The sequence below is a fragment of the Bactrocera neohumeralis genome, chromosome 5, assembly GCF_024586455.1.
Source record: "Bactrocera neohumeralis isolate Rockhampton chromosome 5, APGP_CSIRO_Bneo_wtdbg2-racon-allhic-juicebox.fasta_v2, whole genome shotgun sequence".
Lineage (NCBI taxonomy): Eukaryota > Metazoa > Arthropoda > Insecta > Diptera > Tephritidae > Bactrocera > Bactrocera neohumeralis.
Window position 1 is genome coordinate 9628779 of NC_065922.1, and position 72089 is coordinate 9700867.

Below are 72089 nucleotides of genomic sequence, written 5' to 3' on the forward strand. Positions count from 1 at the left end.
CTGGGATGGGTGCCAGGCCATAGGGGAATCGCAGGGAATTATAAAGCTGATGAGCTCACAAGGAAAGTAACCTAGAACCGCTATCAGTTGAATGAGAGCGGGTCGGTGCTACTGTAGGCTTAAACACTTGGAAGCGTACATTTTCAGACATCCCACCGAACTGGCGGGAATGAAAATTAAACGCCTGAGCAAATTTATATTGGCCGCTAAGCGTTTTGCTAATTTATAAGTTCGACGTGGGTCCAAGTGCGATCTCTCTATATCAACAACCAAACCTAACCTATCAGTTCCAAAACAGACCAGGCGGATAACCATTAAGAGATCATTTGGTGGATGGTCTTTGGGCTTGGATATCACTTGACTTGATTCTTAGAAATTAAACTAATCGGTTTTCGACCGCAAAACTCTTCCAAATAACCATAAAAGAGTTCGAATAACATAACCACAAATTATATACAATCGTTCCTTCTCTTAAAACGTTGTATCCACTTGCAAGTGTGAAAAACGCACTTTTCTGTTGATCGTTTTGAGGAGCATTTTCATTGAATGAATAAAATGTGAATTTACAGAATTAAATGAGAAATAATCATCGTAGATTCATTTTTATACTCTCGCAACAAAGTTGCTAAGGAGAGTATTATAGTTTTGTTCACATAACGGTTGTTTGTAAGTCCTAAAACTAAAACAGTCAGATATAGGGTTATATATACCAAAGTGATCAGGGTGACGAGTAGAGTTGAAATCCAGATGTCTGTCTGTCTGTCCGTCCGTCCGTCCGTCCGCAAGCTGTAACTTGAGTAAAAATTGAGATATCATGATGAAACTTGGTACACGTATTTCTTGGCTCAATAAGAAGGTTAAGTTCGAAGATGGGCAAAATCGGCCCACTGCCACGCCCACAAAATGGCGGAAACCGAAAACCTATAAAGTGTCATAACTAAGCCATAAATAAAGATATTAAAGTGAAATTTGGCACAAAGGATCGCATTAGGGAGTGGCATATTTGGAAGTAATTTTTTTGGAAAAGTGGGCGTGGCCCCGCCTCCTACTAAGTTTTTTGTACATATCTCGGAAACTACTATAGCTATGTCAACCAAACTCAACAGAGTCTTTTCCTTCAGGCATTTCCATATACAGTTCAAAAATGGAAGAAATCGGATAATAACCACGCCCACCTCCCATACAAAGGTTACATATGTTGAAAATCACTAAAATTGCGTTAACCGACTAACAAAAAATGTCAGAAACACTAAATTTTACGTCGCCCACTTATGGACCAAAAACCATATCTCAGGAACTACTCCACCGATTTCAATGAAATTCGGTATATAATATTTTCTTAACACCCTGATGACATGTACGAAATATGGGTGAAATCGGTTCACAACCACGCCTTCTTACAATATAAAGCTATTTTGAATTCCATCTGATGCCTTCTCTGTATAATATATACATTAGGAAGCAATGATGATAGCGGAATAAAATTTTTCACAAATACGGTATTTGAAAAATATGTAAATGACAGATAATGAAATCTCGATTATCACTTTATCATGCGAGAGTATAAAATGTTCGGTGACACCCGAACTTAGCCCTTCCTTACTTGTTTTAAATACTTTTGATCCCGTAACCGATTTCCAAGAGGACCTCCGAAATTCCCTCGACAGTCGGTTCTAAGTAACCGGAGCTGACCCGGATTTTTATCCGGTCAAGGACTATAAACTCGGCACCACTCCTTAAAATTACTGCAGAAATGTACAACAACAAGAACCATCGCAAAAAGGCAACTGGTGAAGAATATTTTCTTGCTTAAATATATTGCAGCCGGTCAGTCCAGCCAATTCGGAGATATTTTGTTTTGGATCTCACTTATTCTTCTTTACTGGTGTAGGCACCACACGCGGCATTCGCACGACATGACGTTTACTTGACTTAGCTCATTTTAGAACCTTCATTCATGCACCAAATGATAAAACGAATCATTTTAATACACTTAAGGTTTAAATTTGCTAAACTTTTTTTAAATACCCTTTGCACACCAACACTTCTCGTCATTTGCAATAAAAGCACTTGTCAGAGTTTGAAATAGTACTTTATAAACAAATTTAAAGTATTTATTGATGAAATTCAAAGCACTTTTCTTTTCACGCAGCCTCTCTTCAAGCGGCAAATATGCTACTACAAAAACAAAATAATCCGTGTTTTACTTAAATCAGTAAACAATACTATAAGTGTAACTGTTTTTCTGTGTTAAACCGCCTTTTTGCACGCAGTATAAGGCAAAAAAGGAAGTGAAAAGCCAAGAAATTAAAATCAATAAATATTTAAGTGCTTTTGATTGCAGCCAAAGGTTATGTGTGTGAAGCAAATAAAAAAATTTTAAAGAGTATTTAAAGCATTTTATAATGCAGGTGAAATGTACGAGGGTAATTCCATAAATCAGTGGAAACGGTCTTGACCACATAATAACTTTAGATGTTTTACTGTAATTTTATATCAATCTGCGATAGTTTCAAAACCACGCCGTCGATGTCATTCTCCCCTATAGTGCTCTACAGGAATGTGGAATCGGAATTCGTACGATCAAGAATGTCCAAAGAGACCTGTTCACGGTACGCTTTTAGAAAAATCAGTTTTATCAGTACGAGACGAGCAAGAACGCGTTTCATATACGAAATATCCAGCAAAATTATTCTAACGGTCTCGCGAAAGATTTCGAGCTTTTTTGCCAACTCTTCTTTCATATTCTTCACTTTTTTAATATTTTTGGTCTCTCGACCGTCTTTGAAGGCTTTGTACTACTCGTAAGCTTGTGGTTTTGATAAAACTGAATCATTGTAAGCCTTTTCCAACATTCGCAATGATTCCGCACACGAAATTTGGTTCGAAATACAAAATTTGGGATAAATTCCTTGTTCGACATTTTTATCGTTTGTAAAAATCGCAAAGCCCCAATGAGGTGAACCAACTTGAGCAGCTGCTGTAAACAAGCTGGTTGACAGATCACGCTCATATTTGGCATAGTCATTACGGACAGTCCTATTAACCTAGCAAAATACATTTTTGGAAACACCATTTACCCGGGTTTGTTTTTTGAATTAATCACAGAGCCCTCAGAACTATAATTTTAAAATAAAAGTACATAAATTGGAGTTCAAACCCCATAAAAAGGCAATGCTGACTATTATTTTTTGAAACGTACGTTTAATAAAATGTCACAGACTTATTATAGTGCCCTCGTATGTTTTTCATATGTTGATTATAACGCCTAAAGGTTATACTTGTATGTCAGAAAAGAAAGCCTAAAGACCAAAATGGCAATTAAAATAAAATAAATTCGTAAAAATTTTAGAGGGTATACAAGTAGGCAGTAAAATGAGCGTAAATTTACCTGTGACTCATTTTTATTATTAATAGATATTTATTTTCAGTTATTTTATGAATTTATTAAGAGCTTTTTACCTAAAAAAATTTATAGTATACGAATAGTTAGATTATACCTTGAGATTAAATTTAATCCGGTTGTACTATCGCCTTCTAAGTAGGCTCATTTTGAATCAATATGAGCATACGAATGCTTAATCCAATTTTCCAAACACTTGTTATAAGCGTCGGTTTTGATGCCGCGTTCGTGGAAGTTGATTTTTTAATTTCGAAAACATAGGAAAGTTGCATAAGACCAAATCTGGTTAATACGGTGGCTAAACGATGACTTTCGTTTCGCCTTAACCCTCTTATGCCCGAATTAAAATGGGCGGAACTAAAACATTTTTTAGGAAAAAATACTTTTTAGTAAAAAATATTTTAGTCTTAACTCAAGTATGAAGTGTTCAAAGTCCTCAGTGTCCTGGTTCGTTAACTACAGGATGTTGCCCATAGGCCACAGCACTTTTACAAAATTATTGTAAGCAAACACTTTTCCAATGACTTATTTTTATTTTTAATAACTATCTTACCTTAATTTATTTATGTTGTTCCTTGTTTTTACAATAAAACAGCTTTTTAATCTTTTTAAACACTTTTGCGTAAACGCCTTTTTTCGCGATCTTGACAATTTCACTCTACGAAAAACGCCTACTGAATGAACCCTTGCATAGCTTACAATAGAACAATTCACTGTAAGCTTACACAATACAACAGACTACAAATGCAAAAAAACGTGCGTCAAAAAATTGAAATAACGGGACTTAGAAGCATATATGCCTATAGGCAACATCGGGCATGAAAGGATTAAGTCACAGACTTTTGGTATGAGACCAAGCTTCTTACCAAAAACAGTAATCAGAATATGTTGAATCGATCTATAAGAGATGTTGAGATCCCCTGCTATTTGTCTGCTATCCTAATGATGATTTTCAAGCATTATTTCCTTAACTTGTTCGAAGTTATCGCCTTTAACTGAGGTGTTGGACGACCCCCATGAGCCAAGTTTCCGATGACTTCATGATTTTGACGTAATACTTTCTTCTATTCGTGATAAAGTAAACACCTTAAAATACTTCTGTAACGTTTTCAACCATCTTCCGTAGCCCTGTTTCCACTGGATAAACTTTTCGCAACAAGCAGCTGCCAAAAACACACACTAATTGACATTTGGATTTAAAACTTCACATGATCAAAAAAAATTTTTTTTAGGTTTCGGGCTCTTCGACTAAACAGCTCAACTCTAAATCAAAAGCTAACTAAAAACAAGGAAAACAATTTATCGATTCGGTTTGCGCGCGCAGTTTAAATGTAGTATCCCGAGTTGAATTTGATCAGATGGTACATACATATACAAGGTCTGTCGCAAAAGAAACAGGACTGTTAAAAAAAACAACAAAAAATTAATATTTTTCAAAAGTTATATTTTTTTATTCAAAGTAGTTTCCTTGCGCTTCGATACAGCGTTTAGCCTGGTCAATTAGCATTTCAAATGAGTGTTTAAGGTCATTTTTTGGAATGCTCTTGAGAATATCGGTCGTCGCCTTTTGGATAGCTGAAATGTCCTGAAACCAGTGTCCTTTCACGGGCAAATGAAGTTTTCAAATAGGTAAAAATCACAGGGTGCCAGATCAGGTGGTAGGGTGAGTGATTAATGGTTAATATGGAGTTTTTTTTCAAAAAATCAGTGTCAAGCGTCGACCGATGACACGGCGCATTATCGTGCAACAGGCGCAAGGACCCTGCCTCACGGTATTGTGGTCGAGCACGCCGAATGCGTAACAAAAGACGCTTCATAACACCAAGGTAAAACACAGCATTAATCGTTTGGCCAGGTGGGACGAACACTCGGTGTACAATACCCTCGGAATCGTAAAAACAAATCAGCATTGTCTTTATTTTTGACTTCTGAAGACGACCGACTTCTGAACGTCACAGAGGTCCTCATGAGCTTCTTTGAAATGTTTCAGTAAACGTTTTCCTAAGTTTAAAACAAAATTTAATATTTGCTCTTTGTTCAAAATGCATTTTACGACCGATGACCAAAAGCTGCTGTCACTTTTTGATCGATAACATCGATTGTAGTTGTCCAATTGTTTTAAAATTTTTACGAAATGTCAACAAGAGATCAAACTTTTTATTTCATATACTCACCAATAGGTGGCGCCACCAGAAACAGTTATATTTAAAAAGTTCTGTTTCTTTTGCGACAGACCTTGTATGTATGGTATTTTTATGTCAAAATATTCAAGTAATTCCAAAAAATGGTGAATATTAATTAGCATTAAATTAATAATTCTAGCAATAAAGATAGTCTTTATCATCAATTTTTAAAACTTTCTCTACACAGTTTCTTTATTATAATGGCCATACGCGTATATGTATGCATTTGCAGGCGTATTCACTCGCATTACAAAGAAGTTATGCGCACACAAATAATATTAAAATAGTTGTGGTGGCGGAAACTTATAACCGCAGCCAATAAACAACTACACGCAAATAAGAACGAATTTATATTCACACTCATTGATTTTTAAAACATACATTTAGGGGCATATCATCAATTAACTTTTGTGACATTGGTGAGACAAAGCTAAAACTTAATAGTCATATAACACATAAGCATAGTTCTTTAAAAATACGTAACACAATCAAAGGTGAGGTCTTCTAATGGTTGGCATTAAAGGCACCAACTTAAATATGCTTTTGCGCTTTGCATATTGTAAATATGTATTATTCTTATGGTGGTTTTCTGAAGAAAAGTCTTTATCGTAGTTTTATGATCAACTTTTTCTCAATCATTAAGACAGGAGGGAAACAGAAATGAAACTGAAAGCCTGAAAATGATGTAGATAGTTAATTTCTGAGAATATATTTCACCACCAACTCTCCGTTGAGCTTTGACTTATCCGTAAAGAAACATACTGCCCCTTTTCTCCAGCCGCTTCTACCTATCAGATCTCTTTCTCTCGTATGTGGACAGTTAAAATATGGCCAGAGTTTGGTTTGGCGACTTCATGATCCATAAGATCTGCTATGAAGTCAAAGTATGCGAAGATTCCAGTGTGTTCATTCATACGTATGTTCATTATAATATCACACCGATAGACAAATTTTCTAGCGGGATAGAAGTAAATTCTGAGTCTATGCGTGTAAACGTCGATTAGACGCATTTGGGACGAAGAGAACTGACGCTGAAAAGATTCAAGATTTACCATTTCATTCACAAAATGACAACGATTTGGTGAAAGAACTGATGCAGCACGACGTTTTCAAATGGCATCGTTTCGCTCTATGGGCTCTTTTGTTCAGATATGAGCCCCTCTATTTGATGCCTGAAATTGAAGCTCATGATCTCGGCGACATTTGGACGGTGCCACTGCTCACACATCGCATCAAGTAATGGATTCATTGAGAGAACACTTCGGTGATCAGATAATTTCATGTTTTGGGTCCGTCGATTGGTCATCAAGATCGTGTGATATCATACCGTTAGACTTTTTGCTGTGGGGATATGAAAAGTCTAAAGTCTATGCAATCCTCCTTCGATTCAGGACTTGGAGCATCAGTTGTGTCATTCGCGAGTTATCAGTCGAAATGGTCGAACTAGTCATCGAACATGGGACACAACGGGTGGTTAACCTAAAACGTAGCCGCAACCCCCATTTGAAAGAGATAATCTTCAAAAAATAAATGCCAAAGAATGTTCCTCGAACATTTCCCATTAAATTTGAAGTTTCTGTGTTTTTTTTCTTTAAAAAAGTAGAAACCCTTGAAATGAATCACCCTTTACTACCCTGAACTGCTGACAGTCAAGCCCAATGCAAAGCTACAGTCCGCCAGCTTGTCAACTTTTCAATGCGATAAAATTATAATTTCATTAAAAATACCGCTGATGGAACGGTAATGAAGCACCACAGCGACTCTAGTCAGACTATTCGCAAATTGAAAAGGGGCCAAAAGTAAACCGAAGAAACTACTAGTGTTTGCTAGGAGGAAGGGTAAGCAAAGAAATACAAAATAAAATGATAAAAAAAACTTGTCAAATTTACAAATGAGAAGAAACTTTTATTTCGCCGCAGCAAATGCAAAGATGCGCTCGCCACTTGCGGGGCTTCACTTCAAGACTGCGTGCACTCTTTGCGATGCGTGCACCGGCTTGTGGGCGCCGTTTGTTGTTGCACAATAATTTTTTGGCGGAACTTCCGTCACTCGTAGATACTTAGCGTGCCTCAAGTGGCAAGTGGCGCCGCCAGTTAGTCGTACGAGAAAGCGAAGAAATGCAAAAGTCGCTCACCTGCAGTGTCTTTTTGGCAGCCAGCTGCGAGGCAATGCAGAGGAAAGGCTTGTCAGAGCGCATTTTTGGCAACAAACTTGCGTAGACACACATACAGAGGGACACGATTCAAGTTCCTTTTGCCGCACATAAATATACTTTAATTGTAAGTAATTTAAATTATTGCCAGCACCGCTCATCCCACACACTTCAGCACCCTTTATAATGAATATATGTACATAAATGTCTACTCGGAAAGAGAACGGGAGCCACAGTCGAGTTGGCAACCAACCGCTTTGCTTGCTAAGTACTTGGCAGCGCTGCGTGCCGATGCGTTCTGCGTACCGTGGAGGTATTTAAGTGTGGCTTTAGTGGCAGTACTTGCAGCCGAAATTAAGTGCACAACGAGACGTTCAAGTTAAATAAAACTTTTGACCAAAAGTAAAATGAAATTAATTTAATTTCAATTAGCGATGCTTTTGAAGTGCTCTCAATTCATACAAATTCACATTTACATTTTATTTTCATGGGAAAATAACCAAGTATACTATTATGCCCAAAAAATAAGGTGACATTGTATTTATTTTGAAAATCCTTCATTTATTCTTCCAAATCAATTGCATCCCCTTCAAAGTAATCCCCTCCCGATGCAATGCACTTATGCCAACGGATTTTCCAATCTTCGAAACACTGGTTGTAGTCACTTTCCGGGATGGCCTTCAGTTCCGTCTTCGCTGCGGCTTGAATCTCTTCTATCGTATAAAAACGGTGTCCCCGGAGCGGTCTTTTGAGCTTGGTGAACAGCCAGAAGTCGCCCGGCGCCAGATCAGGTGAACACGGTGGTTGCGGAACGATATGGGTTGAGTTTTTGGCGAAATGATCACGAATTACGAGGGCATATATAAATAAGATCCCATTAGTAAAAGATGGCGTCTAATATTTATAATTCATTTAAACTGGAATCAAAATTGAAATTGAAAAAGTTGTCTCAAAAATTAAATTTTTAAATATTTACAGAATCGGTTCTCCAATCAAAAACTCTTCGGGATGTCCATTAGAGAGTTCGATTATCATAACCACGAAATTTATAATGGGTTGTCAAAAAAGTCTTGCGGTATTTTTATTGAATTTTTTTATTGAAATTGAAATGAATTTTTGATGACTCATGCCCAGCTCTTGACCGATGCTACGGCTGCTACTATGCCGGTCTCTTTCGACCAATTCAGCGATTTTATCGCAATTTTCGACGACAGGCCTTCTGGAGCGTGGCGCATCTTCGACCACCTCTACACCAGAACGAAAACGTTGAAACCATCGTTGTGCGGTGGAAATGGAAACTGTATCGGGTCCATAAACTGCACAAATTTTATTGGCGGCTTGAGATGCGTAGTAGTACTGTAAAATATGCCGTATTTTCTGTTTATTTTGCTCCATGTTTGCGATGCTATAACTCACGAACGACTTAAAAGAAACGACAATCAGTCAAATACGTGTTAGCGCGTGAATAAAACTAGAACTACGCGCTTTCAGCCTCAACTAGCGAACATACCGAAAGACTTTTTGACATCCTAATATAATACAAATCTTGTTCCTTCCCTTAAGTGGCTTTTCACATGTCAGTCTGACAAAACGCGCTTTGTTGTAAATTTTTTTAAGAGGCATTCCATTTAATAAATTTAAAAAACTTGCATTTACGTAATTTAATGTATGAAATCATACGTAATCCAACGGCGGCTCTTGAACTGGTACTAAACTTTCCACCTATAGACCTCTTCGCTGAAAACTGCGCAGCAAAATCGGCAGGACGACTACTGGCTGCAGAAGAATTTACATATAGAACATTCGGGCATAGCTAAACATAGAAAAAGATAACTGGCGTAAAGGTATGTTAGCGCAACACTCTAAACATTTATGCGGATGGCTCGAAAATGGACGATGGAGTTGGTGCAGGAATATACTCTCCAGAGTTAGGCATATTAAATTGGTGGAACACTGCAGTATATTTCAAGCTGAGGTCTTTGCTACTGCGAAAGCTGCGGAGCTGTCCTCGAATGCACCTGCAAGCAATTCCAGAGTCAACATCTAGACAGCCAAGCAGCAGTGAAGCAGCTGAAATCCATCTAGTATTGTCTATACGACTATCTGGACTGAAGCATGGTAAAGAAAATCAAACCCCAATGTAACGAACTACCTGGGTGTCAAACTGCACAAAATTCCTATTGGCAATCGATAGAAGAGACTGTAGAGACATGATCGGAATACTAACTGGTCACTGTCTGGTGGCTACACACGCCCGCAGAATGGGGCTGACAGATCGAGAAGATTGCAGGCTGCAAATGACTAGAGCAAAGTACTAAGGAAATAATGATGCACCTCTTGTGCATTTGTCCCGCACTGGCAAGACTACGCTGTTAGCAACTGGGAGCCCCACGTTATAAAACACTGGAAGAGGTATCGATAGTGACGTCGGAGAGCCTGATAAAATTCGCGTCAAGCGCAGGCATCCCAAAGGACGACTACTCCTCATGGACCTAGCAACTGACCTCCATCTGGTATCGCAAAGGACTAAAACTGGTCTATGCATGACTTATTGGCCTACCAGATTATGCTAACCTTTGAGCCTCCGAAATTTCAACAGCAGTCGGGCCAAAGTAGCAGAATCGGGCCCGGATTTTTATACAAACAAAGACTGTCAACTCGGCACCATTCCTTTTTTGCTGCTACAACAACAACAAAGACCACCGAAAAAAGGCATCTGGCGGTGAGGAAGATTTTTCTGCTTAAAATATCTCAAATCCAAATCCAAAAAAATATTAAGAATATGAATATGGATGAGTACAGTTAAGTGTGCTAGTCAAAATTCTAATCAAAAAAATTTTTTCAAGTATGCATTCCAAATGTCTCATCAAATTAATCAGTAGTCTTTAGCATATGAAACAAATTATTCAACAAAGAGGTACAAATTATTCAAAATGGATCGAAAACACGTTGACGACGAACCACGTCCATGACGGTCATCAACATCAACTGATGATCTATATCTATCTAACTATGGAATATAGGAAGGATCAGTGAAAACCATTTCGAAAGATCTATTGGTCCTAATAAAAGTGGTGAAAGCACGATTGATTCGAAAAAGACTAAATTTTTTCGAAAAACACCGTCACGTTAACGTCTGTGAAACAATGCTTTCCAACTATCAGGATGCCATAAAACGTATTATTACTATCGATAAGTTTTTGAATAGACCACAGAGCCAATTAAATGAAAACATTATGAAGTGGGATGTTTTTCCTGACAAAGAATTGTTCTTTTATTTTCGATAGTAAGATAGATAGATAGATAACGACCGAAACATACATCGAGATTGGTATCGGAGTGGATCAGCGATGCAAATATAACCTTTATGCAAGAGTCTAGCCAAACCCTGGACCTCAATCCGATTGAGAACCTGTGGAGAGACCTTAAGAGAGAGTAATTGTGGCGCACAGAAAGGGATTTCGGGATGATACTCCATTGGAAATCTGTCAAAAATTAATTCAATCCATGCCTAATAGAATTGGAAAACTTATGAAAAACCACGGAGGATATAAAGGTTATGAAAAACCCGTGAACGGAATAAAGTATAACTTGATAAAAAAATCAAAAAATAGATACATGGTATAAAGTATAGATAGTATATTAGGTATATGGGGGTTAGGGAACTCATAGACTTATTTTATTCAATTTTAGCAGCGGCCATATTTTTATCAGGAAAAACGCCCAACTAGTTTCATTAGAATATCTTACAAACTGACCGATATAAAATCAACATAGGCACAGAGGTCTTTATATTCGGTATCTGGTAGCTTGAAAAGTTTTTAAGTAACGATAACACATTTCAGATTCACTTTTTAAGTTTATTGCGATATCTTCATTGGTATTTGAATTATCTATGACAAAGGAAATAATTTGGCGTAGCTTTCAATGGAGTCATATGAAAAGCCTGAGTAGTTGTAGTCCATATACGTTAGATAAAAAAACTCATAAAATGAGATTATCTACGATTCATCGAAGAAGCATCTTAAAATTCTCCACCATGGACATGTACATACAAGTATATACATATATACTATAGGATTCTTAGAAGATGTCTTATAGAATTACCATTTAATAGTTTGACAGTGACAAGTCACTCTCGCCTCAATAGTGTTGCCGTGTTCGTTGAATGACCCAAATCACATGAATTTGAAGTGCATCGAAACTTTGTGCAATAGCAACTTCTATCAAAGCTCTTTCGCTAAGCTTTATTTCTTATTTAACAACAAAACTGCAACGGTTATTATATAAACTAAGTAAATATGTACAAATGTATGTGTATGTGTCTGCAGTCGGCTAAGAAAATGTTCAATGAAACGCGCCATGTCTGAGCTGAACATTGAGAAAGTTTTGCAAAACACAATTTCAAGTTCTCAGCGCACACTAAATGGACGGACTCGGTCGCTATAACGGATTACTGGAATATTTTTGCAATTGAAGAGGCGAATGACTTGGAGGAATTTGAATGCGACCGCTAAAATTGAAACAGGAACGGAGAAAAGCAAAGAAGAAAACTAACTGAAGCCAAGGCAGAGGGGTGCGAGTTGGAAGAGTGAGAGAGGAAGAGAGCAAAAGTTGCTGCTGCAAAATATTTTGTGGTTATTTATTTATTTGTTTGTTTGTACTTTGCTTAGTTTGTTGTCTTTTGTCTTGTTTGCTTTTGTTTTTGTAGTTTTACAGTTATTATTTGATTTGATTGCTGTTTGTTTCTTAATGCAAGTTTGAAGAATTTTGGTTCTTCGTTGCTTTTGAATGTCAAATCGGAAAGCCAATAACATTTTGCGGTGTTGAATTGCTGCGAAAGGAAATTGGGTGAGATAGCGGTAAAATCAGCTGGAACCGAGCATTTATGCTTTCGGAAATAAAAATTCGTTCTTCGGAGAACTAATGAAACAAGCTTTTTGTAACTTTTGCCTTCGTTTCATTAACAGGTCTAACTTACCAGCTTGGATATCCCGATTTAAATCAATCGGAGAGAAGAGAATTATATCATTTTTGAAGTTCTTAAAAAGATGATGGAGGATGAAGTCATGTGCATAAGTTCACACAAGTGAAGAAAGTCCTCTGAGCGCCATTCACTTGGAAGTGACCAGAAATGATTATTTTACATATGGCTCAAGCAACTCACGAGTTTCGGTCTTTGACCAAGTATCCTCTGAGCAGCCTAAGAGCATCCGTTGGAAGGCGAGCTGAAGTGAGAAGGCGAAACATCCCCTCTACAGGCTTGTGCGCTGGGTTTAGGACCCGCCACGTAAAAAACGCCCCCAATGAACAGTCAAAACCAGCCTCGGAGGAGAGACCCCCCCTTTTGATGACGACCATGGCAAACGAAATAAGGACTACGAATTGAGGGCATGCACCTGGAATTTCCGGTCCCTTAATTGGGAAGGTGCCCCTCCCAGGTCCTAACATCGACTCGGACCACTATCTTGTTGCAGCCAAGATACGCACCCGCCTCTGTGCAGCGAAAAACGCACGTCAACAAACACAAGGAAGGTTCGACCTCGAGAAGCTGCAATCAGAACAGACAGCCGAAGGTCTACTCGACCACTCCTGCTCTCTGAGGGCACTCATCAACAACTCGATATAAAGGAACTGTGGGGACGGCATTTCAAGTTCCTTACGTACAGCTACAAATGAAACCATTGGTTTTCGGACAAGACATAAAACTAAGACTGGTACGATAAGGAGTCGCACGGTGAGGGTCGCAGTAGAGAGAAAACAGACTGTCTACCTCGCAACGTTAAAATCGACCACAACACTTGCGAGACGCATTTGCAGACAAAAAAATAGAGAGACCGAAATGCGTGAGTACGAAAAACTTGACAAGCTGACCGACAGAATAACTTTTGCCAACAGGTGCTACTTCGGACTGAGTAGGCAATTGAGAAGTAAAGTCCTCTCTAGCGGAACAAAGACCAAATTCCAAGTCTAGAAGGACCTGACTACACTTCGAATTTCCAATTTTATTGAAAATTTGGTTCGGGATTAGGTATAGCTTCCCATTTCCAATGGAGTATAAGGCATAACCAGAAGGAATCAGAGAAGGTATAATTTTGCAGCAGGGAATTAACCCACATCGAAGCTATCAGACCCAAAAACCTGACCTAACAGTCTTCTCCGCCAAAAATTTCGGTTAAAAACTTGAGTATAACATTCATCCAAATAACGATATTTTCAAAGGGAAATAGGACATTTACTCATAACTTAAATTTAGAGCAGGTTTTTACGTCTTCAGATAAAATTAGAATTTTGAAAAAAAAACACATCTCAGCCGTTATATGTATGTGTGAAGTAAAATGTGTGTGATGTGTCCCAAAGGAGCTGCATAACGGCGCAGTGCACCAGAGCAGCCAATGTCGCCCAAATTGCCATCACCGATGTCGTTGTCTTTTAAAGCCGACACCTGACCTGCCTAGTAATTTAGTTACACATGCTTTTGTGTATATATATGTGTGTGTGTGTCTACGAGTGTACCAAGCGAGGTCTTCCGCACGTTTCGCCATCTAAATATATATCTCACTCATGTCCTAAGTGTGTAGTTTGTATGTAATGGCATTGCCTTTAAGTTTACTCCGCCAAATATCGCATGCGATAAATTAATTCAAATCACTGCAACGACTTTACACACTCACTAAAGCTTCTCTAAACACTTTACAGCCGAGCAATATTCGGTGTGCAGCCTTTCGGCGTCTTCGAGCCATTGAAGTTGGCTCGCCGATTTGGCGTGTTTGGCATTGCGGAGGCGTAGTTTATGCGCTCGTATATTCGTTAAAACTCCGTTACAGTGTTGCCCCAATTTTTATGCACTCATTTATTTTTTTTATGATTATTACACTTTCGAGTGTGAGTGTATGCCGCTTCGTTGTGTTTATTGTACCGTTAGTCTAACGAGTCGCGCATGCTAATGTGGGTTAATTTTCTTCGTCGCCGAGCGCTGCTTTGCTGCCCCTTTCGCGCATGTTGCAACCCTCGATGAGCGCCTAATTTCGCAAAATTTATTTAAGTAGCACCGGGGTGTGCATATGTGGGGCATGTAACGGTATATTGGTGCTTTAAATGATTACACACTTATGTTGAGCGCTCCGTCTGCTTCTAAAGTTACTGGGTCTTCTTAATACCAGGCAATTAGCATAACTTTTATATATGCTTTTGCAATAAATTTAAAAATTAAATTTAACTGCAACGCTTTTACAAGAATTTACGAAATTTGAAAATATTGGGCATTTAGATTTGTTTTTAAAAATAATGATTTTGAAACCAATCGTGCTTTCACATTTCTTGGCCCAAATGTTCTTTCAAAATGGTTTTCACTGATACTTTCGATATTACAATGATGCCAGTAAAATCTCATACTGTTAATCGTCGATTCTCAAGTACCAATTCCGTTATTTTATTGAACTGTTGATCATCAGTTGATGTTGATAACCATCCTCGACGTGGCTCAATGTAAACGCTTTCTCGACTCTCTTTGAATAATTTGTACCAATCAAAAACATTTGTTCGCAATAAACAATTATCACCGAAGGCCTTTCCAAAATTCTGAAGGTTTCGACATATACAATTTATAGGGTCCGGCATAAATTCGGTTTGGAAAATTATTTTTATTTATTTTAAAGTAAAAAATGTGTGAAAATAATCATAAACTCAGGACCAATTCATTTTAGCTCGATATGACCACCTTTTGCTTTAACTATGAGACGGTCAACACACGAATCGCAAGCTGCCCGAATGTGACTTGCCGGTATTTTGGCCCACTCACGGACAATGGCTTTCTTGACCTTGCTCTCCAAAATGGCCCAGAGAGAATAATCCATTGGATTCGCATCTGGTGAATTCGAGAGCCATTGTGTGGTCGTAATGAAGTTCGGAACGTTGTTTTTCAGCATTCTTGGTTCACTCGCGCTTTGTGAGACGGTGCTGAGTCTTGTTGAAACGTCCATGGTTTGCGACCGAAATGTTTGTTTGCCCACGGCTTCAAAGCAGCCTCCAGAATACTTTCCCGATAATATGTCGTATTCACTTTGACGCCAGGCTCGATGAAAACAATTGGAGAGCGCCCATCTGCGGTGACAGCAGCCCAAACCATTATTTGTGGCGGGTGCTGCCTCCTGGTGGCCAACCGATGACTTAGATTCTCGTATGAACGGTCGGTCAAGTAAACCCTATCGTTTTGAGAGTTTACGAATTGCTCAATTGGAAAAATTTTTTCGTCAGAAAACACAATGTTTGGAATTTGACCGCTTTCGGCCAAGCGAAGCAACTGCTTCGCTCTCTCAAGTCTTACTTGTTGCTGCTTCGGTGTGAGATCATAGGCCTTTTGGAACTTGAAAGGCTTGACCTTGAGCTCATTTTTCAATATGCGTCGGATGCTGCGGTCGGATATTTTCAGTTCTTTAGCCATTTGATTGGCACTTCGTCGTGGATTTCGCTCAAGTCGCTTCGCTCACGTGACGTTGCAGTCTTTTGAGTACAGTCTTTTGAGTACTACAAGTATCATTGTAACGAATGATGGTGTGATAAACAAAAACTTTATTCATATTAAGGTGTTTGAGCTCACGAACAATTGCTGGCTGTGATTTTCCAGCTAAATATAAAGCAATCGCACTATCACTTTTTTTTGCGTTCACTTTTAGCAAAACGCTTTTGTACACTTGTGAACAATACTCCGAACTGTCATTCGGCAAATTTATAAACAGCTGATTCCAGTGCGACAGCTACGGGAACGGTTTGAAGTTGATTACACTTCGAGTGCCGGACCCTGTAACAGAACTTCTTTGTTGAATAATTTCACTCATCGTACAAATCACCGAATGCACTTCATGTTCTTCAGAAAAACAATTTTTCAACGAATGGATTTTCGGGCGAAATTTAAATTTAAAAGTCTTACTACTTTTTACTCACATGAAGCAGACAGTTTTTTGAAAATTTGGAAAACCCGGCTTGAATTTTCTACAGATCTTCTTCGATATAACGCGACTACCAATAGGAGTGATGTGATTTCGACCTTTCGATCTGGATTTGTGTAAAAATTTGTCAGTATGTTTTGCAGGGTATGCCCTTTCATACTGTCACGTTTCACTTAGGTTTAGATTAAGTTTCACGTGTGGTCCAGGAAACGCAATTACATTCCAAAAAACTCACCGTATAGTGCAAATTGTGTTGACCAACTTTTTTTTCCCGGAATTTGATGAAATCGACGCGAGCGATATCTATTTCCAACAAGATGGTGTGCCGTTTCATGTTTTACGTCTAAACGTGAAATGTGTTCGTGCAAAGTTCGGCGACTCGTTAATTTTAAGAAATGTGCCCGTCATATGGCCGCCAAGATCATGTGATTTAACGGCTCTAGATTATTTTGCCTGGGGTATATTAAATCAATTCAGAAATTAGAGTATTTCGCAGACTATATGGCACCGTCTTGTTGAAATCTCATATTGGTCACATAAATACTATCCAATTTCGGCTGCTGGACGAACAGTATTTTTGGCTTATGAAATTTTCGAACCGCGGCCGCCAAGCTTTCCCGTTGTTCTATCGTGGAACTCTCCATTTTTAGTAAGCCTACTATAAACCGTTTTTTTTTTTTTAGTAAGGTTGTCCACACTGTACTACATAAATGACAGAAAATGTAAACCTTGACTTTCTCAAGATCGTAAATCTACTGTTATTTACTGGAGTACACACTGCTGACGCGGTTATAGTCGAGTTAACAACTGCGAGGCTGTTTGTTCCTTTTCATTGGGGGCGTTTTTTAATCGGCCGGCCCAATCATAGCGCACAACTCTAAGGAGGGATGGTTTGCCTTCTCACTTTAGCTCGCCTTCAAACGGATGTTCTTTGGTGGTATCCCAGAGCATACCTGCTCTAAGACCGGAAGTCGTGAGCTGCTTGAGCCATATGTAAAAGAATAATTGCTGGCCCCACCCAACTGAATGGCAATTAGAGAACTTTCCTCACTTGCGTGAACTTCTACACATGACTCCATCCATTCTATTGTATATACAGTTAGAAGGCCGAAAAAAACGAATTTTCCAGAGTTTTTTCTGCGAAATTTTTAAGTTATTAAACCAGAAAATATCTGTGGTATCTGTATTTTAAGACTTAGTATTAGTAAAAATAATTATTTTTTTAGCCGTTTTGGAGTAATGTTGCTCACTGACTTTAAAAATCCCTTTTTGAGAAAAGCGCTTTTAAGAGGTATTCTGTTCTAGACGCATGAATTTTAGGCATTTTTTAAACTAGGATAAAAAAAATGAAAAACATTTTTATTATCCATTTTTTTATATGTTTTTTATTGACATTTTAATAATATAAAAAAAAATTGCAAGAAAAAAAAGCCAAAATTCGTCTAGATACGGGCCGGTGGAGTGGGGGCTTCAAAAAAACGGTGCGTGATTTCAATCCTTGTAGAGATCTAAAACATAAAAAACAAGAGGATTCTTCATTAGTAAGGATGTCGTTAACGGGTTGACCATTTTCAAAAAAAAAAAAAAAAATAATAATAACAAAATGGCGTCGACTTGAAAAAAAAAAAATTGTTGACCCGATTTTTTCGACCTTTTCGAATTTTTTAAAAATACTTCAAATCAAAATTTTTGGAATATATGAAAGATATATACCAAATTCCAAAGGAATCGGTTTAGTAGAACTTGAGATATCATGTCAACCACCTCAAAAAAAGTAGTTTCGAGAAAAACGCGTTGAAAGTTTAGGAGACAATTCTAGTGAACACGGACGCCACGTCACAAAATCGGCTGTATCTCCGAAAATAAGTCGAATTTTGAAAAATCCTTCCAAGGTCATAGTCTAAACTTTCAAAATATGCAAAAAAAATCGATTTTTTCAAAATCCTAGACCAGACTACCCCCTCAAAGTTTGGCCTCGTACTGCCAAGCACTCTGAAACGCCTTTTCAAATTTGCGTGTAATTTCAAAAATATTCATAAGAAACAACTCTTAAATAAATGTTATATAAAAAATACATATCGATGCGTGTTCCATAAAAATTGAAAGCCTCAACTGAATACAGTGCTTGAAGTTAAAAAAAAAGTATTCCAACCAAGGCCTTGTGTCAATCACAAAACTTTTCTCTAACGCTTACACATACAGAAATATGAATTTGTAATTTTGCATTATTTACCCTTCAACACGCAACAACAACTTCAGGCTGCAGTCAGTGCCACAAATGCCGAAAAACCGAAACAAACTTGAAAACTCACCTACTTGCAACCGAAAGTTTCCACCAAATGCCGCCTGTGCATACACTAAATTTAATTTAAACTTTTCAAATCCCAGCACAAAAATCTGAACCACATAAAACAACTCAAACAACAATAACAACAACATAAAGCAGATAACAAATTTTTGTTGCCTATGCACTAAGATTCAACCATCCACCTGCTGCTGGTGGCAACACTGACTTTCTCCAACTCTTTTTTTTGGGGCGCACGTTTGCCTACCCTCCCCACCGCCACTCGCCGTGGTCTTGTCATGTGAGTGGAATATTAATTTCCTACGCAAAAAGATATATTACAATTTTTAGTGAAAACATTGCCATTATGCTGTTGACTACAACAACAGTGAGTGGCAATAAAATGGCAACAATTAAAATGAGCAGCAAGTTGAAGGAAGGGAGGGAAGAAGCGCTGAGCATACAGTAGTGGTGAATGGCAAATAGTATTTAGTAAGCAAAAGCTGTGCGCATTTGATGTAATTAGAGATTACGCACACACACACACATACTCCCTAAGTAAACCAAATACTACTCAACTCGACTGCACCGCAACTCATCCAGCACACACACACACAAGCAAATCCACTTCAGTGGCTCACAAGTTGCATTAGCTCCGCGCGCCGACTGGCCGCCTCTCGCAGGCCTCCGCCGTCGCTGTCTGTCGCTGACGATGAGCGTCAGTGTGTTTGAGTTGAAAATACTTCGTGGAACTTCCTTAAGTCTTAGCAGTGGAAGTCAAAGTTGCAACTCCAGTGTGCGCTTGTGTGGGTGCTGTTGCTGGTGTGGTGGAGGATGGTGGAGCATGGCGCACCGCAATGCAACGGCTTCATTTTGTCAAGTGAAACTGTGATGTAATCAAACTTAAGATACATAGGCGCACATACATGCAAGCATTAGTAGACACTCACAAGCATATTAAGGAATATGTGTTCAAAGCGCAGGCGCATGTTCGTGAGATCTTAGTTTAATCTCCCTTCAACAAGTTAGAGCTAAAGCGAATTCTGCTGCAAGAGCGGCAAATAAAAACGTATAAATTGACAACTCGAAATACTTATAAGGAAAAACTTCGCAACGATACTTCAATACGATATTTCAAAGCTCATAGCTGCCATAAAAACGGAACGATCCATTTTCCTTACATAATATTCAAGTGCTAATGAGACAAAGAACCGCTCGAAGGTAAAAATATTGCTGCCGTTTAGGGAAGTGTTGCTGAAGACCGCAATTTGTCGATTCCAAGACGTTTTCAAGAATGCGGACTGTCTCAAACCGCAACTTGGCAGATTTTGAGAAAGTATTTGGCTTTGCATCCGTATAAAATTGTTCTCACTCAAGAACTGAAGCCATTGGACCACCGTAAACGTCGTGATTTTGCTGATTTTGCCTTGGAACAACTTGAAAACGTTAACAAGTTTTTTAAGAAAATCAACTTCTCCATTGAGGCTCACTTTCATCTGAATGTTGCGGTCAATAAACAAAACTGTCAACTCTGGTGCGAAATAAATACAAAAATGATCCATGAACAACCTTTACATACACCTAAATTGACAGTTTGGTGCGGTTTGGTCTGCTAGAATCATCGGTCCGCACTTCTTTCGAAATGAGGCTCGCGACACCTTTATTATTAATGGAGTGTGGTATAGATCGATGATAACCAACCCTTTATGGCCGCAATCGCAGTAAGTTGATCCTGACAACAGGTTTCAACAAAAAGGAGCTATATGCCACACAGCACGTGCAACAAACGAATTATTGCGAGAAAAGTTTGAAGATTCGATTATTTCAAGAAATTGTGACATTGAATGGCCTCCAAGAAGTTGTGATTTAACCCACAAACTATTTCTTGTGGGGTTATTTTAAGTCATTGGTCCTTAGCAATAAACCAGACTCTCTTCAAGCTCAAATTAATATCAAATTCATGACATACGACTTTATTTAGTGCAATGGCATAGCTAGGGGGGGCGAAGGGGAGTGTCGCCCCGGGGGCGGCAAAACGATCTTCGCTGTTTTTTAAAACTCCAATTCGCGCAAAAATTCTTGAAAATTGTGTCAAAAGTGTACAAGATATAGGGCGAAAATGGGTTTTTTTTTATGGCTTTTAATAAGATGTCTTGTAAATTTACTATCAATTTCCTCAAAAACCGTATTGTGAGAATTTTGGAACTTCAGAATTTGTGTGGCCTTCCTAAATTTTATATACTTAATATCGAAGATATTTAGGTAGGTAGATAAAGGGGGTAGGCAGAACATCCTTGACCCCGGGCGCCCGAAGTTGTAGCTACGCCACTGATTTTGTGAAAAAAGTACCCGAACATTGGGTTCATCGATTTCCTTATTGCAAAAGAAGTCGTGGAGGCCATTTGAATGATGTTATATTCAGAACTTAATTGTATCGATTGTACTTCACATTTGAATATTCCCTTAACAATAAGTATGTTTTCTTTTTTTTTTTTTTGTTTTGAAAAGAAATCATAACATTCTTAATCTGTATTTGTGAAAAGTTGTATAGCTTCGGTGCTACTGAAGTTAAAGTTTTTCTTGTGTAATTACAACTAGGCTACCATCTGATCAAATTTGACCCGGACTGGTCTACTGCGTGCAAAAATAACAACAGAGCTGAAGACCCGAAGATTTATCATTACTAACGAGATGGACGAGACGCCGAAGCCAAAACAGAAAAAAAAGAATTCGCTTAAGGCATAGAAGGTCATCCAAGCCGACTGACCAACAATCTAGCGAACGGCGCCAAATGAGCCAAAACAGAAAATATAGACACTCGCTGAGGGCCATACCAGCCGAGGCTTATAATAAGTGAATGGAAAATATAATGAATGCATACTGGTATTGGCTCAGGAGCCTATTTAGAAGGAGACAGTAAAGAGCTGTATTAAGCTTCGAAAAAAATATATTTTTGTTAGTCCGTGCCACATTTGATAAAATGGTCTATATAAAATTTGTTTTGAAACCTCTTTTACTAAAATCTGAGCGAAATTCCCGAAAGTGCATAGACTTTTTAAATAAAGAAAAATAAATAACAACCAATTACTCAAGCGGAGATTTAAATTTAAGCATAATTTAGAATAGGGTTTCCACCCTTGTAAAAAAATGTAATCTAACCAAACATTATCGGCGATAAAAGTAAGAAGTTTTAAGGAGTCATCCATAAAGTAATTCGAGAATATTTCGATTTAGAAAAAAATTAAATAGAGTTGCCACTTAATGAACTGTTAGCGGCTTAAGGGGGTATTCTGGTCTAGCAGCATGAATTTCAAGTAATTTTTAAAGTGTCGTAAAAAAGGCAATTAATATTTTTAGTATCCATTTTTTTATTAGTTATTTGTTAATTTTAGAAGAGTACAGAAAAAAATTAAAAAGTAAAAAACTTCAAACATTATGAGCTGACGAAGTGGGGGGTCTCTAAAAATTTCCACGTGACCATACCCATGATTTCAACCCTCCTAGTTATCTGAAACCAAAAAAAAAGATTATTAATTTAGAATAATGTCGCAATGGCCGGAACTACGGAAAAGTGGGAAAAATTTTTTTCACAAAATGGCGACTGCCTGAAAAAAAAATTTTTTTGGATCACTTTTTCTGACTATTTCGAATTTTTTAAAAATAATAAAAATAAAAATTTGGGCATGGGGCTAGTTCCAACCATAGACAAGCCTATATAGAAGACTCTATAAAAATTCCAAGTAAATCGGTCTAGTAGAACCTGAGAAATCGTGGGTATCGTTCCGAAAAAGTCAGTTTTGAGAAAAACGCGTTTAAAGTTTAGTAGACAATTCTAGTGAACACGGACGCCACGTTACAAAATCGGCTGTATCTCCGAAAATAAGTCGAATTTTGAAAAATCCTTCCAAGGTCATATTTTTGAAAGTCTGAACTTTCAAGATATGCAAAAAAAATTGATTTTTTCAAAATCCTAGACAAGAATACCCCCTTAAAGTTTAACTGGTCAATTAGCAGTACCTTTAACGACGCAAAAGGTTAAGAAATTTTTGCATCCAAAAATGTTCGTTCTTTTATATTTAAAGAGATAAAGAGGGAAGACTAATAAAATAAGGCCCTATCAGGAATTAGTTATAACCCTTAAAGGATTCCTTTTTCTTTTAACTTCAGATGATCGTGTAAGAAGTTCTGCTGTCAACACGTAGACACTTTTTTTCCGAGGGACTGCCGGAAATGTTTTTAATATTTACCTTTGAAAATTTAACAAAATCTTTGTAAAATATGTATATTTTTGGAATAAAGAAAAGTTTGAATAAAATATTAAATTTTTTATATAAATAAAAAGATATATAGGCTCTTAAAATTTTTATGATAAGAAGAAGAAAGCACAATGAAGCCAGTGTACTTCAGATCAACTTCAATGAGCTCTATTCTTACCACCGAAACTGCCTTTCATAAGGGTATAGATGTACTAAGAAATGTGGTGGCATTTCTTGGTATTGGGTAGTCGAAAAAGTCTTTTCGTATTTTGCCAATAGATGTCGTTGCAGTCGTATATCTCCAGTGCTACCAAACACATTGTGTCAGACCATAAAGTGTTGGAAAGGTGAAAACTTAAGCTTCATTTAAGCAAAAAAAAATTAATATGTATTTCGGAGAAGTTGAAAACAAGTTACAGCTGTTCAAAAACGAGTGAAAATAATGAATGATAAATTCTCTACATTTTGAAATTTTTGTATAAAAAGGGAAGAATGCCACGCAAGCCACCAACGAAATTTGTGAAGTTTACGGAGACGATGTTGTATCACTTCCTTTCTGGAAATTTCGATTTACACTTACCGTTCGCAGCAACTCGGACTGACGTATGAGACGATTTCACGCATTTTATGTCGAGATCTTAAATTGAAAGCGTACAATATAAAAATATAGCTTGTACAAGAACTGAAACCGCTTGAGCTACCCAAGCGGCATCGCTTCGTTCTATGCGCTCTTGAAAAGTTCCAAGAACATCCAAAATTTTCGAGCCAAATTTTGTTCAACGATGACGCCCATTTCTGGCTCATTCGGTATATAAACAAGCAAAATTGCCGCATTTGGGACGAAGGGCAAGCTGAAAAGATTCAAGAGCTGCCATTTTATTCAGAAAAAGCAAAGTTTTTGTGTGATTTGTGGGCCGGTGGTGTCATTGTTCTACTTATATTGGCGACCGTTTTCGCAACTTGATAAGCGAGTTCGTGGTCTCGGCGATATTTGGTTTTAATAAGACGGCGCCACTTCCTAAACCTCGCATCAATAAATGAATTTATTGAGAGAATACTTCAATGAGCAGATAATTTGACGTTCAATTGGCCAACATGATCGTGTAATATCACGCCGTTAGACTTTTTCCTTTGGGGTTATGTAAAGTCTAAAGTCTATGAGGACAATTCCGCTTCAGTTCAAACCTTGGAGCAAAACATCGTGCGTGTCATTCGCCAGTTACCAGTCGAAATGCCCGAAGGAGTCATCGAAAATTGGACTCAACGGATAGACCAAATGAGACGTAGCTGCGGCCAGCATTTCAAAGAAATAATTTTCAATAAATAAATGCCAAAAAATGTTCTTTCGAATGATGATAAACATTCCCCATTAAATTTGAAGTTTCTGTGTTTTTTCTTTAAAAAAGTAGGGAGCCTTGAAATGGATCACCCTTCAGAAACTCCTACTAAATTTGACCGCTTAAATATTACGTCATGCATATTGCGACTGCTCCACGGCGTATTATGCATAAATCATCGCCGTTTATTAATATTTCGTTGTCAAAGCTACGAATAACCCACACCACGCCTGAGTCATCGCTGACGTAGAGTTCTGCAGCGTTGAAGACACCTACGATTTGAGGTAAAAGTGCGGAAATGGAGTCCCGCTGTTGATTAAATAACACAAATTACTTGCAACTCACTGTGCACAGCTTTCAATGTTACGTACAGAATTTCCACACGCCTGTCAGGCGCATCAACGCGACGCCACGCGAAGATATCAGTGCGCTGTAATTGAACCTTGCCATTTTAGTCACGTTTAGAGAGCGCATCTACGTATACACATAGCGCGCTGAAGCGCCTTACATCTACAAGCCGCCATATGCTGGCACTAATCCCGTTTAGCCGAGCGCTGCTGCATTCAGCATGCGGCGCGTGTGCCGTGCGCTGTCAATCGCCTGCGCGGCAGAAGCGTCTTGCACAACTTTAGCTCCACCGTAAGCTAGCAGCAGGCGCGTATATGTTGTAAACGCAGCGCCGGGTAGCATAAGATGCGACGCGCATTACTGATTGCTGAAAGTTCGCCTTCATAGCGCAGTGGTAGTGCATGAAGGTAGGCATGTAGCAGCCTTTTAGACGCACAACCAGCCAGTTAAAACACAAACAGCGCGCGGCACACTTAATTACCAGCGCCAAGTGCGCGCTCGAGTCACTCAAGTAGCGCCCCAGTGGCTCACTTCTCGCACTCCCCGCCGTCCCTCACATGTGACATGCAACAACTGCCCCGCTGTGAGTGTGTTTGGCTGTGTGTTTTCTGCTACCTTTTGGCGCGCAAGCTTACTTCTCCTTTGACGTCTCTTATTTGTTTTTCGCTTTTTTCTACTCTTTGTTATTCTTTGCTCACTTTCGCGCCGAGTAACTGCTCGCCACCCACCTCATGCGATTATCTTTTCCATGTTAATCAAGTATAATTAAGAAATTTCATTAAAATGTTAAATGAATACGAACAAACGAGCGCACAAACGAACGTACCACGCAGTGTGCGAGCGAACAAAATTCATTAAAATATGCGCGAAACGTCGTTTGTGAACTTGTACAACTTCGTTTACTTTCACACAGCTTCCGGTGGCAGCGGTGGGCGCCGCGTGCGGTAAGCACTCGTAGATTCGCTTAAGCAAATGCTGGCAATAAACCAACCTACCAGCAACAACCGAAATTATTTCGAGAAAACAGACAAACAAATCGTAAAGCCAGTAGAGAATAGTAGAAATGCACGGCGATGCGGGGAGGAGACAGCGCTTCTGTTTATTATGGTGCGAAATTGACTGACAGCCGCCCTTCAGCTTTGGGCCGTGGCTCCTCATCTCTCCCCCCTGTGCTTTTGCGGTTTTTAAATACGCCCACCGAATTGCGGTAAGTGCCGGTGCAATCGTCTGCGTAATGTTATTTTTATTCCGCCATCATAATCGTAATATTTATTTTGCGTAATGTTTTAATTGCGGTTTTGGTTTATTAGCTAAGAAAACATTTGCACTGAGGGGAGGTGACCTTCGCTTGGTGTTGTAAAAAATTGTATACCCTTTCCGGGCGGTAAGACGTAAGTTAATTGTCATCAAGTTCATCTAGCAGAAGACCTAAGACATGTGATGTTGCGACGGAGTCGGACTAGAAAACCCAAAACATGAGTCTAGCGACTGTGTGGGACCATAGGGAGATTAATATTAGATGAGTTGGTTTCGTAGGAGATGCAAAGAGGCGGTCAGAATCATTTCAGAGGCTCTTTGCATGGACGGAATGTGAGGCCTTTTTTTGGATGAGTAATATTTAAGCTTGCAAGAACTAAGTTGCGCAACGGTCACTCATGTTTCGCGAGGCAGCTCGAGCTCTCTTCTGCAATTTGTGGTGTTTGGACTCCAGGGACGCCATTTACTGGGCGGGAGACAGAGAAAGTGTTAATAGGTCCAATGTGAATGGCGTTCAGTGCAGGTCTGAACTTCGATGCGTCCATAGCAACGTTTTTTTTACCGGAATTGACTCGGATTTTACACAGTAAATGGGTTATTTAAGCCAACGAACCCTGCTTTGGATAGATAAGTGCTAGTAAACTGTATTATTCTTCATTAACAACTATGAAAATATGAGTCTTCTTTAACAGCTATTAAAATATGAGTAAGAAAGAGTCATGTTAACATGAAACATAGAGTTTGTGGGTGCAATCTAAAACCAAAAGTACTATTTTTTCAAAATCAACTGTGACAAATGGTCTAAAATCAAAGTATAAAGGTGCGTACCGATAATCATGCCTTTCCGTTCCCACGACAATCGGATCCTGATTTTTTTCCGGCCATGGACTATCAGCATTCTGCTGCTACAACAACAACATAATCATACCTTGAGCCCCGGAAGCTTACAAAGGTTGACTTGGTTATCTCCATGTATTCCGCACTAGTGAAAGAGAAGTTACAAGAAGTTTACTCACTAATGTAGATAAAATTGCACTTCAAGGACTTATCAAATATATTCTTTGTTTCTTTTTTTTATAATAATACCTAACCAATAAATGACAGTATTTCAAAGTATTATTGCACGATTAAAAATAGCAATAACAAAACCACATTAAATATAATAATAAAGCTATCATAACCTCAAAAAATAATCTCACCCAACATACACGAACGAATTGCGATAATACTAATACCATAATACAAAAGCTTGCAATCTCTATGCCCACATTCGCCGCATTCACCCTATCAACAAAGCGAACAGCTGACTCGTCGTTTGGTGCGAAATGAGAAGCTCTGCCGGCGCAACCTTGGCGCTCCGCTGCTCCACCGTTGGAGTGTTTTCAAGCGATTTTGTGCGTTTGTTTGGTGAACGCCACGGCATAAATACGAGTATGTAGTGCGTCAGTGGAGGTCGTGTGTGTAGTGTGTTTAAGTGCAGAGTGTGCCTCGAATTGTAGAATTTCGCCTTCTACACTTTGTGTTTCAATTTATTTGATTAATTTCTCATTACTTTTTCGGCGGTTGTCAGTTTGGAAATTCCAACTGACGAAATTTCGCAAATGTCACAAAATGAACTGCTGCAATTCGTAAACTGTCGTTTGGTGCGCAACCATCAGCTGGTGCTGGAAGATCTCTGGGTGCGCAATGGCAAAATCATTAACCCGGAGCCAGTGTTCTTCGACGAGAAGCAGCAGGTGGGTCAAATGAAAGGTCAAATTATGAGCTCATCAATTAGTAGTAAATCAAATTAGTTTATAAACTTCACTTTGTTGTTTTGCTTCCACAGGCGCATATGCAGATTGATTGCGGAAACTCTATAATTGCTCCTGGCTACATTGAACTGCAAATCAATGGTAAACAAAGTGATTGTGGGGCAATGGCCTAACTACAACAACAGTAATATTACACAGTGAACACTTCACTTATAAATTTAATGTAATGTGTGTATGTATGTAAAGCGCTATTCGCCACAACTGCCTATAGACTAGTATTAGTATGCAGGCATTGTCGACAAATAAAAGTGGATCAGGGTTTTATCTTATCAGCGTCTGTAAACACACTTACTTGCACATGTGCAGATTTGGCTGACCAGCGAAGAACATGCTTAAGAACACTATTAATTTTCTGATAATGCCGATAGCTTCTTCTGAAGATTTCTTGCTCACATCTATTTCACACAGGTGGATATGGCGTTGATTTTTCACATGATGTGGACACTGTCGCCGAAGGTATTGAGCAGGTCGCCCAAGAACTAATCACAAATGGTGTTACTTCGTTTTGTCCCACAATTGTAACCTCTCCACCGGAAACTTATCGGAAAATCATACCTCAAGTAAATGGCAAGACAAAAGGCGCACAAGTTTTGGGTCTGCATTTGGAGGGACCCTTTATTAGCCCACAAAAGAAGGGTGCGCATCCAGAAAACTGCATAAAAAATATTGATAAAGTAAGAGCACAAATTTTTTATATATTTATAGATATAACTCACCTTTTGATTATTACAGGGCATGGAAACTTTAGTGGACACCTACAGCAACTTGAGTAATGTCAAAATTATTACAATAGCGCCGGAAAAAGATCCTGAGGGTACTGTGACAAAGGCACTAACGCAAATGGGTATAACGGTAGCTCTGGGGCATTCCGTAGCGAATTTGTCACAAGGTGAAGTGGGCGTACAAAGTGGCGCACGCTTGATAACACATCTGTTCAATGCCATGCTTCCAGTAATTGAAAACTTATTGGATTGAAATAAACAATACTCATTAGAAAACTTTATTTATCTTCTACACAGTTTCATCACCGCGACCCGGGACTCGTTGGCTTACTGGCATCTAATAACATACCACAAGGACAGGAGATTTATTTTGGCATTATAGCTGATGGTGTGCACACGCATCCGGCTGCTTTGCGTATAGCACACCGCACGCATCCGAACGGGCTTATATTGGTTACCGATGCCATAGCAGCATTAGGTCTAGATGAAGGCAAACACCACTTAGGCCAACTGGAGCTTGAAGTGCGCGAAGGCAAGGCCTACATTGCTGGCACAAATACATTATGTGGCAGCATAGCTCCGCTGGATACGTGTGTGCGCATCTTCAAAAAGGCTACAAGTAAAACTAACTTTTTAACAATATGTAAAAAGCAAATAACTAATTTCCGTTTATTTTTAGACTGCTCAACAGTATATGCTATAGAATGCGCTACACTACATCCGGCCAGCTGTTTAAAAATTACGGAAACAAAGGGCACTTTAAATTTTGGCGCTGACGCCGATTTCGTTATGTTGACAGATGACTTGTTTGTGAAATCAACCTGGATTAGCGGGAAATGTGTTTACCGTTATCCAGTTGAGGAATTAGCCGCACTTAAAGCCAGACCAATCGAACAATTATGCGAATGCATTTAACCCGACTTTTATAATGTATACTATTCATATGAAACAACGTTTTTATAAAAAACAATAGCAAATATTAAAAAAAAATTGAATAAGCTCCTCAGTTAAAAAATGGGATTTTATATTTATTTAATTTTATAAAAAAAAAAAAACTTATTTTATTAATTTACTAACTTTTCCTTATAAAACATCGAAAACGTATTCATTTGTGTCATGCTGTCCGCCACCTGCATCCAAATGTCAAATATTTCTTTTTGTTTTGCTCACAATTGTTGACGTTGTCATTTCTACTATTCTAGTCTGCTGGTCAAAACCTTGTACCAGTTGTGTTAATAGTTTAATTTATTTGGCTTTTTCCGCTAAAAATACGGAATGAAATTTTACGTCAATTTACTGCTGCTGTGTAGCTGCTGTTGGGGCGCCTTTGCGTGGGATTCCGATGAGCTGGAAATATTTGATTTGGTTGAAGAAATCAATCAGAACTTCTACGAATTTATGAACATATCACAAGAGGCTACAAATAATGAGATTAAACGTGCCTTCCGTTCACTCTCTATTGTCCTGCATCCGGACAAAAATCCATCCGAAGACGCCAACATACAATTTCGTAACTTGGTATCCATTTACGAAGTGTTGAAGGAGGCGTCGAAACGCGAGAAGTATAATAAAGTTTTGCGTGAGGGCCTGCCAAATTGGAAGTCGGCTTTATATTACTATCGGCGTATGCGTAAGATTGGTCTCTACGAAGGAGCGGCAATACTTTTCGTCATTATTACTATTGGTCAGTATTTGTTTGCGTGGGCTGCTTATCTGGAAAAGAAATATACTGCCGTAAGTTGGAATACCAAGTGAATTTAACAAACTGGAAATTATAATCAATTATATTTTCAGGAGCAAGTATTTGGTTCTAAACTGAAGAAGTTACAGAAGAAAAATAAAAGTATTGACATGGACGTTATACTAAAAGAAATTCCTTCACCTTCAGTTTTGGTAATACAAAGGCTCATATAGTTTAACTAGCATATTGCTAAATTGTGTTCGTTCTCTTTTAGAATACTTTACCATTTCAAATACCACTTTTCATTTGGCATTTGCCAAACACAATTAAAGAAGCATTTAGTCGAGCTAATGAGCTTAAGGAGATTGCATTAGAAAAACGGCGACTGTAAGAATTTTTCTTCTCTGTTTTATACGCATAAACTTTAATGGGCTCTATTTACAGTGAACTTGAGGAAGTTAAGCGTCAGGAGGAGCTCGAACGTGAATTGGAAGAACAGGCTCGTTTACGAAAAGAAAAGAAGGAAAATCTTCGCAAACGTCGGCAAAACACCACAGCGCCCGAAAAGACTGACGAGGAATTGCGCGGCTACTCGCAGATACAGGCGCGTGAATTGACCGAAGATGATGCCGTCAAGCCTGTACAACAAAAAGTAAGCAGAACTAGTTTTTCCGTAGGTATATAGTCAATAACAATTAAACTATTTTAGGCCACTCTGAGCGGTGGTTTCTGGACCGATGAGGATCTCACCGAATTGATACGTTTAGTGAAAAAACATCCCGGTGGCTCTAGCGCACGTTGGAATATCATTGCCGAAACAATGAATCGCTCTGTACAAGAAGTCACTTTCATGGCAGCCAAAATGAAAGAAAATGGCTATCGTCTTCCAGGTCAAAGCTCCGAACAAAGCAGCGAGTTCACAACGCAAGTGCAAGAAGTGGCAAAGAAGGAGAAGGTGAAAAAAACTGCCGCAACTGACAATCAAATACTTGTGCCGGAAACAAATTGGTCACAAGAACAGCAACGTGCGCTGGAATCAGCCATTATTAAGTATCGCAAAAATGCAACTGGCGACCGTTGGCAAAAAATCGCCAACTGCGTGCCAGAAAAGACAAAAGAGGAGTGTTTAGTGCGCTATAAATATTTGTGCGAATTGGTCAAATCACAGAAAAAGAGCGAAGAGGAAGCTGCTACAGCCAATGACGAGGCGAGCAATGAGAAAGTGGAGGCTGTAGTGGAAGAAGTGCCACCACCTGCCAAGGATGTAGAGAAGAATGACGGAGATGACAAAACAACAGAGAGGGGTGGTAAAAAGCGTAGTAAACGTGAAGAGCGAAGACGTCGGCGGAACATGTCAAGCAGCGAGGATTCAGATGACGCTTATCAATATGAAATGAATTAATGTGTGAGAGTAAAAGTGAAGCACAATTGGCGTATAGGCTAAATATTTTTTATGCTCATATCATTTTGCTTTTAAGTTTTTCTAAGGTAAATCTACAAAATTGTAGTTATCGTTTTTTTACGTGTAACTTGCTGCATTTTGTTACAAAAAATAATTTGTGTATATTATTTTGCTATTTTTTTTACGTACAAAAAACTACTACAAAATGCCACTCCTATATAAACAAAAAGCAGGAAAAATATAAATAAGTATAAATAAATAGACAATCTCTGTTTTATTTCACTCATTTGAAGAAGTCGCAGATTCTTTACTTATTTCTAACAGCGAATTTTGCGACATTTCTGTGTCGTCCTCATCATCTTCGATTTCCATTTCGAAAATCGTCATTTTTCGGCATTGATCGGACAGCACGGTAACGACCTGCAAAATATTAAAATTAATTTAATTAATATAAAATTAATTTAATTAATATAAATTTTTAAAATTAATTTAATTAATATAAATTTTTTAAATTGAATTTTTTAATTAATATTTTTTCAGCTAAAATATTTTTTTTTAATTCTTATATTTTATTCTAATTTATTTATTTAATTATTTGTTTAGTTAAAATAATTTTTTTAATTACTATTAATTTTTTTTTCATTTAATTTTTTTAATTATTATTATATTACTTTTTTTTCTATTTAATTTTATTTTTATTTTATTTTATTAGCTTTTTATTTTAATTATCATTTAAAAAAATATTGTTTTTTATTTATTTATTAAGTTTTTAATAATATTACCAGTTGAATTCAATTCACTCACCTTCCTACTGCCCGACACAGCCAAATGTGTGCACACGCCCTCAAGCGGTTTCAAGCTGTTACCCTCCAACAGATCTGGCACGTGACATGGCACAGCCACGTCCAACAAATTAATATTATTCGGCATTAAATGTTGGGACTGCTTTCCCTTGGTCGCTTCCAGGGTGAGTTGTAAGAAATAGCTCTGCTTGTCCACATTTTGTGCGCTACTATGTAGCAATATCGAGAGTATGCTCTCATTGTAAAAGTCTAAATCTACAAAACGCAATGTGCTAAAGACATCCTCACGCAGTGCCTCACTGGTAAATGGTCCTGGTTGTAAATTCAAACGTACACATCGAAGCAGCGTAAATTGCTTGTTGAATTCGAGCAAGAGCGTTTCATGAGAGTTGATTGTTGTCACTAACAAATCCGTATTTGCCTCCTCATTCACAAAAAACGAACTGTGCACCAAGGACTGCTCAGCTTCGTCACTTGATGCGGGCAACGTTGCACAAATAATGCTTGCATCAAGCATAAAACTGCCACTAATACTCTCGTTGGGGCGTTTGAAGACAGTGTCCACAGCCGACATTAATTTGTCTCGTTCCTGTATAAGTGAAGTTTCCTTTTGGTGTGGAAATAGCAGGGAACAATTCCGTAAACATTCATTTTCGTCTAGCAAACGATGCCATAGATGATGTGGATCTGATTTGACGATTTGCTGCAAGTTGCGACTCTCCAGATACTGACCCACTTTTTCCAAATTAAATTTACGCTTTGTTACAGTACCATCCTCTGAAAATTCATTGATTAATAAAACAATAACAAAATACATACACACATATATATGTATATAAATAAATATATACCATTCTCCACAACACTATCCTCAAAGCTGTTCAAATATTCTGCCAGATAAATGGTGTCTTCCGGCGTGATTTGCGACATTTCTTCGGGTATGTCTTGTTGATGCAGACGCAGAATTACTATACAGAGCCATGAGAAAAACAATTTCATGTCATTCACGCACTGATCGATTACTTGCTGCACTTCTAATATTTTCATCAGAAACGCGCCGCATGCACGCAGCGCCTCTTGTGTGGCATCGCAAGAGAGTAAAGGCTGCAATTTAGCGAAAACTTTAGATTTTTTCTTTACTATAAAAAGCATAACAATACCTCAAAGAAATGAGTAATACGGCTAAGACCTTTCAATGAGTTGAGAAAGTAGAACATGTTAACACCGCTGCTTTGCAATTGCTTAGTGATGAGACTTTCCACAGTTGAGTAGCTGAGATCAACCGAATTCGCCAACTTCTTGAGTCCCTTCTCGGTTAAATCACTAAATTGCAAACACATAAATATATAAAAATTGGATAAATGTGTTAAAAATATACTTACTCCCTCAGAAAGTCTTCGATTTCATGTGTGGCATAGCCAAACACAAGTAATTCTAAAAAGTCTGCGGACAGCGAACCTTCCGGCTGTTGATTCGCGTATTTAGTGAGCTTATTATCCATTTCTAATAGCACCGTTTCCCATGCTTCCATGATGCACTGTATTGTTTCATTTATATAACTTAAATAGTGAATTATAATTGAGATTTATATAAATAAAATTAAAATTAAATTTAGATTACGATTATACATACTTCTTAGTCTCTAGTACATTGGCGCAGTGTACTGCTAAATGTAGCATGGGCGAAATGTACTTCTGCAGCACAGAGTTGTGAAAATGTAGTACCTTAAGTTCTGAACCGTCGGATATCAAGGCGTACATGGCATTAAAATCGCCACTCAAACGCACGTCGTGTACTGCGAATTCATCCGGATGTAACACATGCTGTCGTAAGTCGATTTGACCTGCGCGTAAAGCGCCGAGCAATAGCAAATGCACCTTTCCGGTAACCGTAATAACAACAAGAAAGCACGGCGAACCTTTAGCAAAGGATCTTTGCTCTTCTGCCATTTTAGTGGAGGAGCCAATGCCACTTAAGGGTGGTAATGGCGGTAGGAAAAAATCAAAAGTGTGCTAATGGTAGATGGTATTAAATAGCAGTTTAAGTTGAGAAAATAACTCAAAAATCAAACCTCTGTGCGATTGCGGTAAGTGCTACGGTAATCAGATGTTTTTATAGATTTGCTAAAATACACACGCTCGATATCCTCCTCAAAATTTAGGACAGATATTTGGTCCTCGCGCTCGGCGTCAAGTAGCGTTACACGTCCATTGCTGTACCCTGACATGAAAGGTGCTGTTATGTTTGGAATTTTACTGATTAGTGCAAAGACTCACCAACAGCTAAAACAGTTTCATCCAATTGCCAGCCGAGGGAACGTACCGCGACGTCTTCTCCTAGCGAGGGAAATGTGACTATCTTTTGCCAGCTCAAGCGCTGTATTATAACTTCACCTGTGAAATGTATGATAATATATATACTTATTACTGTCGTGTTTATTCATAAGCACTTTTTTCGTACCTCTATCAGTGCCATAGGCAATTAAATCCATTTTGTTGCTCCATTCCATACGATTCACCGAACCACCTACGACACGGGAGCCTATTTGCTTCATGGAATTAGCTTGAGACATGTTTATTTGATGTTATTATTTATATCATTTATAACCGATTTGGACTTGTTTACACCGCCAAGCTAATTAACTCTACATTTTATTCTCAAATTGGCAATTTTTCTATTCCTCCAATTTCTGTTTCGCATTAACGCCCCACTCGTTGCCGTATTACCAATTCCTAATTATGCAATGTCTCCACATCACAACGCAAGTAATGGCAACACCCAAGAAAAATTGGTCTATTTATATGATTGAATCCAAAAGAAAATAACTACTGAGTTAAAATTAAAACGAAGTTAAGTTTTTAAAACTCAGTTTATTTGATGATTATAAAATTTGCTACTAGATTAATCCCAGCTTACAATAAAATTGTGTAGTGCATATTTTAATGGCAGCCCCATGTTCTGACAGCTGTCAGTGAATAATGCCCAAGTGCAAATAACAATATCCCCTACTGAACCGGCGCAAAATGCTCGTGAAATTTTTTCACACCGCACACAGTTTTACTTTGCAGCCTGCGCCATTCCATTAATAGTGAAAAAATCTTGTGATGGCAAAGGTGAGTGTTAAAATTTAGTAAATTTTGCATAAATTTGCAGTAAATTATGTGTCCAATCTGCTGAGATTGGATGTTTAACAAAAACTTATAAGATTTGTGCATTTTCAACTTGAAAAAACTTGTGTGAAAAGTCTGTATATGGGTACGAAAAGTTCTTTTTGCGGCTGTGCTGCGAAGGGGGTCGTTGCGAAAAAATCTAGAAATAGCGTGAAAAAAGTGTAAAACATAGAAATATTTGCTTTCCGCTTGGTAAAATATAAGAAAATAGTGTTTAAATTGAATTTTAAAGCTGAAGGACATTTCTGATGGGCATAAAAAGGAGAAATACTTTCAAGGACACATGGGCATTGTCAGAGTATAAATGTTCTGATTGCTGTTTCACAGGGGCACGAGGGTTTTGGTTTTTGTGCATGTATTTGTACGCGTGCCGTAGTAGTACGTGTTGGGTGGTGGTGGGCCTGCTTACTATATGGTAGCAGACCACAGGGCCTTCCGGAACACGAACTGATGTGTAAAACGCTCGTTACGATATTGAGGAGATAGCGACGTGTGTAAGAAAGTTTCATGCACTGATTGTCTACAGAATAATTCGACATTTTGATTTTGTTTTAACAGACAGGAGGTCGTCGGAATCGTTTCAGTTACATGCATGGAAATATTTGAACTGATTTGATTAGAATATGTAAATAAATGCTGATATGTTGACAACAAAAATATTAAGTTAATTACAATAAGACATCAATTTGAAATGATTTAATTTTAAATTAAAAGTAATGTGATGAAAATTTACCACAGAAACAGTGCCTTTAAGAATTGGAAATAATTTGGAGAAACTATTGCAAACGTTTTTTTAATAGCAAATGTAAAAGGCCAGAATGCAGATGTACTATCATATATGCAAATAAACATACATATACATACATATGTACCAAAAAGCAAAAATATCGAGCTGAAAGATTTCAATAGTACAAATGCAAATACCACAATCAAGTTTGCAGTGCCCAGAGTTGCCAGCACCTTGTATACCAAACATTGAAGGTTACAGGACCGACGGTATGTGCTGGGCAACGAGTGAACACGTTTTTCTTTTCCTAATTGTCAATGCTATTTAAACCAATCACCCACATACACATAAATAAAGGAATATACTTATATTTCTTGCAATGTATGTATTAAAATTAATAGATTTTCGTGCCTATAATTGTGTTTTGAGCAGCTGCAAAAGTTACCTAATATGCACGGTTTTCTAGCAAGTAATGTGTATACATATGTATGTGTGGCGCGCGGACAAAATGCTAATAGTGAAAATTCAAATATTGATTGATTAATAAAAAGTAGGATTTGGTGGAATAAGTTAAATGTTTTCGTAGTCTGTCGACAGCAAGTGGGTACAAAGGGTATATTTGATTAGTATAATTGATTTTACAACATTATACATAGTGTAAAACTGCTGTTTAATGATTTGTTTGATAGATGTGCTGTTATAAATGCTCAAAATTTGCATACTTCCTGCAATATTTGTTATGTAACTGCCTAAACTTTAAAAACGCCAGTATTCAAATATACAGAATTTAGCACGTGCAAATTTCTTTATTAAATTCTATCGACAAAGTATGTTTACCTAACGGAACTGAAGAAAGTGACAACTTGTGTTTTCTAGTACTTAAATAAATATTTTTAATTTTTTATATTGAAACTTTGTTAAAACTGATAGTCAATGCGCGAAAGTAATAAATTAAATACACACGAATATGTAAGCAACACATGCGCGCATGTATGTACGGATGTACATATGTATGTATATTGGTCTTAAGGTACATTTTGCCCTTTATAAATATTGGGCCTTGACTCTCACGTATTTATGCATTTGCGTAGAAATGTAAATGTACTTATGTATGTATATTAGTTAGATTTGTTTTTTCACATCACATCCGTTACTAATATCAGTTTTTGCTTTCACGCTTACCTCGAATTTTTTCAATCCAATAACGGAATTAGAACAACTTGAAATTTTTATTTATAAAATATGATGCTTAACTCTTACATTATTTACCAGTGTATGTACGTTCATACAACTAATATTATATAAAGCGTATACAATATATGATGTGTGTAATCCGTTTCAGCTGTCATCTTTGGCTGTGCAGTGAGACTTCGGGGTTACGTTACCTTTGCTGCTCTATATTCTATTGTTATACACATATTCAGCTGTCTTGAATTGTAGACTATGCCGTAAGCATTTGAGCACACACAACCACTTCATTCATATAGGTATAATAGATACCTAACTAGATTTAAACTAAGCGTTGTCCACAATGCTTGGCACACGCTGCGTATACGTATTTTCATTCATTGTTTATTATCTTTTTTTGTGCACATCTCAACCCCGTGTTTGCTTTTATCCATAGTACATGTGTCGCGTACAGATGTACATACATACATATGTATATATTTTTTATGGGCCCGATGCTTTAGCTATTTTTTTGTCATAATTAGTTCCGTAGTTACTTTCTATGAAAAAATGGGGGAACTTCAAAATAATCTGTATTCGCTGATTAGATGCACTTGTTATCTATTATAGTTAGCTATGCTGAGACTCTGTGGGTGAATTGTAAGCTTCCTCAATTTAATATTAACCTGTTCTCTCCCCTATAGTATTATTTATTCACTTCCTTTGTTGTGCATTGATTATTTTAACCTTTGCTCCTAATTTCTACTTTTGTACCTCATCTGTTTTAGTTTAGCTGCTGAATTGTTTTATTGCTATGAATATACCATACATACATACGTACTTTTGTCAACGGATAAATGAGATAATTCAGTTTTTAATAGACTATTTTTAACTACTTGTAGTCATATAGTTTTATGAAATCTATTATAAGTAGATATGTATGAGTGCAAATGTAGGTGCGTTTTTTTATTGTTCTCTCAATTGTAGAATCTTGATGATGATATGAAAAGTTGATGGATTTATTTTAATACAACTTAAATATAACATCAATATCACACCAAATAACTTTTAATTTATGTATAATTAAGGCAGATGAGTGCATTTATTAAGCATAGTTTTTTGTAATAAATTTTTATCATAGACTTCAGTGTAATTTTTCGGCAGAGATATATATGTACATATGTAATTTTAGACATGTAGCCTTAATTATTATTGAATAATGATGAAAAACGGGGAACTCCCGTATTCTGATCTTCTCTTATTTCGCGTCTTTGTAATTTGAATATATGTATGTATGAATATACAAGTATATGTATGTATACATAAAAATTTTTCTTGATCGACCACAAAGTGTTCAGTTTCATATGTACGTATGTATGTATGTTTTGCATATGTATGTATGTATACTTACTTCCAAGCTAAACAAGAATATAATGCTTTCTGGAAAGATTATTTTATATTATTTTCACATATTTCTTCGAATTCGTGCATTCCTTTAGGTTTCAACTCTGTACTTCTGTATTCTTAAGAGCTAATTTATGTGCATACCCAACGTGTAGCGTTTTCAATAAAAGACATAAACAGTCTTCAATTTGAAATTATTATAGTCAGCGATCGCGAGCAAGTGGCGAATTATATGTACATATATTTGTAAAGCAAATAAATATGTACATGCATGTATGTATGAATGTATGCATTCCCCTATACCATGTATAATTTGCGTGTTTTTGGTTGCGTGTAGATTTTTAAATTTACATTAAACATGCTTAAGTTTCATGCGTTTAATATGTACAAATTTTTAATTGAGGTTTCGAGTGCGGGCTAAGCGTTCCATTTCATTTAGACTATTCTGCGCCGTTACACTTGTAAAGATGTTGAAGTTTCTTATTCTGTTTTGAGAAAAATAAGCGCGATCAGTTTTTTGGTTTGTTGTAATTTTAAAATTTGTTTTTAGTTGCTGTAATAATGCTAATTTTATAATTGATAAGCAAATGTCTATGATTTTTAGTAAAATTTAATGGAAATTTTATCAGCCGAGATTTATTATAATGTGAATAAACTATATGAAGTGTGTTAAACTTTTGACTTTATTTAATAAATAACTTGATTTTTTCACTTGTGTTTGAATAACAAATTTTATGTTACAAATCTTCACAAATACTCCTTTCGCCGAAAATGCGCCACTTGGTCATAGTTTGCATTGTGAATTATGTCAAAATGACAGTTGAAACCTATCAAAATCATTTCCGATTATTTTCATTGCCACAAGTGTGTGGACGAGTTGATTTCAATGCTCTACAAGTGGCCCGAAAAAATTCCACTTGTTTTCGTTTATTTCGTACAATCGCAGTAGTCAATGTAAAATTTTCTAAAATCCATTATTATTTTCATAAAACATACGGCTGAATTCAAATTGAACACAATTGATATTTATCGAGTGGAAAAAAAGGAAAGCTAAAAACTATAGTTTTTTATTTTTTCTAATATTTTTGCAGACGTTGGGTGTTCAATAGACTGTTCACTAAAGACCCCAGCTATATCAACAGCAGAAGCGGCTACATAAACTGAGTATTTATTATACAAAAGGCTAATAAGGCAGTGTGAAGTAGTAGGAAGTGAAGGAAGAAAGACGAATAATTTATAGAGTGTGATTTTCTTTGGAAGCGCTTAACGAATACAATACAAGGAAGGGGAAACTTTGGTTACGCAGTGGAAGAAATTTTGTCTAAAGTAGTTGGAAAACGCGGCTAAAGCGAAATTCGCGTACACTTGAACACCTACCAAGAGTCCAGAGTATCTCAAGCAACGACAAAATCAGCTGCTAGGCATTCTGCAGCCAAACAACAAACACTCATATTGACCGGCTCATCGATTATATGCATGGACCTGAAAACTTTTTCGCTAAAGACTCGAAACTCGTGGATCGTATTTTGGTAGAAGAGCAAGCAACGACAACGTGTAGCAAAACTACTTATGCAACTGCAAGTACCAAAACAAAAACAACAAAAATTTCATCAGTTCGTAAACAAATGTGTGAACAATAATAATTATTCTACAATTCTATATACACATACATACATATATATCTGAATAGTATTCAATAATTAATATCGTAGAACAAATTAATCAGGAAGCTAACGCGCAATTGCGTAGATTGACGGAGTCGAACAGCGTTTAAAAGACGTGGAGGCAGTAGTAAGGAATTTATTGTGCAACGGAGGAGCACACAAAAAAGCAAATTTAAACCAGTTTTAAACAAAAAATAACAAATATTTTAATTATACACTTAATAATATATATTACAATATTTTATTTTAAATCATATATACATATATGTATAACAAAAACACAAATAAGTTCAAACTATAAGTAAAAACAAAAATTGAAGAAAGAACTTTGTAAAACGCCAACTTTTTGTTGGTAACTTACAATTACTAAAACAAAAGCAAAAAAAAACGCAACACAGAGCAGGCAAAAGATCGAGACGAAACTAGCCGAATATACTCTGCGTGCTGAATACAAAAAAAATCTCAAATCTCAACGACACCCATTAGAGGCTTCAATTTGTGCTTAAATCCGCTTTTGGATTTTCGCGCAGAAATATTTAGTGCCACCAGTGGCTGCAAAGAAGTCTGAAAAAGGCGCCATTTTAAAGCGAATACAACTACATACATAAATTATTAAATATTAAAACCAAAAAACAACAAAAAAAAAAAACAAATTTATCAAAAGAACATTGCCAAACGCTGAGCTGAGACGTAACGGCCGACCAACCAACAACCAACCAGCAAAATCCCGTGGAATTTCATCTACTACTCTGCGTTATTATAGTTGCTAAACGGACATAATATACAAAGTATCAGCAGGCGTACATCAATCTTCTATTCTATTAAGACTTTACTCGCAAAACAAGCCATTTTACTAATTGACGATATATACGATAAATATTTTTCCAGCGTTATTTTTGCATATTCTCTTTATTGAAGCTGCTTAGAAGCAAACTTTGTTCCCACAAAAACCACGAACTTTCCCGCGCGTTATACTTTTTATCGCTTTTACTACAACAACAACAACTACTACTACTTATATATTCATCGTTCTAATTTATAAAATCGTGTCGACCTGGTCATTTACATATATGTATACAATATATATAGATATATATATATTCTCATAACTTGGAAAGATACGAACGCCATATTTGTATTATTTTTTAAATTTAAATAAATATAAGCCAAAGCCAAGCACTTAAAAACACAACAACAGCATTCGGAAAAAAGTCACACTCACAAAATCCAAAATCAACAAAAACAACAAGGATATCAAAAAACTCTGAACAACACAAATCAAATCAGCTTAAAGAAGAAAAAAACTGAAGGAGGCGAACCAAAAACGAAATTGAACTCTACAAAAAAGTTTAAAGGAAAAAAATCTAGATATACACCTCAATACATATATATACATATATATATATCTCAAAGTAACGGCATTTGCCGCATTTTGCCTAATACAAATCACCGAAACTCCATCATCTTCCGTTTTTGCCACCAGATTTTGAAGTATTTGTAAACTCAATAATAACAACCAAAACAAATTTTACTGAGATTCTCAAGCTTTACAATTAGCACTACCGAACTGCTTCGCTTGCACGCATTTAACTGCAAGTAGATTTTGCCACAACTTTTCGCGTATTTTCTGGAATTTTCGTCGTATTTCTTTTGAACTCCAATTATCAAACCAAACGCCACTTATGGCATCACTCGAGGAACAACCAATCGCAACGATCACCGCCATTTCCACCTTTGATCCCGCTACCACCAATACCTCTGCTGATATCGCTTCGAACGTAACCACTACTTCCGGCTCTTCTGCTGCTGCTGCTGCCAACGCGCTCGTTGGTAATTTGTCGACGTTGGACTCGGATTTCAGCCTCAGCGCTTGCGCCGAGAAACAACTTTTAGCGCCTGGCGCTCTCCTAACAGGCAGCAATAGCGCTGTAGGTACTCTGAATATCAATACCACTGCTACGACGACTGGTGCGGCTGTTGATTCGATTGTGGAAAAGCTCGTCAGCTCGCTAACGCTCGATATGGACTCGGACTCTTTGGGTAATGGCAATACAACAATGTCACGTGATTTCAACTGCAACGGCAGCGTTGCCAGCGAGCATAAGAGCGTCTCATCGCGTTCTTCCTCCTTGGCGGGCAACATGTTTAGCGAGGTGTTCGAGAATAAGGGCAATGACTTGGAATCCGGTTCATTGGAGGACTCGTGCAGCTCGATCGGCGCCGATGGCATGGATAAGAATTGCAAGATTTGCAGGTAAGCGTATATAGTTTAGTATATATATTTGATTTCTATTAACATTTATTAATTGAACACCATTTTACTTGCAGCTCGCGTTTAGTGACACCACGCGTGCTCTCATGCCTCCATGTATTTTGTGAATCTTGTCTGATGAAACTGCTTACTGAGGAGTCGAACGGCAATTCATCATCGGCATCGTCCACTACTTCAACCGCCGGTGAGCTAATGCCGCCATTGAAGTCTGTTATCGAGTGTCCCACGTGCAAACAAGTGACTATGGTAAGCAAATTAATGCATGGCCTCTATATAATAAGAAATATTCTCCATTTTTCATGCTAAATTGAGGAAGTTGAAAAAATGTTTATTAGCTCAAAAATCTTTATATATATTTATGGGTAGAAAAATGCGCCTGAAAATATATTATATTAATTTTTCCAAGCATCATTTTCCCACCTAAAAATATAGAGTAAACGCAAAGTGGCTCAAGCTGGCAGTAGAAAACGTGTTAAAAAGCCGTTATCCTGCTTAAATAATAAATTCTTCAACTTAACCAAATTTCTAACCAAACTTATCTCCTTTCTGTGCAGATTGGCGCCAAAGGCATTGAATCGTTGACTTGCGATTACATTTTGACCAACATACTCGATCTCTCCACCATCGAGTCGGAGCAATTGTCGTGCACTTCGTGCAAGAGCAAGGAGAAGGCCATTTCACGCTGCAGCGATTGTGCTAATTTCTTGTGCAGCGGTTGCGACAACGCCCACAAGTATATGCGTTGCTTTGAGAATCACGAAGTGGTTAAGCTCGAAGACTTGCAGAAGTCCACCGCCGACAAGCCATTGACCATACACAAGCCGCTTTTCTGCAATGTGCATAGCGCTGAAAATCTCAAATACTATTGCTTCAATTGCCAAATACCAGTTTGCAACGATTGCTTAATCGCCGATCACAAAGGCAGTGAGCATCACTACGATGTCATCGCCATGGCCGAGAAGTCAGTGCGTGTTGATGTGGAGAATTTGATGAAGGAAGCCAAATCAAAGGTAACTAATTTTAAATTTCCTTTTGGGCATTTGTTATATCTTTCAATTTCTACTTGATTCCAGGTGCAATATTGTGATGCCGCCGCTTCGAATCTTTCCAGCGCGCTCACTGAACTTCAAACCCAACATGATTCGGCACGCGCCCGCATTGAGGAGACCTACCAGAACTACAAGAAGATCTTGGAGAAATGCCGCGACCAATCACTAAACGAGTTGGGAAAATTACACTCGGAACGTGAACTCAAAGTTATGGACTTGCTGCAGAACATCGAAAATACGATGGGCAAAATCGATAGTACTTGCAAATTCACCATGCGTGTGCTGGATCAAGCCAATGCCGCCGAATTTTTGTCCATGAAGAAATTGATCAGCTCGCAATTTATAAACCTGATCAACAGTACACCAAAGTGTGACATTAACTATTCACTGACCTTCGACACCAAGGCGGAAAAATTCGAACAGGTCGCCCAAGAGACCTTTGGTAAATTCCGCACTGAGTCAACTCCACCCTCACCGAAGGAGAGCACACCACCACCCACGCTACCGGGCATGCCACCCAACATGATGAGCAGTCGCAGCGGCGGTATGAACACTTGCGGCTCACAAGGTCAGCTAGCCGGTGGCAGCTCCGTTACCGCCAGCAGCCCAATATCTTTGCCGACTTCCATGCAAAGCTCATTCGATGGTGACTTCTCGGTACTGGGCAATGGATTCCTCATGCCGAATGTATTGACACCGGACTCGCCACCACATCAGCCACCGACATTGCATCACCAGATTTCCCATCAACAACAACAACAGCAGCAGCAACAACAATCACAGGCACCGGCAACACAACCACCAGTACATGGTGTAAACAGTGTACGCGGCGGTTTTGATGGCGTTGGTTGTGTTGGCGGTGGCGGTGGTGGCTTGCCAGGTACAGGCCTTGCCAACGGCTTGAATGCGCTTACAGGCAGTCATGGTCCAATGCATGGTCACAATCAAGGTCATGGTCACGCCCACGGACACAATCCGCTTGGCGGCAATCCATTAAGCGGCGCTGGTAATAATTTGGGTGTTGGCTTGAACAACAATCCATTAGGCAATGGTATAAACGCTTCGCTCAGCCAAGGCTTAAATGGTCTGGGTGGTGGTGCTGCTGGTGGCGGCGCCGGCGGCGGCAGTGGTATGAATGGCGGCCTTAATGGCGCACTCAATGGAGGACTGAACGGACCGAATAATCCGGGCGGCGTTGGTGGTGGTGCACCGCCACCAAGCGCTTACAACAGTATTCTCGAGTACAATTTGTCACGTCTTGCCAGCCTCACGGAGGCCACACCGGATGTCACGCTCAACGACGCCTTGGTGGGCCCCGGCGCCGGCGCTGGTGGTCATCACCAGGCGGTAGTGCCAGCATCGTCGGCACAGAATCAACAGATCTCATTGGCGGACATACTGTCGGGTGATCAACGCGCTTTCAACAATCTTCAGGCGCTGGCCAAAATGGGACTCAATAACAATGGTAAGTAGAGTAGAAAAGAAAACGCTGCTCTTGCAATTGTAGTGTGTGAAATTGGTTACGCTCATTTTAATTGATACCGTTAGTCACCTCCACCACGACCTGCACCACCTGCCACTCATAGTTTTATAGCACTTTTGTTTTTCGATTTCGGTGGATTAAGTTAATTTGTAGCAAAGTGTAATTTGTTTTACTTATGATGCTGAATTAGTATTTTTATGTGTATTATTTTGGTATAGTTGAAATCTGTATACTATTTTTCTAAGGTCAGAGTTCAATTTTTTTTTTTTTATTTATAATGTAGTATTACCGTTTCTTTAGCATAAGTTATTTACCTTTTTATTTTGTAATTTAATTTCCGTATATTTTCTTGATTTTTATTTACCTTTTATCCTCTCTTTATTCTTGCATATGATTTTTATTTTCGAATGGCTTCCACACACCACCACCACCACAACAACCACTGTATCACTATTACTACTATTATTACCACAAAATCTCCTTGAAATTTGTCAAACGTCCTTGCGCATCGCTCCGCTTGGTTCCGCTCCATCCAATTTACCACTACACCATCCACACAATTCACAACAAAAAAATTAAATCAACATAATTATGAATTAAAAAAAAAATACAAAAAAAAATAAAATAAAAAATGCCAATGTGTTTGCCAACCCACCACACCACGTCGTAATTACAACGTCATTTCGTTTTCTGTTGTCGTTGTTATTGTTGGCATAATACAAGTAGATTTTCACACAGACATGAATCAGCTTTTATCGAGCGGAGCTTCACCCGGAATTGATTGTATATTACCAGATTTCTGCCTACCCGCAGCCACATCGCCCAGCCTATCAACACTCGGGCCGCTCGGCGCTGGACCCGTCGACGATATGTCCATTACGAATTTCCATGCCGGCGCCGCACCGGGCACAACCAACATTGTCACCGGTCGCAACAAGGCAACACCCATGCAGATACGTTGTAAATTCGGTTCGCTTGGCACCTCTAAGGGTCAATTCAATTCACCACATGGTTTTTGCTTGGGTGTAGACGAAGAGATCATTGTCGCCGATACGAATAATCATCGCATTGAGGTTTTCGACAAAACCGGTACACTTAAATTCCAATTTGGCGTACCCGGCAAGGAGGAGGGTCAACTATGGTATCCCCGTAAAGTCGCCGTTATGCACACCAATGGCAAATTCGTCGTATGTGATCGTGGCAATGAACGCTCACGCATGCAGATATTCTCAAAGTGTGGACATTTCATGCGCAAGATCGCCATCAGGTGAGTAGTGACGCACTTAACTGTTAATTAAAACTTTTTCAATCCTAAACTTCTGTTTTATGTACTTTCTTTTTAGATACATTGATATCGTCGCTGGTCTGGCTGTTACCTCCAAGGGTCATATTGTGGCTGTAGATAGCGTATCGCCAACAGTTTTCGTTATATCCGAGGATGGTGAGCTCGTGCGTTGGTTCGATTGCAGCGATTATATGCGCGAACCGTCCGATATTGCCATACGAGGTAATGCGCTAATTGTCTTATGTAAATGTTTTGCAAAAATTAATTGTTAATTTTCTTTTTTTTTTTTGTTTTTAGACAATGACTTTTATGTCTGCGATTTCAAGGGTCATTGTGTTGCTGTCTTCCAAGAGGATGGTACTTTCCAGTATCGCATCGGTAATGAGAAGGTCACATGCTTCCCTAATGGCATTGATATCTCGAACGCAGGCGATATTTTAATTGGCGACTCACATGGCAATCGTTTCCATGTGGCCTGCTATTCGCGCGATGGAGTTCTGCAATCTGAATTTGAATGTCCTCACGTTAAGGTGAGTTGGGTAACAGTATTTAAAGTTATAACTTTTGTATTTTGTAACATATTTTTTAGCGTCAATTTATTTATCTATGTAAAGAAAACTTGTACGAAATTTTTTTAGGTTATGTTATGCTGTAATTTACAATATTGTTGCTATATTGTTTTATCTTTAATTTTTTTTATCGTCTAAAATAATCAATATACATATGCAATTTTTCCACTATCCAAAAGGTTTCACGTTGCTGTGGTCTAAAGATAACATCCGAAGGTTATGTGGTCACTTTGGCCAAGAACAATCACCATGTGTTGGTACTTAATACGCTCTACGTTCACTGATCGCAAATCAAAACCATAACTAGCAGTAGCAATATCAGCGTCAGCAACAATAACAACAACAACAACGATAGCAGCATTAATGTCGGCTGCAACAAAAATATCTTACCAATGAATGTGTCCAGTGGCATTGGTGCTGGTATGGCCGGCGGTGGCAGTGGCAACAACGTTAACCCTTATGAAAACGGCAATTGTAACATTGTGGCCAACAATAGCGTTAATAATGCCGCAAGTAGCAGTAGATACACATCAAACAATGGCGGCATCAATAGCAGCAGCAACAACAACAGTCATAATGCTAGCAATCTTCACCACGCTTATCATCAGCAACAGCCATACAATCACCCACAACCACATAATCAGCACCATCATACAGCGCCGCATTATCAGCACCAGCAGCAGCAACAACCACAACAACAGACTCTAAATAGTAACAACTCTAACAACAGCAACATCACAGCTGGCATCGTACACAACAACAACCACAGCAGTCAAATGCATAACTTGACGACAGCGCCACGTTCAATGGAAAATAAATCAAATCTCTGGTTGATGATGAACGGCGCTGGTGCTTGTGGTGTGGCCGGTGCAGCGGCCAACAATAATGGTCCGCATGCTTTCAGTGGTGGTTGTGTTGGCGTTGCTGGCGAGCGTGCTTTGCCACAGCCACCGCATGCGCAGCACTAATTCCCAGCTACCAAAGCCGGAATGCAACGGACTCGACAGCAGTGACCATTTTAGCAGGTAAATTGCTTTTAGTGGGGCCAAAAACAAAAATTATGCAGTAACATAACCTTACATACTTTAAATGTACCAGTGAAAACGAATTATTCGATTAACTAAATGATATAGCTATTTTAAATGGAGGTAGGTTTTCACGATTTCGTGGGTAAATGCAAATGGATAAAAAGTAACTATAGCAATTATAAACAAACAAAAAAAATGTAGTATACAAACATACACTTACAGAAAATACTAATAACACCAAAACACAACACTGCGACTAGACAATTTGAAATCTCAAACGAAGAAAAATCAAATTAAAAAAATTACAAAATCGCCAAAAATCAGTAAAAAAAATATACATCCAGCTTGTTCAAATTTTAGCAAAAGCAAGCTTTAACCTACACACGCAAACATATATATACACATATTGTTTTTGATCTCTTTTCCAAGTTTGATTGCTTTTCAAATTTATACCAGTTCACTATATTGAAGAAACAAATTTACAAAAGCTTTTAACAAAAAGTAATCATAATTTTTTTCGAGTAAGCTTTTATTTACAGATTACCATAATATTTAAAACTTAAAAAAAAAATATGTTTTTAATGGCCAAATTCTACGCTGTTGCAATACACGCCTACATATAAATGTAGCTGTATATATGTATATACACATATATACCAATGTACACATGCATTTATCTAAAAAAATATGTAATTCATTTAATACGTTTGATAAAAGGCAATACAGTGTTGAGCACATAGTATATCGGGTGATAATTTCACGCATACATTCAGACAAAAATTTATGTTAAAAAAGCTGACTGCGCGGAAACTTAACACCACAACCTGCCAAATATTGTTTTAACTTAATATTTTCGATTTAATGCAGCACACATTTGCGTAAATACTTCAGAAATTTGAATACACGCGAAACGTAACGTAAAGCGAAATTATAACCACAAATAATTGGGACAAAAATTAAAATTTCTTCAAAAAAAGTATTGCCAACAACAATTCTGTGATACAACTTAAAAGCGCAGTAAAATTGACGCGCAATTATTATAAATTGTTATGCGGCGCTCATGACATTGGCTTGTTCTCATTTATGCGAAAAAGATGTTAAATTAATCGATCAGCTGATTGCGCCACTTTTTTACTTTCATATTTAAGGTGTATGCATCACCCATTTACTCCTGTTGTGCTATTTGTGCTAGATGTATTGCCTGCGAGTCGGTGTGCTTGCTTAATTACATAGTTTTTGTTATTGCAACAGCTGGTAAAGCGCGATTGCGACAATATACAATCGCATTTGCAGCAATTAATTTAATTAAATCGAAATGAGCATTTAAATACAAATACTGGCAATTTGTCTTGTTTTCACCCTCCTTTTTGAATCGGTTGTTATTGATGTTGTGACAAGTTTAGTGATGACAAGTGACAATTCGAAATGTAGTGCCAGCAAACGGTGCTTCGTAGTCATTTATAATTTTAAATTAGAGAAACATTTTATTTTATTTTTTTTTTTTATAACGAAACGAATTAATTACATTCATTCATACAAGTATGTATGTATGCAGTTGTGAAAAAGAAATTGTATATAAGTTGTACTATTATGTTTTGCTGCTATTATTTTTATATACAATTTTGAAGCAACAACCCATTTAAAAGCAACAAAATATTAATTAAATATACTTTTAACAAATTTTTTAATTGAAAATTGGTGAGACCAAATACATCAACGAATGCATTGCCAACTAATGAAGACGTCGAAATGAAGCGTTAGCATATTTTCATTGTTTGAAAAAGTGTGTGTGGCGCTCGAACTGCATTTGTTTTTTATTTTAACTTTTTTTTTTTTGTTCTTCAAACGGTTTGTAAAGGAAAAGCAATACAAAACTTCATACATACATTACAAACATATATTATTTTTTACAATTACAAAATAAGAAATTGAGAAAACGAATTCAACAACAACATTAAGAAGGCTGGTTTTCCAAGACATTATTATTACTAAATATTATTAAATTACAATTTTAAATACTAAATATTACATTATTACTATATTACATTTTTGAAGCAAATGAAAATATTTTACATATTTTTTTGTGCGTTGCTTACATACATACATATATATAAACGTTTATTTAAATCCGACTTTCTATATGTTATAAAACGAAAGCTTTTTTCTTGAAATTCAATATTAAATCTTCTATTTACATACACGCATATACATACATATATTGCGAACAACAAATTTAACTACTAACACAAACAAATGCAAATGTGTAAATACTTTTACTTTTACAACATTGGCGGCGAATTCCATAAAAATATGAATATTTTGTAAACAAGTGGTACTGTTATGACCGCCCAAATGATTACTTTATTTTGTTTAATTTTATCTATTTTTCCTGTTTATGCTTTTGCGCAGTTATTTTTATTACATACATAAATGTTAAATGAAAGAGAAAAACAACTAAAAAAACAAACATACCAGCAACTTGCGTGTTTCAAATATTTTCTTGTCATTTTTTGTATTATCAATATTTTTAACGTTATTTTTACTTTATTTCATTATTTCATATTAACGAAGAAACAGAAACTTTTAAAATTAATATTACATATATGTATATTTACAAATTCAATACATATTATATGTAAAAAAAAACTACAAATAATGTAAAAAAAAAACAAAAAAGCTACCTAAGAATTTTTATTGCAATTTTTAATCAATATTATTTGTAAAACTAATTTTCAATTTGAATATTTTTTGTTTTATTTTAATTTTTACAACATGTAAAATGTATACATACTTATAAGACTTTTATTGAAGTGAAATGAAGCGAAGTTAAGAAAGAAATAAAAAATATGTATTTTTAGCTTAGTAAGCTGCGAATTTACGGTCGTGGGAAGGCAATTGCTATATAAAAAACATATAAAACAACAAATATATACATATACATATATTTTAAAAAGCAAAAAAAAGAAATACAAAATCAACAACAACAACCATAACAAACACAACCAATAATCGCATATTTTCAAGTCATTTTTATTATTATTATTTTAGATATTTTTATTATAATTATAAATAGCCTTAGTATGATGACTTAAAAAAATATTTACAATAATTGTTAGTGTAGTTCGTATATACATACATGCATAGTTGAAATTCACAACGGCGAATTTCAGCAAATGTAAGCAAAAACAACAAAACAAAAAATAAGAAAAAAACATATATATTTTATTCAAAACTTTTGTGCGTATTTACACGCACACTTAGCGAGAAATAGCAAACTTGAGAGAGAAATTAAGCAAAGCTTTGTGAAATTGTGAAATACTTTATATATATTATATATAAAAATGTCTGGAGCAAATGTGTTTAGATTTTATTTATACAAAAAGTATAAATTACGTTGTTTTAAATTAATACGTGCACAAAATTACAAAAAGTGTAACATCTCTGCATTATTTTAATATTACAAACTGAATTTTATTGTGACAATATTGTTTTTGTTTCGAATTTTATTGAAATTTGAGAATTCTTCATTTCACACATACTCAAACACTTGCCACTTGTGCGCCAAAAACTAAACTATTCGTATTATTAATATTGCGTGGCTATACCATTTTATATGTTTATCTAAAGAAAATAATACCTGAAAGAAAAATGCAAAAATTAGTTCCCTCACAATCAATGAGTGGCTTAATTTTAAAGTTATACATAGGCAATTTACATTTGCTTAGATTTTAGTTAGAATACGTATACTTTTATTCAAATTGTAACCCTTATAAATGTATCTGCTGCTGTGTTTTTTCTTTGTACTGGGTTTTGTCAAACAAAACTTTTTTTTATCCTACAAAATTACTATAAACATTGTTTTCTCTATTTTTTTTTTCTAAAAAAAATAAGTTTATATTTCTATTTAAGGCTTAGATGTGTACTTTTTGTTAAATAATTAGAAAAAATGTAGAGGTGAACATGATGAGAGGGAAGAGGCGAGAGCGAGAGGTAGCGGTAGAGCAAGCAAACAAGTAACAGCAGCAAATTGCATTTTCGCGCTGTATGCCAAAACGTATTGATATTATTTTTCACTTCCACTCAACACAAACAAACTAAATTACAAATTTTATTGCTTTAATATTAATTTAAAGTGTTTTAATGATATGTTGTAATTATATATACTTTTTATTTTAATTGTATTCGATTTTTATTTATTTATTTTTTGTTTGTTTTGAGTTTTTTGCTTAGATGTTACTTTAGTTTAAAATCTTGAAATTTTTGAATATTTTTTTTATTAAAATTAAAAAAAAAGGATTGTTTCTTTTTTGTTCAATATCATATACGGTGAAAATTTATAGTCTTTATTTATAAAACATACATATATGTATTTTTAACACTCTACTATATATTAGTTTTAGTTTTTATTAAATATTAAGTGAATCAACGTAATGCGCTTTTAATGATGTCCTTGTTGTGTTAGTGAGACTTTCGTACTTGACGCTATTTTAGTTTTTGTAGGAAGGTTTTTCTTCGTTCCAATGAAAGTTTTATTAAAACAAATATTTAAGTTATACAAAATCTTAACATACATATATATAAATAGTTTATCAAAAGCAAAATATTATTAAAAAGAAATAAAAAACAAAGAAAAAACGAAAAAAAAATATTAATTAAAAATTGTTAAAATGTTGAATTCGTGCTCGAAAAATTTATAATCGATAAAACGTCACTTTGCTGTGCTTTTACCTTTTTATTAAATTTAAAATAAAAAATATACATACAATAAATAAAAAAAAATACATTTAGTGTAAGTTTAAATATTTTACTATGTTTGTGGTTTTGAAGCAAACATGCTGCAATGCTGTTTATGAATGAAAGAGAAATCGACAATTGCACATTTGTAGAACTTAGCGACCTCTTTATTATATTCCTTTTTCGCAATTAAGTGTTTAGAATTTATACATATTTACATATATACATACATTACTCATGCCTACACACACAAACATTTCCACCTTCAATTATTTTTATACGTACGGGTTTGCCAGCTGAAGAGCCGCTTCTAAAAATAAACATCTTCGTCTTGTCTGTTTTTATACCAGAAATTTGATTTTTATTGTTGTTATGAGAGCTATGTGTATTAAAATATTAATTTTTCCTCGTAAATATTAATTAGGAAAACCATATAAAAACCAAAAATAAATTTTGAAATTTACGAACATAACCAAGAATTTGCAAATATAATTTTTTTATATTAAAATATTTAATTTATATGTTTTATAATGTTTTCGTTAAACTTAAATTTCGCGAAAAAGTATAGCATTTATTAAAATTTTACTGTTGCAAAGTGCCAACAGCGTTTATTATTTAGAAGCGGTCAGTATGTGCAAACATGATAATTCTTGTTTAACGCAAATAATATGTCAATAGCGCAATGACAGGGTGTTTGTATGTCTAAATATTTTTATATTTAAGTTATTTTAATCTTGTTAAAAATGAAGATGTTTTTTTTATTTACAAATAAAGTTAAATGTGATAATGACAGTTCTGAGTAATTCTTTTTAATTTTTTTTTCATTGTTGTATTTTTTACTTCAAATGTATTTTTGAACAGAAATATTTAAAAATACTTATTGCATAAATTTTATTATACATTTTTAGTTTTTATATTTTAAATTTTATAAAATCTCATATAATTGTTTTATTTATTTTTAAATTGTTTTTAAAGTTAATTTATTTTTCATTTATTTATTTTAAGTTTTTTAATGTCTTTAACTTCAATTTTGTTTGATTTTAACTGTTATTTTTAATTTTAAATTTTTTGTAAAATTTTAATTTTTTTTTTATATTTTTTTTATTTAAAAAAAGTTTATTTTTTATATTTAATATTTTGTTTTTATTTTTTTATTTTATATATTTTTTATATATTTATTTTCAACATTGTAATTTTTTTAAATTTAGTTACTGTCTTCATTACCGTCGCTACATTTGAATTTGCGTTAAATAGGGAATCTGTGTGTTAAACTTACTGCAAATATATTTTATATAATTTTACAACAAACAAACAAATATTAAATACAGTCAAGTAGAGCCTACATAAAAAAAATTGTTAACGCTTTCCACCAAGTTTTTCCGATTAATATATTTATAATTATTATATTTGAATTGTTTTTACTTTTACTCCTCAAATAAAAAATTGTTTATGAAATACAACACAAAACAAAATTGACAAATTTAAATATTCTTATTTAATGCATAGTTATATACAAACAAACACACATATACCTAAATTTTTTACATAAAAACATGTTTTTATAATTATGTATATTTATATACATACATACATATATACACAAAAGAAGTACATATATATCACTATTTTTGGTAACCCCAATATATGTACATACTTATACATACACACGAACATATATTATAACTCTTAATTGTATTAAATGCATTAGTTTACACGTTTTGCTTAGTCTTTAGTGCAAATATGGCAACCAAAAACAAAAAGGTTAATGAAAAACTATAAAAATGTAAAAAAATAAAAAAAAGTTTGAAATTCAGCGTAGCAAAAAAAAAACGTTTCGATAAACAGTAGGTAAAGGGCAGGTTTAAAATATTTTTTTAGTTCTTGTGTATACACATACATACATATATTTATACATATATATAAATATTTTTTTTTGCTTTCAACGTGCACTATTATTATTAACTATTTCGTATTATTAATTAGTCAATTAAAACAAATGTGAGTCAATCATAACTAATTTCGTCGTTCTCACATCCATACATACATACATACATACATACATGCCAAAATCACACGATTCACGATTTGTGTGCTAAAGCGTAGGTGCAGCGGGAACTAACTGTTGTATGGTATAAATAAGCGAAGCGAAACAAACAAATTGAAGCAAACAAAAAGCGAGACTATTTACATTTACAATTTTGAATATTTTTTGTTTTGTTTTGCAATTATTTATGGCTAAGTTTAGTACTCTTGCTTCGATTTACACAAAAGCATATAAATATATATACATATATGTATTTTTACATGCAATTAGTTAATACAAATACAAAGTGAAATGACTTTCGGTTAACATGTAAGCAATCCTCCTCCTTATGCGTGACTCTATAGGGTATTTCTGAAATGTTGCAATACACAGATGAAAAGTTATGATGAATGTGCTGGCAAACAAACTACAGAATTGAAATAAAAATATGAAAATAACAAGAAATTGCACTTTAATGTTCTCAGTCCAAGTTTTTGTCCACATATTTCTTGTGTATCCGAATACTATAAATATTACCATGTTATTATAATGCTTTTAATGAAATTTTCAATATAAAGTGCCCACCTTGATTAATGTTAAAATTATTATGTTTTTTTTTGTTATAAAAAAAACAAAGAAAACTGCTCCAAATTTGGTGAACAATATTTTTGTTTAATTTTTTATTATTTTGTGACGATGAAATGAATTAAAAATCACAGGGAAACGGAAATGCTACAACATATTAAACAATAATAATTGATTTTTTTGTCAAAATTAGTAAAAAATTAAAAAAAAAGTCGACTACTATAAATATAAAAAAACATTACATATTTTTAACTTTTTTATTTTGTAAGCAAACTTTATAAGATATTTAGCTAAAAATTAACGTGCATTTGTATGTAATACCTGTTCACATATATAAATTGTAACTACATATACCAAATTCAATTATGTCTACGGATTTTTACAAACTTCGAATTATTTATTTGTAATTATTAATTTTTTATGTTATTTAAATTTTGTTAAAATATCTTTATGAACATAATATTTTTTTGTAATTTTTATTTGTCAAAATTACATTTTTTTAATTTCTTTATCTTTATAGTATTTTTGTTTTGTATTATTGAAATATGTTTTTAATATATCTTAATGTGTTAATTTTTGTATTTTGAGCCCTTGAAAGCTATGCTCAATTTTTTACTATAACTGCTAAAAAAATTTAATATAAAAAACCCAAATATACATATGTATGTTATTGTATTTTATTTTTTTCAATTACTGCCAAAGATTACCTTTTATTACAGTTTACATTTTATAAAAGTTTGTTCACAAAAAATACCATTAATATAAATTATTAAAAAATTAGAATTCGTAATTAATAACTCTTTTCGAAAACATTATTTTAAAAACTTAACAAGATATTGGTATAATTAATTTTAAACATTTGGTTAATTATGTAATAAAGCAAAATTTCGCTTAAATTATGAAAGTAATATTTTCCACAATTTCTTTTAAACTTGTACTATGTATAATATCTCACTGTCTGAAGTTTTCAGTGTTTCCAAACTACGTATACGATTTTACCAAATTACAAAAAAATTCCAATTTGTTTTTTGTATGTTATTTTATTTTTGTTAGGCAAAAAGGAGTCAGTATTTAAGTTTCCAACTTTTTTATGCTATAATATTTTTTTATTATGACCATTTCAAAATTTCCATGTTAAGCAGTGCCAAAAATATTTCCTTTTTTGTATTGTCCAAATACAATTTTTTGAAAATTTCGAAAACACCAACAGTCATTCGACCTTATGCTGCTTCGTTGTATTTACATTTCCGTTTCCTTAAGCAATTTATGCATGATGCAGCACTGTGACTTGCTGATTCGTGAAAAAACGTGATTTCAAAAAGAGTTTTTATAAATTAATTTATTACATTTTTTTTATTATTTTTATATGTTTTCTTTCACTTTTTTTGTACATATTTTATTTTCTATTTTAAAACTTTTTAAGATTCAAAACATAATTTTAAAGAGTGTGGTTTATTATATTTATTTTCTTTTTTCAAATTTATAATTTTTTTATTTTCCACTTTTTTTAATTTTTAGAATTTTGTATAATTTTTGTATACTTCTTTAAATATTTTTTTAAATTTTTGTTTTTTTATAAATTTATAATTTTTTTGTAACTTTTTATAATTCTTATTTTTCAGTTTATGTATTTTTTTGCTGTTAATTTTTTTACATTTTTAATTTTCTTTAAAATTTTAAACTTTTTTTGTGATTTTGTTTATTACACATCGCCATGCTCCCACCGCCCAATTGGCGCCCAAGGAAATACATACGCTTTCCTCATGAAATTGAAAAAGGCTATAATTATAAAATATTTTTTCCCTCTCTTTGTTTTTAAACTTAACAATTCCTAACACAAGCACAAATGAAAAAATATTAAAATCCAACAAATAAGTATAAGCAGTTGAAAATAAGAAATTGATGCAAATTGATAGGTGTGAGTCAGTGCAAAAAATGTATATGCAAACATATGTAGATGTTTGTATGTATGTTTACAATATAAAATGTGTAGTGTTGTATTTGCAGCAGTTGTTGTGACGTGTGTAGGGAGTTAAACGTAACATTTTTGTAGAAAACTAGAAAGAAACTAAGATCTAATTACTATTCCTCTTTACTAACTACAAAAACAAAAATAGTAAAAGCAAAAACATGCATACATACAAACATTTTACGAAAATTTAAAGAAATTAGCGTTTTAAAACGATAATAATTATATATAGCATATAAATACACACCTACATATGTACATACATTTATGAAAAATAAAATCAGTATGTATGTACATACATATAAAACTACAAACTTTACGGAAATTATAGTCAAATAGTGAAAAGATTCATATACAATTAGTATACATAATACTTATAATGCATACATATAAACAATAGCAAGGAGTTAAGCACCCAACAAACCATAAAACATACATATACACTTATACATACATACATTCATTCAAGTTTAAACACAAGTATACTAATAAAAGTAATAAAGAGGAGTTGAGAGGGAAAACTATAAAATTTTGAAGCGCAGGCAGCGTCTATGCATATAATCACACATACATATACATATGTATATACTTATTATATAAATGGAAAACATTGAAATTTAGTGTCTGTCAATTTTTCGATATTTTTTATTTGCCTTTAACATGCAAAGTGAAACAATTTCTTACAAATTCAGGCAATGAAAATGACAATGCACACATACTTACAAACATAACATTACTACGTACATACTAGATACATACATACATATATAACATACAGAAGAAATCATAACCAAAATTCAATTAGGTCAACAAATTTAAAAAACTATTATAAAATATGTATAAAAGAAGCCAAAAATTCGAACGAGTTGTCATAGAAAAAATAGTTAAAAAAACTATAAAAAATAAAAGCAAATGCAATAATTACAAACATACAAATATACATAAATAAATGCAGAAAGCCAATGAATGCAATAAAAATGTAATGTAAAATCAATAAAAAAATATGTGAATAAGAAATGCAAGTATGTATGCGAACAATTTCCGCTCAAAGTATGAAAATATTTTAGTACAACAAAAATGTGCGCTTTTTATGCCGCATTAAAGTAGCTGTTGTTTTGAGTTGCATTTTGCATAATTTGCTAATTTAAAAACAATAAAAAACTGGACACAGTTAAAATCAATACAATTTTTTTTAAAGAAAATTAAAATAAAATTGAAATGTCATCAACTATAGTATATATTAATTGAAATTAAAAAATTTTATGTAATGTGAAGTAATTAGAATCAAAAGTTATGCAATATTTTTTCTTTTTTTTTTTTATAAAATTGCATCATTTTGGATTTTTTTATCAGCTTAAATTTTTTTTTACCAAACTCAGCTACTTTATCGCATAAAATGTTGCTGAAAAAAAACTAAACTACTAGCAGCTGCAACAACGACAAACACATTGCTATAATGTTTTTAAATATATACATACATACATAGTACACATGTATTACCAAGAAAAGTCAATTAATTACAATGATTTACTTACATTCGCTTAAACAATCAACTACCCTTATTTTATTTATAAGCCAATATTTTAATTAGCAATAAAGAACAAGAATTACTTAAAACAATAACGAAAACAAAAATCTATACATTATACATACAACTATCTATATACATAAATATACACGTGTGTATTATAGTAGACACAGTTAGTGACAAGATAGAAATTCAACAAATAAATATAGTGAAATATTGCAACATTTACAAAAACAAAAAAAAAACGCATTGAATATTTTAAGACACTTTTGTTCTTAAACAATCAAACAAATCAAGCAATAGCAACAAACACAACAAAAACAAATTGCTTATGTATCTGTGGTGTACAAGTTCCTCAAACAAAAGCAAGCATAGAAAATAAGCAAACCAAGCAAGCAATGAAACGAAGAAATGCCGTTTCGTTATAAGCAAACATGTGTTAAGAAAATCACCTTTAAGACAAATAATAATTAAGCATCAAACAAATTATATTTTATGTAAAGACACACACTCAATTATATCACATACAAATGTGTGCGCGTTGACATGCCTGCCTATGTACTTTTATTAAACAATGCCAAATTATGTGAGAATAATTGAAATTAATATGAGATAAAATGACGGCAGTACATATGTATGTATGTATGCATGCAATTGCGTACACATGCAAAGAACACACTCCAACACACACACACCCGCCATGTTTTTATCAAATAATTTGTTAATTTTAGTTTTTAAATAATAGCCGCAATTCAAAGTAGTGTGTTGTATGCGCCTACACACACAAGCTCTTTTGTGCAAAAAAAAAACATAAAAAAGAAGAAGTGTGCGAAATGCAATTCATTAGTTACAAATAAGCGAATTACAAGCAAAATATTTCCGTTATTATTTGTTTTAACTCTGTATGCTTGTACGAAGCAAAAAAAAACAATAATAACGAAAAAGTTTATTTTATTTTAGTTTAATGTTTATGTTTATCTCGTTTACTGTTATTTAGCGTTTACTTGTGGCGGCGCATTTTTCTTTTATCTCCAAAGTTCTCCAATCGTGTGCATACGAAAGCAAATAATTATTTTGCGCTGCATTTTACATAAAATATACACTATAATATCATATATGTAGACATATCTACATATAAAAATATTTTCTCTCATGTGTTGTGTTCCAGTTTTATTATTTTAATATACATACATTTATTTTAAAGAAATATATTTAAATAATATTCAATTTATATGCCAACGATTTTATCATTTATCTTTAAATCGATTATAATTTTTTGTTTCAATTTATTTTAACTTTTTTATTTTAATAAAATTGCAAATGGAATATTACACCAAAACTAAGTTGTTTTATTTTTTAACGTTGTCTTTTTATTTTATTTTAAAAGTTTTCAGGTGCAGCTAATTTTATATTATTGACATTTGTGTTTTTATGATGATTTAAATGCTCTCACGAAACCGCAGCGCAAATGCAGTTGCTTAAAACGTGCACCGCCATGAAAATTGTCAAAACCGTGAGCTAATGATTTTTTTTAATTTTATGCGCCATATTGTGCATTTGTATATTTTGAATGAATTGCCTTATTTTAGCAGCGAGACACCACGCGTTTGATCCTAAGTGCGAATCAAATTTAAAATCAAAATAAAGATCTTCTAATAGCAATTGCACCCAGTCGCGCATTTTCAATCACTCCAGCCGAAATCCTGTAATGCAGAGAAATGTAGAAACTTTGCGAAAACCGAAGCAACATGCGCACCATAAATAGGCAGCGGAACATTTGAACCCATATTCAACGGAATTATTATCAATCTTTTTTAAAACACGTGTTTCCGTTGCAATCTACGCGCTAAGTATTTAGAGTATTACTATTTTCTACTCTATCCATTAATTAATCTATAATTTCCAATCGTAATTTCGCCAATCCATAAACAGTCAATGAGTAATTGAATATTTTCTTTAAATTTCCTTCAATATTTCATTACCAGATTATTCTAACAGATTTTTTATTGTTTTAAAGTCTCATCTGAAAATTCATTAAAAGGCAACGATAGAATTACTTAATATTTTAACAATAATCAACAACAACAAAAAATTTGATAATATTATTTATAATTTTTAACATTAAATCAAAATTTTAATCATTTAATTGGTTTTCTTTTTCTCAAATATTATGATATTAATGCAAATATGGCAATGCACAAATTTAAATTTGACAGTTCTACCCAACACTCTTTTAGTTCTGTTTTCCTCACGTCACAGCAATTTCTCTGAAGCCGGCAAAATATTTGTAAGCACAAATTTGAATAATACTTCAACAATAACGGTATAACAGCTGCAAATTCATACTTGAGCGAATAATTGTTTGCAAAGCATTTAATATCAAAAAATAGTATCAATAAAATAAATATTCGGGTACTAACAAACAATGTAAACCAATTTTAGTGCCATAGTTTTGTCATATAGTAACATTTTTGAGAATTTAAGCAAACGATATTTGAATATATGTATAATATATAAGAAAATTTACCACTATTTAAATGAAACCAGCACAAATTCAGATTTAGAAAGACAAAAAACAAAATAATAACGAAATAATGGCATGTTGACACTGACAACAAACGTAAAAAATGCAAAAAAAAACAGGAGTCACTTATTTTTCTAGTATTTTAATTAAAATAGCAATTATGAACAATTAAAAGTCATTGTTAAGCAACAACAACAACTGCAAACGCAACATAGGCAAGGAGGATAAGAATTTGTTGTCATTTTTAATATTAATAAGAAGGCTTTGTGTAACGGAAACGCCGCATTGATGATATGTACTAACATATGAACACAAACATATGTATATGTATGTATGTACATATATTGTATGTATGTACATCGGCATATAAATACAACAAAACAAGTGACGTTTCGACAACTGCATGCAAACTAATAACTACAATAAATTTTCTTCCTATATTTTATCTAAAAGTTAATTACACATTAGTGCAATACAAAAGTAACAAAGTACATTCATTATACGAGTACACATACAAAGATACATATATATGGTATGTGGGTGCAAATAAAAATCAATTTTGTAAATGAAGCAGAACGATGAAAATGACGAAAGACAAAAAAAACTTCCTATTTTTAGCAGATCTCTCCCTGATTAATAATAAATAAATCACAATTTGTATGCTGTAATTTACAATATTTATCATAAACTTTTTCTACATATACATATATAGAAACAAATATTAAGAAATAAGAAACAGTGTTTAAATAGAAAAAAACGATTAATATACATAGCAAACACACAACTGTTCTCTGGGTTATAAGTGTAGGAAGGAAAAAATATATAACTAAATAATGAGAAATCAATAAAAAATAAATGTAAGAGAATTCTGAAATATACATCAAAGTATATACATATGTAATAGTGGATGTCGTGCAACGAAGTAAAATCCGGCGACACATAATTCTGTAACTTGAAGTTGAAAAAAAATATAATACACACAAATAGGTAATACACATTGAAAGTAAACAAGTTTTTCACTGCTAACAGCTATAAAATAATAAATAATCATTATAGAAATAGTTTTTACACTCGAAGCATTTGAATTGCCAGCGCATTTTCAAAGTTACAACAGTTGCGCGTAAAATTATGTTGCAGCTCCGAATTATTTTCGAAATAGCTTTTTATTTGCCAACAATAAGCACTGCTGACGCTTAATTTGTGTCAAATATTAGTTTACAGAAGTTATAAAAAGTGAAAATAACTATAAAAAATATACCTATGATAAATTAAAATAAAAACCTAAGTGAATAGCAAAACAAAGTGAATGTCAACAAAACGAGTAAACAAAAAGCAATAAATGTAATTTTTGAAAGCATTAAAGCAACTGCATAATTAAATTCATGGTAGTTGTAACAAAAAAAATAATTAAAATATAAAACAAAACCTTAACATTTCAAAAACACGCGATATTTTATAAATAAACCTATTGAAGCAACTTGCCTGCACAAATTTGCAGGGAATCATTGAAATATTAAGTATATAAATGTGTGTGTGCGTTAGTTTAAATTTAAATAGAAAAACTGCTATGTCTAAACCTAAAAGATTGTGCGTCTAAAGAAACATACTTATGCTTGTCTATTTTTTACATAAAATTTTCAAATATCAACTAAAGTAAATTAGGAGTAGTGTACAAAAAAATTTCAGAAGTCTTGCTGATGCTCAGATACTTATTAGATTAAAAATGTATTTATTCAATCACGAAATCAATTATTTTAAAAGTATTTATTTAATTCAAAATAATTTGATCCGCATTTATTAACGTTAAATCGGAGAGCTCCAAATGAACAACACCTTATTTTATTCGCAAAAACAGCACTACTAAAACATTTTATTTTGTTTCACGCAAAGTTATTAAAAAAAAACAAATTTCCACTATTCCTGAGTGTCTAAGTATGCAGTAACTGAGAGATTGCCTGTGTCTATTTCCTTTTTAATTGTTTTTAAGTTTAAGTGATATACATACACATATACATATATACAGTATATATACCCTGTATATATCAATGTAAACTAAAACCATATACAATAAATCATATATATAAACTATATATTAATATATATTTACATTAATAAGTATATATACATATATTAAAAATATATACATACATATTAGTATTGTGTTGTATTAATTAAATTAAACGTGTACGAACATTCTTAAGTACCGATTAAATTGTCCAAAATGCAACCCTAAAACAGAGAGTCCGTTGGCTCAGTAATTATATATGTATTGTATATATGTATTTAGGTACTTATATTAAACATAAATTACAACCAAAACCTTATATACCTAACATATGTTGTGAACCAAACAAAAAACAAAAACAAAAGAAAAGAGGCTAAAATTGCCAATTCCATACATAATGATATTTTGGTAGAGAAGTGAAGCAAATCTCTAAAAAAAAATAGTAAATATTTATTAAATATACAATTTTAAAGCTGTTGCGTTGCACATAATGGGCGTAAACGAAAAACAAAACTATGTATTAAATGTTAAGTAAAATCGAAATGCAGCTCGCAAGTTTTAGACAAAGTTATACTCATATACCTATATGGAAAAAATAAAAAAATATATATACGTAGATATTTAAGTAACTAATTTAGTGTTTTTGCACATCAAAATGTAATGTTTAACGTTAAAACAAAAAACAAAAACTTAGAATAAAAACATTAAAGAAAAATATTATACATTACCATAAATGAAAACAAAACACAGAGTGAAAATAAGCAAAGCATAAGTAAATTAATAATTTTAGGGCAAAAACACAAATGCAGCAATTATGAAAATATAAACGATTTATTTAAAAAATATAAAACCAAAACAATAACATAAAAAACTGCAAAGAAGCTCCTAAACAAACCACAACCAAATTACATACATATTAGCGCCAAAATAACAACAAATAAATGCAATCTTTGTAAGTTTCAAGGCTTTAAACTTTTTAAGCAAAAATGAGATAACATTTAGTAACTAAAAATTAAATATAAGATGTTGAGAGAAAACTTATTCACGGCTTTAACACTCCAAAAAAAAAAACACAACAAAATGTGACATTAAAATGACAGCTAAGAACTAATATGAAAAAATAAAACGTTAAATATATTCACAAATGTCGCATAATGCATGAATATTAGATTTACAAAGTTCGAATGATAAATTCTTCTAATTTTTTCTAAAAGGATGTACTGCAAACAATAAGCATTCATTCATAAACGGAATGTTAAATGGAAATTCAGAAAACGGCAAGTTTGAACATGTTTAAATAAACCGTTATATTCAAAGATGTCACGGCAATTACAAACAAACAGCAAAATAAATAGTAGTTATGCATAAACGAGTAAGAGCGAGAGGAACTGTTAAGTGGAAAAGCTCAGTAACGAATGGGGAAATGCTCAAACTAATTAAAATTAATATAAGAAAATAAAGTTAATGCAGCAGATAAAAGTGCTACGTATAAAGTATAATGATAACAATAATCCGGCAACTTCTCAAATAAGACCATTATAAATGCGAGCTATAAAAAACAACGTAAAATAAATTTCAAAAGTGAATTTTGAAAGCGGAAATGCTATGGAAAAGTGCCCAAAAGATGGACAGAATTAGCATTGGAATATGCGTCATGGAAATCTCACAAAAAAAACTATAAAACTGCTGTTATGCATGTGTAGCGGAAATTGCAACAATATTGCAAACGCGTTAAATTATTATTTAGCAAGAAACAACAGCTATACTTGTAATAAACAGAGTTAAATATGAATGAAGTTGGAGTTAAAACGCAAACAGTAAATTTATAAAAAAAAAAAACTTGCAAATTAAAAAAATAAGTTTTCAAAGCAGATAATAAAAATAATAGTAGTTACACGAAAAGAAACGGTTTTCCAAATTGTCAACATTGAACATTTACTAAAAGTTATATAATAACAAAATAAGTAAAAAATAATAATAATATAATTAGTCGGCAAAACAAGCAACAATTAACTTTTACTTTATTTTTCAGCGAGTAATGTGGGAGTGATTAGTGCATCCGTTAAAAAGCATGAGTGTTGCCAGATTCGCTACGCATACACGCATAATACGTGGTATATATTTTTAGAAAATGCAAACATTCCAATAATACAATATATTCGTATGTTTGTGCGTTACATTTTGGTGTTGTGTATGTAGTTGAGTGTCAATATCTAAAACGGAAAAAGAAAAACAATATATTAGCTGTTATTTGATGTTTAAAATAGAAAATTTAATGCAACAAAACAAGTTCTATTTTGGCAATTTGACAGCACTGACGCTTTCTAACGGCGAATCAATGCGATAAAAAAGATGAAGGTGATGTAACTTTAAAAGCTGCCTCAGTAAAACAAAAATATATACATACATACTATACATATTTAATCAAATCAATAATGAATTGAACATGAATTTTTGATTTTAAAAATAATAATAATAATAAGAGAAAATATAAAATAGATTAGTAAATATACATATAAACTAAAGCTAATGCAATTCAGATGCCATTTTATGGCGTATCAATACTTTTTGCCCATTTTGGCGGTTGGCGTTTTACTATTAACATTAAATGTGTATTTTGTTTTCTATTTACGTGTTATCATTTAAAAAAGAAAAGAAATGAATAAGTTTTTTCTAAAGAAGCTTTGTAAGTTTTTTATTAGTGAAGAGTTGAGAACAAACACCAAAACAAGTTTACCCCTTCCACCAAAATACAAAATATAAAAAATAAGTAAAATATATTAAACTCAAACATATGCATATACATACATATATTGAACACAAATATGTGTAAATCTAACCATTTATTCGAAACGTAAGTGAAACCTAAAAAAAATTTAAGCTAAGCACACAACAATAAAAATCAATAATGAAGTTTTGCGATTAAATCTAAATAATATTTGAATATTTGTGAATTCGCAACGAGTAGAGAAAATCAATGTATATCTAAATTTTTGCTGATGTATGACTGTATTCCTTAGGCTTTTTACACCACAATTTACTCTTTGATATTGAAAGCATAATGGCGGGAAATAATTTACATTTTGTGAGTTTTAAAATAATTATGTACATACACACATTTATACATAAAAGATGACATTAAAATGATAACAGTAAATATTTGCTTAGCTATTTTATTAATTTGTTGAATTATTCCAATACTATACTTCAAGGGGCGCTCCCTACAGCAACAGCATTCTACTATGTTTACAACTACATATACATACATATAAAAAATATTTAAATTAAAATCGTATTCACCACAATCTTAAATAAAGTATATGCTGCAATTAGAAGAGTACATCTCTTCAATGTATATTTTTATTTTATAAATTCAATACGTGCATACTTTCGTGCGCATATACAATTAGACAAAATAGTTTTTTAGAACTTCTGTTCTTCTTCTTACCACCGTTTAATAACTTCTTACACTAATGCTTTTTGCTAACATAATAAAATTTGAGGAAATTTCAACTTTTTTCACGTATACATTCTTCACATACATATACATATATTACATTTGAACTGTCATACACCGAAAAAAATGCATCAATTAGCAACCCCTTGCTTATAAATTGAGAACACTTTCTATTACATTATTATACATATTATTAAGATCCTGCCTGTGATAGATAATAAAATATTGAATAACAAAAATTATACAGTTCTTATGATTTTATTTTTGGAAAATGAAAATACGAAATAAAAACAATAAAAAAAAACTTATTTTAAAAACAGTAACGAATAAAATTAAAATTCACTGGAACGCCGTTAATTTGGTTTGGAAACATAAATTGAATTTTTAATGGCATTTCGTAAACTAATGACAATATATAAACAGCTTTTTCAACCAATTAACACTCTAAATAATTTGCTACTACCACTGTTTCAGATGACACAAATTTGAACTGCATAAAGATGTGTATGTCCAATATTTGATTTTTAGCAATTAAGCCTACATATGTATGCATGTGCACAAGTAAATTTAACAGAGAAACGAAATATTTTTTTTAGGTCGCAAAAAATATACATATACTCGTTTTTTTGTAATTAAAGTGCAACGCTTGCACTTAGTGGTTTGTAATATGAAAAATCTTTTTCTTTATGACCAAAAATTTACCGCCTGGCGGTAACTTCATATTTAAATTATAGTCTTTCAGTCGCAGGTACATGTCGCTCTGCCTGCAAACAGTTATAAATAAATGCAACCTTACACGCTCCCATCGCAAAATTTTTGCAAAGAAAGTTTTAAATGCAGTCATTTATTGTCTTAATTTGCATTCTTTCAAATTGTAAAAATTTCCGTTTGACGGCCAGCACCGTATGTTTTGAGTAGAGTCGTTTGTCAAAACTAAAGGGAGATGCCACGTCATTTGCTTGTTATTGCTTTTATACTAATATTCTGCATACAGGCGAGCAATGTATAAATGCATTTTATCATATTCAAAGTTTAGTGGTTTCATACTAACAGTAGTTTAAAGGTACAGCTATCTTTCTACGCAGCAATTTTGCAACTTTTAAAAGAAAGACAAATGTGAAAATACTCAATATAATGCATAAAATTTTTCAACTTTTGTTTATTTTGATAAGTTATCAGAGAATAACTGCGAAGAATGAAACAACAGTCAAACAAATTCCTAATCCGTTGGAAAGTGAAAAAGTAACAAAATATTGTTTCCTGCAGCAGAAGTTTAAAGGGTATCTAAAAGAAAGAAAAAATATAACAAAAATAGAAATAATATAGATGAATATTTATAATGTTTAGACATCACTCCATCCATTTGATATTTTTACTGTAATATTAAAGTTTATATTTACTAGCAATGAAATTTTAAAAACATAAAATTAATATTAAACACACACAAACCAACAATTTTTTCGCAAGCAAAAGCGTTAAATAGCAGTAAAAAAATGCAAGAGAAAAAATAACTAAATATATTCATAAGCTGTTCCGAATAATAAAAAAATATATTTTGAGTGCTGATTCACGTTCACGAAACATACATATACATACATATACATATATACATAGATATAGTATTTGTACTTAAATAAGAATAACAAGAAATAAAATAAAATTTGTCAACAAATAAGATATTATAGTCATAATTGTACACCTATAAACAAAGACAACAAAATCATTAACGATAACTGTAATCAAAAGATTTATGAAACGAACTTTGAATTTGTCAACAAAAAATCAATCAATTATAGAAAGCAACGCAAGCAAAAACGTACACAAATGTGCAACAAATTTAATAAGGAAGCAACAAAATCTTATAATCACAACTACGTTCTTACAATTTAACAAAAATGTATATCGACGCTTTGCACTTTGCAGATTATTCACGTTGTCTTTGATTGGACGCATTACTAACTGCAGCTAAATCAAATAATAAACAAATGACAACAAAACATTGAACTTTAATAAAAAAACAACTTACTCATTAAAAATTAAATGCTTTAATCAATATTTAAGGATTTATGGATTTATGGGATGTTTAAAAGCCGCAATAAAAACTACTACTTTTTAAACACATTTGAAAACTTAGCTGTAGTGACACGTACATGAAACAGAATAAGTCCAATTTACAACAAAAAAACAAACAAGATATTAAATGCTCTAAAATAACAACACAGTTTTACAAGTTAATGTCTTCCCAAATGTCTATGAAATCTACAGAATAAATGTCATTGATGGCATACAAGCAAGAAAGTAACGAAAAAATTTTAATTTCTTGGATAATCTTTTTTTTTAATTTTAAACTGTGAGTAGATTATTTTTCATTTTATTAATATGCAATTTTTTATTTATTAATTATTATTTTTTTGTTTTTGAAACCCAAACTAACAAACTTGTAATAGAAAGCAATAACCCTGTTTACAAATACAAAATTATTGAAGGAATAATCGTTGCAAAGAAGAATCAAGAATGAATTGCTACAATCCTACATTTTTTGTATCAGCAAACATACTTATTAAGCATATGGATTCTTACCTGCATATGTACATATGTATGTATGTACTTTTTGTACACACATACTTGCAGCCATTTACTGTATTACTACTTATAACAATAGATATTTTTGCAAATTTTACTTGTAACTGTAATTATTGAAAACTTTCTAGGTGAATTGAAGCACAACTGTTTATGAGCATATACTTAAATAGCTGAAAAATTAATACAAAATGGTGCATATTTACAACAAATCTAATATATACTATACTTTCTAATTTCTGATATTTGTACATGCAAAGAAAAAAATAAAACTAAAAAATTAATAGTCAAGAAAACTATGTAGTTATGTACATTTATGCCGATATAATTAACTGTTTTCATAAGACACATGATTATTAAATAAATTCACACAAAACTTACGGTATTTAAATGAATCGTAAGTTCAATCGATTGTAGTCAACCCCAGCAATTATAAATGTGTGTTACTTTTTTTTGCTTTTGCCTCATCCTGTACATCTTTAGTTTTATTTTTTGTCTTGTGAAACATCCTGTAAATTTGCGTTTGTTTATTATTTTAACGTCAAAATTAAAAAATTTAAATAAAATAGAAATTACTGAATTTAGGTACAATATTAAAATGTGGGCGTTTTTGGCAAATTATTATAATATTTAAGTTTTAACTAAGGTTGTGACAAGTGACACTTATTAACGAAAAAGTTAATTGCAAAATTTACGTGTAAATTGCCTACAATGCAAGCCTCTGTTTAAATTGTGTTTAAGGACAATTTATTTTTTCTTGAGGAATCCCAATTTCAAAGGCTCAATAAACACTTTCATCTGCTATTAACGCTGACTGTTGAGACAAAAGTAGAAAATTATTTGCGTTCCAGGCACTACTAGTAGTTAATTTCAGAACATACATAAGTCTAAAATTAATCGATTAATCTATTGGCTTGAAACAATTTTTCGAAATTAAAATGAATAACTAGTTTAATTTTCTATTGAATCAAACTATGTATATCCGGAGACTTTCGCTCATATATAGTACGCCAACACAACTGAAATTTACAAAGTTTACGTAAAATAGCATTTTACCAAACCAACTGACACACATACGTACATGGTGGGGAAACAAAGATGTAAAAACAAATATGGAGGGCAGTATATCGTGTCCAAATGGACTAACAAAACTTACAAAAACATAATTTTACTCATGCAAAAAAATAATAATAAATAAAATTATATCGTGCATATAGGTACTGCAAAAATGTATATGTATAGTACATATATATACATAAATATATACAAAATAGGTATATTTTTTGCTCACTTGCGAATCATATTATAGAAACCAAAACATATATTGTATATTGTATTTAGAATTTTATGGGTAGAAGTTGTATATTTACATATTAGAGTTTACAAAACAAAAAAAGCACAATGTTTTTGAAAATGTTTATCAGCATAATTACAAATTAAATATAATGAAACGAAAATAAAAGTAAACCAAACTTAAAATTTTTCGCAAAAGCCTAAAACGAAATAAAAGTTTGAATGAGTATAGCAAAAAATAAAATAAACACATATTATAATACATATTTAATTATGTATGTACCTACCTTTACAGGAGTTTGAAAGTGTTAACTGTAACTACAAAAAAATGTTAAATTAAGTAAGCAAATAAATACAAATTTGTCAGAAAACACCATTAAAACAACTATTTGAAATAATTTACAAAATGTTGTAAAATGAAAAATAAATGCAAAAAATTTCAATTAACGTCAAGTTAAAATAAAAATCTTGAAAATGAAAAAAATGTAATTTGCAAACTACTACAATACAAATGCAAGCCAGTAACTATTTAACTATTACTATATACATTACTACTATATACTACTTAATAATAATATATATAAATTTATACATATACACACCAACAATTAACAGTTAATGCAATCAGGTATTAAGAATCAAAATTATTATACATTATATATTTTTTATTTTTTCTTTTCATTTTAAGAGATGTGTTTTGCGGTAGTGCATATTATGTATGTATATGTGTACATATGTATGTACTTACAATACGAACAAATAATAATAGTTTTTTGCGAAGTATTTTTACACTAGATAACAATAAAAGTTGTATTCGTATTGTAGATATCGATTTCGGTAGCTGAAGAATATTGAACTTTTTAAATTTATCATAACGAGACTAATACAATACATACCTATTTACATACTCGTATACACCACGTCCCAATGGCACTAGTGCTCCGTGCCCAAATGCCCACTTTTATGCCTCAACACCTTAGATA

General features: G+C 34.0%; 4 protein-coding genes across 8 annotated transcripts; 3 read left to right on the forward strand and 1 right to left on the reverse strand.

Moving 5' to 3' along the window:
* The first annotated feature begins 27489 nt into the window (after nucleotides 1-27489).
* On the forward strand, nucleotides 27490-29728 carry LOC126759938 (N-acetylglucosamine-6-phosphate deacetylase). The gene is made up of 6 exons (XM_050475173.1): nucleotides 27490-27904; nucleotides 27997-28063; nucleotides 28391-28656; nucleotides 28715-28933; nucleotides 29002-29323; nucleotides 29384-29728. Exons 1-6 carry the CDS (start codon nucleotides 27770-27772, stop codon nucleotides 29617-29619), a joined length of 1245 nt encoding a protein of 414 aa, XP_050331130.1. The 5' UTR covers nucleotides 27490-27769; the 3' UTR covers nucleotides 29620-29728.
* A 153-nt stretch (nucleotides 29729-29881) lies between these two features.
* On the forward strand, nucleotides 29882-32053 carry LOC126759937 (uncharacterized protein F54F2.9). The gene is made up of 5 exons (XM_050475172.1): nucleotides 29882-30438; nucleotides 30499-30597; nucleotides 30660-30772; nucleotides 30830-31037; nucleotides 31095-32053. The coding sequence occupies exons 1-5, from the start codon at nucleotides 29980-29982 to the stop codon at nucleotides 31785-31787; spliced, it is 1572 nt and encodes a 523-aa protein (XP_050331129.1). The 5' UTR covers nucleotides 29882-29979; the 3' UTR covers nucleotides 31788-32053.
* LOC126759935 (anaphase-promoting complex subunit 4) lies at nucleotides 32043-35365 on the reverse strand. Its single transcript, XM_050475170.1, has 9 exons — nucleotides 35051-35365; nucleotides 34867-34983; nucleotides 34662-34810; nucleotides 34223-34602; nucleotides 33973-34149; nucleotides 33751-33913; nucleotides 33442-33694; nucleotides 32592-33367; nucleotides 32043-32207 (listed from the first exon to the last, which is right to left on the reverse strand). The coding sequence occupies exons 1-9, from the start codon at nucleotides 35160-35162 to the stop codon at nucleotides 32067-32069; spliced, it is 2268 nt and encodes a 755-aa protein (XP_050331127.1). The 5' UTR covers nucleotides 35163-35365; the 3' UTR covers nucleotides 32043-32066.
* Nucleotides 35366-35482: 117 nt separating this feature from the next.
* On the forward strand, nucleotides 35483-53934 carry LOC126759934 (brain tumor protein). Of its 5 annotated transcripts, none has more exons than XM_050475164.1 (9): nucleotides 35483-35703; nucleotides 40150-42976; nucleotides 43051-43240; nucleotides 43549-44004; nucleotides 44068-45508; nucleotides 46250-46793; nucleotides 46870-47033; nucleotides 47109-47341; nucleotides 47560-53934. In XM_050475164.1, exons 2-9 carry the CDS (start codon nucleotides 42405-42407, stop codon nucleotides 47662-47664), a joined length of 3705 nt encoding a protein of 1234 aa, XP_050331121.1. In that variant the 5' UTR covers nucleotides 35483-35703; nucleotides 40150-42404; the 3' UTR covers nucleotides 47665-53934. The 5 variants fall into 5 exon arrangements, with proteins under 5 accessions (XP_050331121.1, XP_050331123.1, XP_050331122.1 ...); XM_050475166.1 differs by having other exon boundaries at nucleotides 46265-46793; XM_050475165.1 differs by having other exon boundaries at nucleotides 35484-35703; nucleotides 46253-46793.
* Nucleotides 53935-72089: the final 18155 nt, after the last annotated feature.

Coding starts and splice junctions, on each gene's coding strand:
- LOC126759934 (XM_050475164.1), top strand. CDS start 42,405: ATGGCATCACTCGAGGAACAACCAATCGCAACGATCACCGCCATTTCC. Junction 43,241..43,548: donor CGTGCAAACAAGTGACTATG/GTAAGCAAATTA, acceptor CTTTCTGTGCAG/ATTGGCGCCAAAGGCATTGA. Junction 44,005..44,067: donor TGAAGGAAGCCAAATCAAAG/GTAACTAATTTT, acceptor ACTTGATTCCAG/GTGCAATATTGTGATGCCGC.
- LOC126759935 (XM_050475170.1), bottom strand. CDS start 35,162: ATGTCTCAAGCTAATTCCATGAAGCAAATAGGCTCCCGTGTCGTAGGT. Junction 33,695..33,750: donor GTATTACTCATTTCTTTGAG/GTATTGTTATGC, acceptor GCTAAATTGCAG/CCTTTACTCTCTTGCGATGC. Junction 32,208..32,591: donor CTGTGTCGGGCAGTAGGAAG/GTGAGTGAATTG, acceptor AATATTTTGCAG/GTCGTTACCGTGCTGTCCGA.
- LOC126759937 (XM_050475172.1), top strand. CDS start 29,980: ATGAAATTTTACGTCAATTTACTGCTGCTGTGTAGCTGCTGTTGGGGC. Junction 30,773..30,829: donor GCATTAGAAAAACGGCGACT/GTAAGAATTTTT, acceptor CTCTATTTACAG/TGAACTTGAGGAAGTTAAGC. Junction 31,038..31,094: donor TCAAGCCTGTACAACAAAAA/GTAAGCAGAACT, acceptor AAACTATTTTAG/GCCACTCTGAGCGGTGGTTT.
- LOC126759938 (XM_050475173.1), top strand. CDS start 27,770: ATGTCACAAAATGAACTGCTGCAATTCGTAAACTGTCGTTTGGTGCGC. Junction 28,064..28,390: donor CATTGAACTGCAAATCAATG/GTAAACAAAGTG, acceptor TATTTCACACAG/GTGGATATGGCGTTGATTTT. Junction 29,324..29,383: donor CATCTTCAAAAAGGCTACAA/GTAAAACTAACT, acceptor GTTTATTTTTAG/ACTGCTCAACAGTATATGCT.